The 61999-nt window shown below is 34.9% G+C and overlaps 1 protein-coding gene, 2 long non-coding RNA genes and 2 pseudogenes across 4 annotated transcripts; 2 read left to right on the top strand and 3 right to left on the bottom strand.

The window, feature by feature from the left end:
* Positions 1-26009: 26009 nt before the first annotated feature.
* Positions 26010-32371, top strand: LOC125469279 (disease resistance protein At4g27190-like). Its single transcript, XM_048566438.1, is given in 7 exon segments — positions 26010-28686; positions 29845-30213; positions 30327-30977; positions 31157-31935; positions 31937-31970; positions 32155-32298; positions 32300-32371. Coding segments are annotated over 7 exon segments (4674 nt in total). The 5' UTR covers positions 26010-26061.
* Positions 32372-45138: 12767 nt separating this feature from the next.
* Positions 45139-46658, bottom strand: LOC125469234 (annotated as a pseudogene).
* Positions 46659-49113: 2455 nt separating this feature from the next.
* LOC125469235 lies at positions 49114-55767 on the top strand (annotated as a pseudogene).
* Positions 55768-56688: 921 nt separating this feature from the next.
* On the bottom strand, positions 56689-58477 carry LOC103956885. Of its 2 annotated transcripts, XR_007251625.1 has the most exons (5): positions 58194-58477; positions 57592-57714; positions 57105-57213; positions 56938-57003; positions 56689-56845 (listed from the first exon to the last, which is right to left on the bottom strand). It is a non-coding gene; the product is annotated as an uncharacterized LOC103956885 (long non-coding RNA). The 2 variants fall into 2 exon arrangements; XR_007251624.1 differs by having other exon boundaries at positions 57592-58477.
* Positions 58478-59393: 916 nt separating this feature from the next.
* On the bottom strand, positions 59394-60159 carry LOC108867917. The gene is made up of 3 exons (XR_007251628.1): positions 59858-60159; positions 59705-59758; positions 59394-59594 (listed from the first exon to the last, which is right to left on the bottom strand). It is a non-coding gene; the product is annotated as an uncharacterized LOC108867917 (long non-coding RNA).
* Between the last annotated feature and the right edge of the window lie 1840 nt (positions 60160-61999).

Consider the following 61999-nt stretch of genomic DNA (forward strand, 5'->3'; position numbering starts at 1 on the left):
TGGCAATGCCAGTCACCACTATCTCCCACCACCCACGCCACCATCACCACTATCTCTATCGCCATCACCCTGCTATCATAGCCACCACAAGCTCCACCTCCTGCGCCAGCATCACCATCGTCACCTACCATTATTTTCCCCTCACCACCCTACCCTTGCCGCCACCCAATGTGCAGATCTCACCAATAATGGTACTAACAGCCCTCTACCACCACCTCAACCACCTTGCTACCAACACCATTCTAGCCGCAAACACCATATTGCTATCTTAAAATTTATATTACAAAACTTTACTACCAAACACAAATTTACTACTTTTTGACATTTTAGATATGGGCACTAGACACATTTTCAATGAGCTTTGGCAATCTTCAACAAGCGAATTGTTCTTCATTTCGTTTTCTTCAGGGCTTAAAATGTGCAGATAAGGTGTTTGTTAAAATGTCTCAATGAAATTCAAAGCGAATTATACATGTTTGCATGTTTCTAATACCAAGCAAGTTTTTGGATTATAAAAATTGTTTTCCGAAAGTCATTCATCCTCTATTTAGTTTTTGTTGTTTGATGATTAAGAAACATCCATTTCGTAGAAGGACAGCCAATGTGAGCCTCACACCTAATCTCCATTTTTTTCAAAAAATGGGGATTGCTTTGCATAAAAGGTCTGTCTATATATAGAATAGGATCAAGAAACAAATATTTTGACAAATACTTTTACTCTTTTTAAGCCTTTAGATTATATGACATCCAAGAGTCCTTATTTATTCATTAAATGACATGGTTGCTTATGTGAATTTTAGCTAATATTAAAAATAAAATAAAACTGAAAAAAAACATAAAATCTATAAGGAAATTTATAAATATAAAATTTAAAGGGAAGAAACCCTATAAGCGTGAACTCCATTAAATCGTATTCCTCTTTGCCGATGAGGTATGCAACTCCATGCCTTGGATTGATACGGAATTCTAATGCCCTCTACAACAAATCAAGCTATTACTTATTGGTCTCTTAAATCTTCATTAGGTAAGCAAAATAAAATCCTATATTACTATTCATATCTGCAGGATGATTAAATTTAGTTCTTCAAAACCTTGTTAGTTTTTCCTTGGGCGAGCAACTAGTGTTCCAGAAACATCCCCCCACCAGTCGGGATTCTTCACGTACCAGTCCAATGTCTTTTTCAATCCATCCTCCCGACGTCTGTTGGGACCATCCCAAGGCTTTCAGCTTCTCGTAATCTATGAAATATCTCTTATCATGAAAAGGCCTATCCTGCACAAACTTAATATGTGCATCTGGGTTCAAAGAGAAGTGTTGGCAATTTTCCTAGCCACATCAATCAATCTCCTCTCTTTGTTCGTCCCGATGTTGTAGGCACAACCTACCTCACCCCTATGGAGAATGATTTGCTTTTATATTGGAATTTTGTATCGATCAATTGAACGATACCAACTTTGACAGCGTGAATGATAGGAATTCGAGGTGTTGGGGTTGGACGAAGCAATTCGGATGGTCGTGCGTCTGCATTTTCATCAAAGACAGCCATTTTCGCTTCTTCCTTATGTTTACAGGATTATTTTTATTCTTTTCTTATTTTTAACTTTTATTAATTTCTTAATTATAAATTTATACCTCATTTAATGTTTAAAATTCTCTACATAACTCTTAATCAAGACCGTTGAATGTTACAAGGTCTAAAGGTTGTAAAGAAGTGTAAAAATATTTGTCAAAATCTTTATCCCTTATATATAGGAAAAATTTGGTTCTCATCCATCTTTTTTCAAGTCCATTGATTGAAACCTTATTTCTTTTCAATTTTTAATCAAGGTCCCTTGGTTTTAATAAACATCATTAATTATTTCAATAATAAAATATTTTACATATCAAGGTAATTAAATTTTATTTCTAAATTACTCATTTAGTGTTAGAAACATTACATTTGATATATTTATATTTATGGCTAAATTTTGTATCATATATTTTTATTTTTATTTTGTACCCATTTTAATTTGCAACCCTTTTTTTTTAAATTGTGCCAATTTTTTATTTAGTTTTAGTTTGTACCCATGTGACAGCCGGTCCCGGATTATTCTTACTGCAGGGGTAAAATGACGGTTTTGCCCCTAGTGGATAATTGTTGTTTGTGTGGTTGTTTTGGGTGCTTGGTTGGTTGCATCTCAGCCACACATCTATCTTCATTTCCATCACCCTCTCCCGTTGACTCTCTCTATCCCGAAGTCTCTCTCTCTTTCTTCTTCTATACTTGTGTACGGACAAGACCAAATCCTTCGAAAACGTTGTAGATCGTGGTGGAGACTTATACCTTTGTGTTCGTGAGCTTCATACGAGTTCAACCATACCCATTTCAGGTAAGGAAACCTTTGTTTTCACGTCGAACTCGAGATTCCCGATTTGGTCACTATTTATGCACACGTAAAATCTTGCATTTTTGGGAATTTCAGGGTTGTAGGAAGCTTGGTGAGGTCCTTAAAAGGCTCGGGGTGGTTTGTTTGAAGGTTTTGGACGTCGTGATCGTGAGTTGCAGGTTTGGCCGGATTTTGGGAAGTTTTCCGACGAGATTCCATTGGTTTTAGCGCTTGGAAGTGGTAATGTTTTGTTCTTCTAGTTGTAAGCTTCATTTTGGTAAGTGGATTTTGGTTGAAAAATGAGTGAGAAATGAAGTTTAGAAGTTTTTTCAGTTTTCCGGCGACGGCGACGGCGCCAGAGGTTGGCCGGAGAAGACGATGGAATATTCCGTCAGTTTGGACGGAATATTCCTAACAGTGTTAGGTTAACTTTAACAGAATCTGTTAGTTTTAACGGAATATTCCTGACTTCGTCAGTGTGCCAGGCACGTGCCTACTCGTGGGCGGCGGGTGTGGCCGTGCCTCGGCCGACACGTGAGACGTCAGAAAATTATTTTTAAAATATGGGGATGTTCGTGAGGTTGAGTGGATCACGTTGATGTATTCATACACCCCATTTGAGTATTTTATGAGAAGTTATTACCTAGTTTTGGTTATGTGCTTTAAATTAACATTTTTATAGTTGTTTGGCATATAGGTGAGACCTATCCCGAGGACGAGCGCAGTCACTCGAGGCAAGGGGGTTACGACCCTTCTACATACCAGTGAGTGGACTTTTGGTTTTCCGTATATACCTATATACTTGTGATTTTCCCAGAAAATGAAATGAAACATTTATATGTTTTAAATGCCATGCATTGCGTTTGCCTATTTAATTATGCATTAGTAGTTGCATATATGTATGTTTGGTGTTGCAGACGCACAGGTAAGTGTCAGGTAAGTTATGGATTATGTTTGTGATTAGTAGTGATGTGAGATGCATAGAGAGCTCATAACCTGCAACCACGGTGTTAGTGCTCCCGCCCAGAGTAGGGCACAGTCCTTCACATGATGTTCACCTCCCGCACCACACGCTCATCTTGGATCCAAGTTAGGTGCACAGTCTTGTCATACAGACCATTATAGGTGGTTTCGACTTGTAGGTGACCTGCGATTATTCGCCCAGTCTTCACGTGATCGTAGCACTTGAGCGTACTTATTTACACCCAGTCCTGTCGTACAGACCACTTTAGGTGGTTCTGACTCGTGTGCAAGTATAGTTAGTGAGTTGGAGATTTGAGCTCTAGATTCAGCCGTACAGGTCACGTTAGGTGACTCCGGCTGACTATTTACATTGCATTGATTGGCATTACCTGAGTACTTACATTTTATGTAGAGGCATTCGACATGGCATATTTTTGAGCATGTTTTCTATATGTGTTTATTTTCTATTTTCTGTATGTGTTTATTTTCTATTTTCTGGGAAACTATACAGGTTTTACGACGAGGGGTTAGAACTTTTGTTAATGAAATGATTTTGAAAAGCTTTGTTTTTGCCTACTCACACTTTCTGTTTTGTGCCCCTCCAGGTTCTAGTTTGGATTGCTCTTTTGGTGGCTCTCGAGGAATTCTCGGCATATCTGACAGATTATCACCAATGTAGGACCACCTCTAGGTGTGCTTATTTAGTGTTTGTTCCCCTGGACTGCACTAGGTCTTCTGTGCTCTGAATATTGTTTTTCACACTTACGCTTGCACATGTTTATTATCTACTTAGTGTATAGCTTGGTTTTTTATTTATTCGTACTTTTATTATTATTCTTAGCTTCCGCACTGTGCACATGGTTACGTCACTCTCACGTGACGCCCAAAACGCCCTGATTTCGGTCGGGGTGTGTCAACCATATATTAATTTCTTTTTGTGTCCATATTTTTCAAACTTTCATTTTCACTCATATTTTTTTGACCTTTTATTTGTACCCATAATTTATTAACCCATTTGTCTTTAAAAATGTACCACTTTGTTATATGTAAAATGTACCCTTTTTTTTTTTTTTTATGTAAGTACCATCTCTTTTGTGTAAAACGTACGCATTGTTATTTTTTATATGAAATGTACCCATTATATAAAATGTATCACTTTTTTTTGTATAAAACGTACCAAGTTTTTGTATGTAATATGTATCATATAAAAATTACCAACTTTTTGTATGTAAAATGTCATTAATATAAGTAATGACAAATCATGTGTTTTATTTAAGTATTTTTTTTATAAATATTTTCAACAAATTATGGATTTTATTTAAAATCTCATTAATATAAATAACTACAAATATCAAATTTTAATTTAATAATTATAATAACCTGCATAGAAATGCATTATTGGCATTAATTTCAAGGACTTCAATAAAAAATCGAAAACCAACAAAGTTTCAATGAAAAACGTTGATAAATAGGAACAACATCCAAAGTCTATATATATATATATATATATATATATATATATATATATATATATATATATATATATATATATATGCGCGTGTGTGAACCGCTGCTTCCAAGTGGCATCCCTCGCTGCTCGACCCATGTCAAAAAGGCACTGTCCAACAGGCAGAAGATGTTTACACAGAGGAGTTGGTACCTCACATAAACATATCGGAAATTCGTAATCTGAACAATTGGCCACACACCACCCTCCAACGCAAAGGCTGCTAGGATATCTCTCTTCAAATCTTCCTTCACTCTGAACAAAATTCTTGCCCATGGAAAATCCCAGGTAAGTGAAAAACTTGAACAAAATTCATAGCCATTGAATCATTCCATTATCTACACTCTATAGGCCATAGTATCCTTATTTTGGATGATAAATAATACAATCGAAAATTGTCGAAAGTATCAAGTTCTACAAGGCATCGAAACAGACCCACAATCAATGTTGTACAAATTCTGAAGAACAGATTCATGAGTTCAAACAAACAAGGAATCTACTTCAGGGGAAGAAAAAAAAAAAAAGGAAACTTCACTTCCATGGAAGCTAAAACGAGTAAATAACAATTAAACAAAGGAATGCAAATTATCCAACTTTTTCGAAAAACCCAATTCACAAGGAGAAACTTACAGCTACCCAGTTTCCGAAAACAAGAAATTGAATCGAAGAAAGGAAATTACAGGTTCCGGATACGAAATTAGAAAAACCCAACTCGCAGAAAGTTGAAGGCACTTTCTTGCGTTGGAGTGAAGGACAAAGATGAGGGGTAAATCCAGGATGGATGAGGATGAAGAAGGTTGAAATTGAAGAGGACACTGAGATATGTTCTGAATATGAGGAAGGTATAGAGGAAGATGAAGGGGTTGGCAGGTTCTATTTCTATGGTTGGCGTGAACACAAATTAGAGGGGAAAGGTTGGATTGTTTATGACATTTGGTATTTATACCACTCATTCTTAAATCCTTCAAAATCCCTCATACATTAAAATCCTAGTATATCCTTAACATTCTCACTACATTTAGATTTGGATGTATTTTTTAAAATCATATTGGACTACCCGTGAATATGAGGAAGGTATATGAATGTTTAAAGTTTACCCAATCTCGGCGAGTTTTCCAGTTTTCTCTCGAACCAGTCAACTTTGAGGCTATTTTCCGGCCATCTCTGGAAACCATCGGGCTTCCAAATAGATATAATCTTATTCTACACTTTTCTATCTTCATTTTGATATATTATGGGTCGAATTTGGTTAAGAAACGATTGAGTTACAAAGCTTTGAAAATTGCCCAAACTTCCGGCCAAGAGCTACGGGACATTAACAGAATGACCAAAATGATGAATGGTGGACAATCTCAGGGACCACTTCTATTGATTTGAAATCTCAGGGACCAAAATGATGAGTTATGCAAATCTCAGAGACCATTTTCGCTATTTAGCCTTAAACAAGTAATTGTGAAGCTAAGTAGCCTTTTTGCCATCATTACTACTTAAAACACAAACTTAATTAAATTCCATTAACAGCCAAATGTTAGTTATTTTGTTTACATTTTAATTTTTTTATAGATGAAGTTTGGATTTTAATATTGTTGATCCCTTGTCAAAGCATAATGGATTCATTGGTCAGTGGGAATTTTGATATCAGTTCAGCACCATAAGTTTGAACACGAAGTGGATTCTTTTTTGGGAATATTAAGTATCAGTCTCCAAACTATTGTTTTCAAATACGAATGAACAATCCAATTACTCGGAACAGAAAAACTAAAAGGATTTGTTTCAAGTTCTACGTGAATGTTCAGAATATGACAAATTAGATATTTTGCATGGGACATCAGTAGGCCTAAATTTGTTATTAGATATACTCCTTCACATACATTGTTTATAGAGGGTTTCCATGGACAATTTAGAAATTTGATTGGTGCGAAAAATGTATCTTTTAGTTAATGGAATTTTTATTTGGAATTTTTAAGTGAGTTTGTTTATGTAGGCAAAATGGGAATTCCATTACAAAAGGCATAATTAATTTGAAATTGGTTTAGAAGTGAGGTGTAGAAGGAAATATTAGATATACTCCTTCACATACATTGTTTATAGAGGGTTTCCATGGACAACTCAGAAATTTGATTGATGCGAAAAATGTATCCTTTAGTTAATGGAATTTTTATTTGGAATTTTTAAGTGAGTTTGTTTATGTAGGCAAAGTGTGAATTCCATTACGACAGACATAATTAATTTCAAATTGGTTTAGAAGTGAGGTGTCGAAGGAAATATTGTATGCTTTACGATGAAAGAAAGAAAGTGGAAAGAATAAGGGCAGATTCTACCCATTGCCACTTTATTTCGTGGTTAGGTGACACATTCATTTCTACTAAGAATGATATCTATATGTTTAGGCGGTGTATGTTGAATTTCTCATATGAAGAGTTGACTCTTGATCAAAAGTCTCGAATCGTTCTTAAATATTGAAATTAGTATTGCCAGAGACCTGATAAAGGCTAGTGGGCCTATCTTGGTCAATGAGCCATCTCGGAAGATGTGTATCTCGTTTTGCGTGCAAATGGCATGCTAAGATTTATGTGTGTTTTGAACTTCTAGATAACATGATAATGTGCAACTACTAGTATGAAGTGATAAGTCCAGGACCATATTAGAATTATTCCGTAGAGCTTGTACGTATGTGTGATTAGGTTGGTCTTGCCTGGGGTTAATCAGCATTAGGGGGTCACTGCTTACCTGGTTACATTATTTCCATAAGTGGTTTAGCTTGGTTAATCCGCATTGGGGAACCACAATATGGAGGCATACCAATAGTCTTGCCTGGTTATTCTGCATTAAGGTACCAAGTGCACTATACGGTTGACTATGCCTAGTTAATCTATATTGGGGGGTCACTGCTTCCTTGGTTACATTACCTCCATAAGTGGTCATACCATGTTAATTTGCATTGGGGGATCACACTATTGGATACTTGCTTATGGTTTTCCTGAATGATTCGCATTGCGGGACCATAGGCATTCTAGGGGTGGCGATACTTGCTTATGGTTCTCCTGATTAATCCGCATTGGGGACCATAGGCATTCTAGGGGTGGCTTCGCCTGATTAATTCGCATTGGGGGTCACTGCCTACGTGGTCACATTATATCTAGTAGTCGTGCCTAGTTAATCCGCATTGGGGGATCATGCTATCGATAAATGCATATGGTCATGCGTGGTTAATCTGCATTAGGGGACCATACACATTCTAGAGATGGATTTCGTTAAGTGGTTTGGAATCCCTATCCCTATTTGGTTTTGTTGAGTGGTCTAGAACCCTAGATTATTATGCATAGAAGTTGCCCAAGTTTATGTTTATGTTTGTGTTGGTAACGTAGGGTTACAGTGCTATTACTTTGGTTTCAAGTTAGGAAATAAGGCAAACCTTATAAAGGTTGTCCTTATTAAAATTAGTGAAGTGATATATGATATTGTTGGTTGATCAACATAGTTAAATGTTAATATTGTGCATCTTTGATTCATGAAATCAATAATTTGTTATGAATGTGGAATTGTGGTTGGAAAACATTTTGAGATGTGAAAGGCAAAATGAAATTCCTAGTTATTATATGGTTCGTTACGTAGTCTAGAATCTAGTGAGTCATGCTTGTAGATTCCATTGAGTGATTTTGGAACCCAGTTTTTCTGCTAGAAATATTATGAAAAATGTCAGAGTTAAACAAAATGATGAACTACGAATGGTTTGATCTTGTCTTAAGATACGTAAGCAGTCTAACACAGGTTAGATGTAGTCATGATATAAAAGAAAAAGTTAATGCATTGTTGAACCATTGTTTTATTTTTGGTCATGTCTTGGAGGCAAGGCATGATAGATGAATAGGTACGTGGTGATATCATGTGTCGATTCTGGACGTATTTCAGTATTGGGGCGTGATGAGCACTGTTGCCGGTGTTGTACCCAATGATATGCTATGAAATCCAAAAGACTCGATGTATCCCTAGCGCTTCACAGTAAGCAAGTAAATTACCTTCAAGAATATTCTTTCAAAGAAAAAGTTTATATTCAGCCTCCTCCAACTCCAGCTTCTCTTCTACAATACAATTGAAAATGTTCACCTTGTGCCAACTTCATAACCAACTAAAAACAGTAACAGTGATGTGGCAGCTGGAAGTTGATAAGTGTTAGACGATTTTTACGAATATATGCTCGATGAACCACTAAGAACATTTTGAAAAGTCATTTGCGGCGTTTCCTTTTTTTTTAAACAAGATGTGTTAACTTTGTAGGGAGATGAACTTTGGGTTTGTTGTGGCCAAAGTTGTTTGTTTTAGTGTAACATCCCACATCAATCAATGGAGAGGGGGTGATGTACCTTATATGTACATGCTCACCTCCATATAGTATGAGGCCTTTTGGGAACTCACTGGCTTCGGATTCCATCAAAACTCTGTAGTTAAGCGAGTTCAGGCAAGAGCAATCATAGGATGGGTGACTCATTGGGAAGTTCTCATGTGAGTTCCCAGAAACAAAACCATGAGGGCGTGGCTCAAAGCGGACAATATTATGCTATGGCAGAGCCGATCTAGGATGTGACAAAATAGTATCAGAGCCACTCTGCCGTGTGGTGCGAGTATGCCGACGAGGACGTCTGGCCCCTAAGGGGGGGTGGATTGTAACATCCCACATCTACTAATAGAGAGGGGGTGATGTGTCTTATATGTACATGCCCACCTCCAAATAGTACAAAGCCTTTTGGGAACTCACTGGCTTCAGATTCCATCGGAACTTCGAAGTTAAGCGAGTTTGCGCGAGAGCATTCCTAGGATGGGTGACCCAGTGGGAAGTTCTCGTGTGAGTTCCCAAAAACAAAACTGTGGGGGCGTGGCCCAAAGCGGACAATATCGTGCTACAGTGGAGCTAGTCTGGGATGTGAGATTTAGAATGTATATGTGTGTCATAGCACTGATCAATATTGTGATACACTAATTATGACTCATGATGAATGTATATAAATACTTGTAACAACTCATGAAAGTTTATGAAAATAACATCTAAATCACTTATGAACCTTGAAATTAGACACTGATTTTTTAGAAAAGCAGACAATATGCAATCCCAAACGTTGCATAAACTTTTTATATTTTTTATATTTATAAATTTATTATTATGAATTTTTAATCATGCATGGTATTGAAAATAATTAATAATTCAAATTATTCATTTAAAAGTGCAATAAATATGACGTTGGTTTGTCTGTAATTGAGTATGCAATATATTGGACATCGATATATTGGACATGAACTTCTCGTTCATATACGTGCTAATTAAGTAGTGGCATGTATGACACACGTCTATGAATAAGGAATGGTATAAATACAAGTTTTGAGGTGTTCATATAGATAAAATCATTAGTCTTCTTGATAAAATGGTGTATGCCCGTTATTCACAAAGCATTGATGCATAGTTTATTCACAAAGCATTGATGTGTAGTTTATTCATGTCCAAACCAAGCCATTTTTTAAAGTATTCATAAATCAATGCTAAACTTAGAGAAATAAAGAGGTTTTTGATGTCCATAAAACATCATTTTGGTTATTATATCATCATAGGGTTGACATAAGATCCTTCGTTGAAAAACGATTGTTTAAGGTGCAAGTAATTCCATGTTTACTCATGGTTGAAATATTTTCTCAATAGAGTGATGAAAATATACTTACATTTACTTGATATGGAATTGAAAGAACCCACCCACTTGTGAAAACATAAGAGCTCCTTATGGAACAATTTTGGAGATGTTTTTATATTAACTATAGATATTTTATGTGAGTCTTCCCTGATCTATGCAAAAGAAGTCCCTAAATTGGAAGGAACATAAATTTGTTCATGATTACTTGCATTTGCACAAAATGAGGAGTCTTAAGATTCAACGCTAGCAATAGTTATGATATGTCACACTCCTAGGTATAAGAGCTACAAGAGATTCACTGGGATTAACATTTTCATAGAACGTTATGATGCACATTTATACGAGTGTCACCAAGCTAGAATCGGTTTCACTCGCACAAAATGATTCGCCCTAGTGCTTAGGTAGCAAGTGGGATAAGACATATGTCTCTGAAACGCATTGGAGTGCGAGGCCAACTTGTTAAGTAGGACGTGAGTAACTAGGTAGGCGCTGAGATGGTGACTAGGTTAGATGCTCAAGTTAGGTGTTTGTGTAACACTTAGACTAAGATCTATATGGTGTATGTCCAATGGACATGTTACACACTTATTAAATTGAGAATGCACCATAGCATACATTTCATATTGTATGTGCTAGTTGCGTTAGATAGTGGGAGTGATGAATTGGTCCTTGCTTTAAATCACTACATGATGTAAAAAAGATGAGGTTTAATGATCGCTACTTTGACACGTCTATCTAAGATGGTCTAGTTAGCTACTGTTTCAAGACGCATGTCTAGGCAAACAATTAAACCGAGTTAGACTGATATGAGAGCTTAGGGAAAATAGTTAGATGACTACATTATGTCATGTGATTCATTAGTTGGCCAACGTCTGTTTGATATTTGTTGTCAAACGTAAGACATATATACATGATACTTGTGGAACATAACATTGCTTTTTATATCATGATGAGGGAGAAAGAATGTCAAGTTTGGTGTATGAAGAATTGTCTAGGGTATAAAGCAATGAACTTCCAAGTGATGCACTCTTGTTAAGTTTGGTGATAGGTTAATGATAGCTCTTCTAGATAAGTGTGTTCACAAGGTCGCACGTCCCTTATTCTGTATGAGGAGGTAAACCATAACAAATGAGAATTGGATGAGCTAATTGAGATGATGTCAACACCCTATGTGGGTGAGTAGGAGATGTATGATTTATATAATCATGTATTACATAAAAGACAATATTATTCCACCCAATATAGGGTGTGCTATTGATATCATTTTCTCTTCCCCTCCTAGCCGCTATATAAAGATGATCTTGGGGAAAGGCGAAAACACACCAAGAGAAACAATTCTGTTTGCTCTAAAGAGGAGAGAATAAGCTCTCAACTCTTAGGAATCTTTTTCTCTCTTAGTTTAGCCTCTAGGGTATCACTTTGGCCCTAGGATGCTACTAAGAACTACAACTGTTTGAGAATGCACAAGGTACGTAGGCAATCTAGCTCGGCTAGATGCAACCGAATACTTTCTTTAGTGACACCCTTATTTGTAGTTCATGCAACGATTCGTAGGAACAGGATGGCTCTCTGATCTGTTCCGAATCGAATTCCTTTATATTATTTGCATACATTGCCAACAATTTTGTTCTTCCTTTTAAAGGAAGAAATATCAACCTAGAGAGTAGACTTGAAGGCTCTCTTATCTGTTGGACCACATAACACATTCCCAAAAATCACATTGATGTGTCCAAATTTTTGGATGGAGACAACTATGCTACTTGCAGTCGTGCTGTGACTATTAGTCGTAGTTCCAAGACCAAGATGGGCACCACTATACTCGTCAGCAACCGCCTTATCGGATTTAAGCTTGCAAGCTTCTGCCTCAAGGGAGAAGCATAAGTTGTGTGATTCAGTTGGCAAGGTGTCGAGACATTAGATGTTGTACCACTAGATAATGTAGAATTTTTGGAAAGTAACTAGTGTCTTGAAAAACTAAGAAAATACGACAGTGTAGCGATCTTCAGCAAAAGAAGAATATTGTTCTCGAAACCAATTCCTTTTAGCTAGACAAGGAAGAGTCCATTTGGGATTCATCATAACTCTATAAATGAAGTGTTAGTAAAAATTAGCTTCAGTATCTCTTCATACTATCACTTAATATTAATGACATCCTAAATTAATGGCTGTGACGTCATCATTGAATGTTGGTGAGCTAACGAGTGACCACTTTTTAAACGTTATATAGCTATTTAAAATATATAAATCTATTTGGAATCACTCTAAATATTGAATAGTTATTTATGTAATTTTTTTAGGAAGTGTTATTGGCACTCTAAAAATCTCATTCTACACTCCTCACAAGTGTATTTTTCTTTCCTAATATAGAAAATTTGGAGTGTAGAATGAGATTTTTTGAGTGCTAATAACAATTCCCATTTTTTTTTATTTTTATATGTTAGGTTTGAAATTTTTTTCTATAAGGTGGAATGTTAGGAAGGACTAGGCATGGAAAACGGGTTGTGTTTGCCGTGTTTCGTGTCGTTTTTGTATAACACCTATTATCCTAAAAGGTCATGTTGTGTCACACCCGTTATCTTAACGGATCCTTAATAGGTCGGGTCATTTTATCCAATAGGTAAAATGACTTGACCCAGTATGACCCATTAAGAAAAACATTATTCTTTTCCTTAAATTTGTACATACCACATTGCCACATAAATTTTACTTCAAAACATAAAAAAACACATTCGTTGTTAAGTATTACATCTACAATTCAAAATAAGAACCTAATAAAAAAGGACCAATGCAGTACTAGTCTACTACAAAATATCAAATGTGCAATGATATGCAAAATGAATGATTTTTTCTTTTCAAAATTGTCAAGCCTTTCTCAGAAGTTATGTTGATGATGTTTTCAGTAAGGTTTTTCCACATCAGAACTATCTTGTGCATAAACTAAGTATAGAAAAACCAAACATTATAAACCATTTAATTTATAAGAAGTTTACCAAAATAATTATAAAAAGAAATAAAACAATAGTATTATACCATATAAAAATATATTACCTCATTTTTTTTTTCCAAATTTTCTAAATTTAATTTAATATATATATATATATAATTATTATAGTATTTTCAGTGGTAGAAATTTATTAAATTAATATTTTGATTATCGTGTATCAGATTATCCACATGTATACTCGGACTAACCCGTTATCTTAACATGTGCTTATCAGGTTATCCGATAACAACCCGATTTATTATCGAGTCAATCTGATAACTTATAAATTTAATATCTTATCATGTCAGATTAACGAAACGTGTCAGAAATTGTCAGGCCTATAAAGGCCTTACATTGAACACCGGGGTATTATAGTGATTCAATTTAGAGTGTTTCAGTGACGCTACCGTGTGTGATCATAGAAGAGTCAATGGGGTCAATGGCCCCATATGAGTCAGTGAATCACTAACAGCCGACATTTAATTTATAAAGCTGGAGATAAAGGTCTGATTCTCCTTAACTTTGTGCAAAGTGGTTCTCCACTAGTTGAGTTAGACAGCACAAGTGGACATAACAGTCAACTTTCTTCTTCCACGCCATATTAGAGAAAAGCTTCAATTAGTGGATCAAATACTCAAATTAGCTGAGAAACCTCCAACCTAGCTTTAATTTCGATCGAGGAACCATTGCATAAATTTCCACTCTAAATTTAGACAAATATTGGTAAAAATTATAAAGGCTTTACTATAGTAATGGTCTTTGAATTATATTTTGAGTTTCATTTTCGTTAAGATGAATTGTCTGCTTAATTCCTAAATTAACATTTGAGTAAGAATTAGATCCTTCAATTATTTTTTCAAATAAAATAAGATGAATTGACGAAAAATTGATCAAGTGTATCACATGAAAGTTACGTAACTTAAATTGACAACAAATTAAACAAAATGGTTTTGCATCTTTGCATCTAGTATTAGAAATGTAATTGATAGGTTTTAATAAGTTTAAGTACTGACTTTTCTAAAAAAATAATTTTAAAGCTTAATTTTCACTCTGATAACAATTAGTTGCAAAATCGGGATATTACTCTTTTTGTTATAATGAAATTCTAAAAATAGTCTTTACAGCTACTTAGTACTGCGATCTATTAGTATTCTTCTTCACTCATAAGTAAGAGATCTTATGTGCGTCCAAATTCTTGGATGGAGACAAATATGCTACTTGAAGTCGTGCTATGACTATTAGTCATAATTCCAAGAACAAGATGGGCACCATTATAATCTTCCGCAACCGCTTATCGGATTTAACCTTGCAAGCTTCCGCCTCAAGGGAGAAGCCTAGGTAGTGTGGTTTCTGTTGGCTCAATTCAAGCCTTGGTTATATTATGTTTGTGTATGACTGCTTGGACCTTTTCGATTTTGGCATTATTGCGGTGGCTAGATCAGGAGAAATGTTCTTTCACAAACGAAATACACATTGTAGATCCTATAGGATGCGCGCTTTCTTGGTGCTAAACCAACGTCATTTCTCATGGAACAAAACTTGTCCCATGTAAAAAATGATGAGAGTTGCACTGATGACCTATCATCACATCAGAGACTTGTTGGACATGTATTTAATATGTGTCCTACAAATTCAATTGCAAGAAAGAACAAAACATGAATTTCAAAGTTTTAATCTCTTTAGCAAAGTGAGATTAAGACAAGAATTTAAAATTACATGATTCGAAAAAGCTAGAAACTAAAAGTTATAAAGTTTGGTGAGAGGTCTTATTTTTTTATGTCACCTTCAAGGACATGTAATGTAAATCCCTCTTAAACGTCACAACATTTCATAATTTCTGAAAGTGTCATTCAAGAAGTAACTGGATCCCCTTTGGATTCAAATAGATTTGAGCCCACAAAGCAATGTATCCGGACCATTGAAATTTGATCCAACGGTTACAATTATTATAACTTTATAGGGGCCCCCTATTTTTAGTCATTGGATCAAATTTCAATAGTCTGAATGCATTGTTCAGTGGCTTAGATCCCTTGGATCCGGAGGGGATCCAGTTCCCTTCAAGAATATTAGATTCCATATAAATCTACTTAAACCAGTGGGGTCAATGGCCCCACATTAATTTACAAGGCCGAAGATAAAGGTGTGGTTCTCCACTAATTGAGTTACAGCACAAGTGCACTTAACAGTCAAGTTTCTTCTTCCACGCCATATTAGAGAAACAAGTGCATTTTTGCTCTTCATCTTTAAGTTGACGCCATATTAAAGAAACAAGTGCATTTTTTCTCGCCATTTTTAAGTTGTGGTAATATTCATTATTCTATTTATCAGTGTTGAATGAATTTAAAATTTTGAGGTTTATGTATGTCTACTATAAATACTTTCAAATTAAACACATCTAACGCTACAGAAAAAATGATGAGCATCATCCTCACTTGAGGATGGTGAGCACAAATTTTTCCTTTCAGAGAAAAGCTTCAGTTAGCGGATAAAAGTACCCAATTAGTCGAGAAACCTCCAACAAATCTTTAATTTCTATCGAGGAACCAGTGCATATATTTCCAGTCTAAATTTAGACAAATATTGGTAAAAACTAGTGGCAATGTTATTTCAATTATACTCGAGTTTTATTTTCATTAGGGTGAATTGTCGACTCAGTTCCTGAATTATCACTTGAGTAAAAATTGGATACTTAAATTATTTTTTGGGTAAAATAAAATGAATTGACAAAATTTGACCAAGTGTATCACATGCAAGTTACGTAATTTAAATTGACGAAAAACTGAATAGAATAGCTTCGCATATAATATTGGGAGCTTTCAAGAAAAGGGCTAGACCTAATTTTATTTAAAAAAAAAATCATGCTATAACTTTATTTGATAAAAAAGAATTAAATATTAATGAAAAACCCTTAAATTTTAATAAAAATGACAAAATAACTTAAATTTTAATGAAAAGGACATAATTTTAATGCAAAAAATTTATTTAAAAAAAAAAGAACTGACGTGTGAGACTCGTCTGCAATGGAAAATGACATAATTTTAATACAAAAAATTTATTTATGAAAAAAAAAAAAAAACTGACACGTGAGACCCGTGCATCCATCACATACACTATTTATGAAACTGAACATTATTTATAAAATTGAACGGTACTACACTATTTATTGGTCTAGTTTCATAAATAATGTCTAGTTCCTAGTCATGTTTTGCAAATAGTGCCTAGTTATTGGGTCCAGTTTCATAAATAGAGTAAAGTAATTGGTACAGTTTCATAAATAGTTTCTCTTTCTTGGTTGGGTTTCATAAATAGTGTCTAATTATTGGTCCACTTTCATAAATAGTGCCTAGTTCTTGGTCATATTTCATAAATAGTGTCTAGTTTTTTGTCCAGTTTCATAAATAGTGTATAGTCCACATTCATAAATGTTTTCACCTATTGCTTTAGTTTTAGAAATAGTGCCTAATTCTTAGTTTCGTTTCATAAATAGTGTCTACTTATTGGTTCAGTTTCATAAATAGTGTCTACTTATTGGTCAAGCTTTATAAATAGTGTATAATTCTTAGTTCAGTTTCTCAAGGTTTGAAACTTATACCCTACTGCCCAAAATAATGAACCCAGAAGTGATCATTTAGATTAAAACCTTGAAAAGATTATGTCCTCAATAATTATATTTAAAAATATGTTTTTAACTACCAAATTAAAATTCCCTCACATTTTTTACATACCTACAATAATTACATGTAGTTCTCCATCCAATTTCTTTAGCATGGATTTCATCTTTGAGAAATTTTTCCTTGTGCCCATAACACAAGCGGTATCACGTGTTATTATGTAAGGAAATTTTATTTTTTATGTTATTAATTTTTTTTAACACAAGAATCTCACCACTTGTATAGAGACACGTGATGTACAACTCGATTTCTGGGTACATTGAAAAATATCTCGTCATCTTGACAACTATTGAGAAACAACACCACAAAGATAAAACTGAGAAATGTAATTCAATTTGAAGTCTTTCTCTTATTCTAAGCCAAAAAAGAAAAAGAAATCTCTTAATGATAGCTGGCAACAAGAGAAAAAAACAGTGGAAAGGGGGCAGGGGGTGTGGGGGGTACACGCGCCCAGCAAGAGGTGTTTTTTATGTTTTATTTATTTTTTATTCTTTTATCCTTATTATTAAATAAAATTAGTATATAGTTTTTTTTATTAAAATGTAAATATTTGAGGTCATTTTCATTAGTTTTCCACATAATATTAGGATGTAATTAGCAAATTTTAATTAATTTAAGGACTAATTTTTCTAAAAACATAGTTTAAGGACCTAATATTTACTTTGATAATAATTTAGTTACTAAATCAGTACGTTCCTCTATTCGTATGAAATTCCAAAAATAGTCTTTGTCTTTTACAAAATTGGACGCGCGTTGCACCACTAGTATTTTCCTTCAATTATTGTGAGCATTGCTTTCTAATTTGCTAGACTTTAACAAATGGACTATTTAGAGCATTGCTTGACTTACATTTCCAAGCCAAGCTTGAAGCTACCGCAAAGTAGCTTCAAAGAAAGATAACAGCTCCTTCTGCCTGCATGTGTTTGTCTGATGTTTTCAACTGTTATTCCAAGACCATGAAAGGTTACTTTCGCCTTCAGATTTCCTGTATTCCTGCTCCATAATTCTTTTCACACTTGCGTTTTTATGTTCTCTGATTTTAATTGCAGCTTGTTAGAAGAAAATAAAGAGTTACGCACCCGCCTCCGTTCTTGTTTACTTGCAGCATGTTCTTACTTGCTCAAGCTTAACAAAAAAAATTAGGTATGTCCTTCCGTTTCCTTCTTTGATTTCATTCTATGTTAACTGTTAATTCAAGGGTTGGTGCGTCTTTAGATTTTCCGTATAATATTCATGGGAAGTGTTCTATTGGTCACTTGATAATTTTAATTAGAAATATTCCTTTGCTCTCCTTCTCATGCTGCTCTCTCCTCTCTGCGAAATCTGAATGAAAATTTCTGGAAATATTCCTCATCACTTTTTGAAAGATATTGCTGGATTTGTGCGATTGAAGATTTGGTTGGCTCATTCATCTAATATTCCGGTACTGAAAAAGGAAATCCCTACTCCTGTATGAAAAAGGCAATCAGTTTCTTTGCAATTTGGCTTTTTTTTTTTTTTTTTTTTTTTTTTTTTTTTTTTTTTTTTTGTGGTTTTGGCCTGTTCTGTACAGAAAGTGTAGCTGGAAGAAGAGTACGATAATTGGAGCTCCAGATGTACATAATTATTATGTGGTACTGTGAAAGGAGAAATAACACTTCAAACAGAGCAGAAATATTTATTGTGATCGGAACACGAGTGGTACATCACGTTTTTTTATATAAGTGGTGGGAAATTGTATTATTTAAGTTATTAAATTTTTAGCACATATATCCCATAATTTGTATAGTAAGATGTGGTGTACCATTCTATATACTGGTTACACTGAAAAATCTCTCTGAAAGAAGGAAGAAAAATAAATTCCACGTCCAATTATTTCGGATAGGATTTTTAATCGGTCTCGTTGTACCACGTATCATTAAATAAGAAATTACAACCTAAAGTATTTGAGAAAATATAAAATTATGGTGTAAGTTGGAAGATAATGATAACATATTTATAGAAAAAATTAAATCTTTTTTTTTTTTTAATTTTAATTTCTTTTCGGATTTTTTATTCAAATTATTTCCCATGTTAGTCAATTCCCACATCTCTCTAGCTCCCTCTCTACCGACGCAACCCTTTCCCCTCATTTTTCAAACCTCTCTCTCTCTTTAATCTCTCGACACTCTCATTCTCTTTCTACAGCTCCGAGAGCTCTCATCCTTCCTCTTCTTCGAAACCGAAGCAAATCAAACTAACAAACTCTGAAATCTCAATCCCCTGGCTAAGAGGAACTTGAATATATCTTTGCATGCATCATCAGAGCACCATTTGGGTGATCCACCATTGAAGCCGAGAGCTTCAAGTTTCCATTGCTCAAACCCAGGTGAGGTTATTGCCCTACTTCAATTGCTTGATTTATTCTCTAGTTTTTTATGTGTTTCGAGTTGAAACCCTTAGGTTTAGTCTCTGCCATTTGTATGTGGGTGTATCATCAGCCTCGGCGACGAACTTCGACGAAAGCCGTTGAGTTCGAAGCCTGCTAGGTTTTACATTTTTTTTAATTTTTTTTACATATTTTAATTAACTTTTTACATTTTTTTATTAATATTTTATATTGTGGCTGACGTCGCCCTGACGTCAGCTTGGCGTCACTGGCCCTCGGGCTCTCGAGCCACCGATTCGAGTCGGGCCTCTCAATCGGGTCCCCCCTCATCCACACACCCGCATGCCCTGGAGCTTGCAGCTCTGGCTATTAGGTTGCAAAAGTCGCCGGTCCATCGGACTAGAAGTCTTGATGGAGTTGCTCTAAAGGAATGAGGATTGAGGGATCGGTGTTTAGCTTTAGGGTTTCAGACTGAAGAACGTCATCGACCAATACGAATACAAACCTTCAGAACAACACGCCGTTTTCTAGTATTACATATAAAACGATGTCATTTTTTACAACATTTCGGTTCGGTTCGATTTTTTTGTTTGGTTAGGTTTTTTTCAATTTTGGTTCGGTTCTCGATTTTTTTAAGTTCCCGGTTTTTTTCGGTTTTTTGAACCCATCCGTATTAATCATACCCTTTTCACGTGGCGCTCCATAATTTAATTACTATTTCTCTTAAAATCAATCAAAAGTTCATCTGCACTGTTAGGAAAATTGCGATGGACTTGTAAATCGTACGTACATTGATGATCTCGAAATAATTTGACATTCCTTTTGCTTTTGCTATGCAGTCTCCAAAAGAAAGCTTATTAGAAGGCATAAACAAAACGAAAAGAGTTGCAGTCGATCCGGAGCTCCGGTATGTACTTTATTTCCTTGTATAATTTCATTTAGAAAATTATCATTTGCACTCTAAAAATTAAACTGTCCAAAATTTTAATTTCATTTGGGAAATGTTATTTTCTTTTGAAAATTTTGTTTGCACTTCAAACTGTTGTTGCAACCACCATGTCCACTGATACCGCCGCTATCTTATACATTACAAAAACATTACTACCAAAGACAAAATCATTACTTTTCATTATATATGTCTCTAAGCTGCATATTAATATAACTTTATTTGTCAACCAAAAATTAATAAAATTACTAATATACCCTAGTGTACATAATTGATATTAGATTAGAAAAAATATATATAGGCATTAAAGTAATTCACACAAACAAGTTTTTTTTTTTTCTTCACCACAAATAACCATAGTTTTTTTTTTTTTTTTTGTCAAACGATAGATTTTGTTAGATTAACCACCGACGGAATTTGAACTCACGCCATTATGTAAGGACTCAACAGTCAACGCCTTTCCACCACTATGGTAAAGAGCCACTTGCAAATAACCATAGTTTTACTCCTACACTTTTTCTCTTCCATTCCCTACTTTTCCCCTTTTTAATTTTAATTTCAATTCTTTTTTCTTATTAAAATTCCAATTCTTTTTTAAACTGTACTTTTATCTAGTATATATGAATACTAGACATGCTTTCAATATTTTACTAAAAATTTACTAGTATATGGGCACACACAAAGTGTGTGAGAATTTTTTTTTAATTTTGTTTTTGAAATAGAAGGAGAGAGGAAGAGAGTGATAGAGAATGTGGGAGTGGGAGTTTTTTTATTTTTTTTATTTTTAAATTAGGGATATGTTAGGATTACATGTAGGTAAGGCTTTGAAAAAAAAATGGCAAAATTTGGTTGTGTGAAATTACATTTATGCTCCATATTTTTTATTCATGTTCTGTTTTAATTGGAGGGTTAAATTGGTAATTTTATAGAATTTTGGTTGACAATGAGTGTTTTATTAATTAGTAGAGATTATAAAATTAAACTAACTCGTGCATTATGTAGTTATAAAAATGCAAAATTGCAAGTGGCCATTTATCACAGTGATGGAAAGATGTTATGTCCTTGCATAACGGCGTGGGTTCAAATCTCGACAGTTAACTTACTAACGCTATCGCTCGACTCAAAAAACGCAAAATTGTATTTGTCTTTTGAGCCTCCTGTCTTTTTTGTTTGCAATACTATTTTCCAAATATCATTTATAGAAGGGTAGTTCTCACTTTACTACCTTGAAGTATCGTGATTTTCAAACTCTCATATATAAGTTTTTTCATCTTAGTCGTGTACCTAAAGTTCAAATTTTGTGACACTTTCATACTTTTGTTAGTCTGGCCATCCGAATGTTAGTTAAAGCGTAATGTGGTGCCTACGTGGACGGTGACTGTGCAGTGACTTGTCGCTGTGGCCTACATGGATGATGGTCGTGCATAATTTTTTTTTTTTTTGGCTAAAGCAAAATAAAATTTAAAAAGTAAAACATTGGGATGTGGAATCAACGGAGCCCCAAAGTCTCATCCTTCTCCCTCTTCAGAAATCAGACTGTGAAGTCTGATTTGAGACCAAAGTAGTCTAAAATTTTAACTCTTTTCTTTGATGAAAGTGTGAAATAGAGGAGGTGAAATTTAAAACCAAAGTTTGTGGAATTTGGAGGGTTTTGTTGAGAATTTGAGTCCAAATTGGATTGTGGGAACTAAAAACCAGAAGGTTATTGGGGATCTGAAATGGAGTTTTTAGAGCCTTGATAGGCTTTGGGTTGTGCTAAGATAACACCAAACTAATTGGAAACCAACTCAAGCCAACTCACAGGAAATATATCAATTGAAATATAAGAATAAAAATAGAAAAGACATCAAGATTTAACGAGGTTCCTCAACAGTCAGTGTAACTAGAGTACGTCATTGCAGCAGTAGGAGCTCACCAATAATCCACTATCAATCAAATAGGAGTGTTTATAAAGTGTTTGACAATCTCACAACCCAAAACCCCAATACACCCTTTAGCTCTTACACACCAAAGAACCAAATAGAGAAGGAAATATAGTGAGTAATTTCTTCTCTATACGAAGCTCAAAGCTATTACAACAACAACTAATTTGATGGATGATTGCTAACCAAATAGGGTAGCAGCTGCAAATGACCTTTTACCATAGTTGTGGAAAGATGTTGTGCCTTGCATGATGGTGTGAGTTCGAACCCTGCCAGTGGCTAATCTAACATCTAACTTACTAACGCTATCACTCGACTCAAAAAAAAAAAAAAAAAAAATGGAGTAGCTCTCTTTTCTTCTCCAATAATGGGATTGTCAGCTCCTCTTAATTTTCCTCTTTTTTTTTTTTTTTTTTTGATGATTTCAAAAGGTAGGATTTGCTGCTAATTAAAACCCTAGCAACCTCACGTGGCTATCACGTGGGCCAATAAAAAAAGGCTCTTTCAGTGGGTTGTTCGGCTTACAAATAAAGGCCCACAATAATTTGGCCACATATTCAACAATCTCTACCTTGGCCATATTTTGAAAGTGCCATGACGAGCCAAATCAAAATAATCAACAATCAATACATAACCACTCCTAAATGCTAGCAAGAGAATAACTCATGCCGAGCCAAATGCTCTAAAACTTCTATTGCTTAACACCATCTTTATATAGGCAAAATGTGAGCCAAGTTCAAACAATGAACTACACTAACAACATTTGTTAACATATTAGCGGGGTTGTCTTTTGTTGGAATCTTCTGGAGAATGATCTCCCCTTCACCAATGACTTCAAGCCAAAGTTGTAAAACACATCTATGTGCTTAGTTTTCACATGATGAACTTGATACTTAGCAAAATAAATGGCACTCGGACTATAACAATGCACCTCCACCTACTTCTGATCAACCCCCAAGTCTCTAATATGTCCATGTATTCAAATGGCCTCCTTTATAGTTTCAGCAACTACCATATATTCAACATTTCCGGTAACCTCGTCTCCTCCATTGGTGCCACCCACTTATCCTCCAACCTTTCTTTGTCAACGACCCCACCCCAAAATCATCCTATTCTTTATAGTGAAAGCCATGGTAGCACTCCGTCGTTGTCGTTGGACTTCTCCGTCATGGAATTCACGGTAACATAGAAGCCCAAATTTCCCCAAATAATTTCAAACTCCTTTGTGATTTTTCTTCTGGGTGAAATTTCCTTCATAAGGTTAGTAAGATGAATATGATCTGTCATGGGTGATGAAATTTAGGGGATGGAGCTGCCATGGCTTCAGGAGAAAGGGGAGGGAGGTGGTTGGTGGAGGTATGGCAGCCTTTAGTGAGAGAGAAGATGGATGATTTTTTTTTGGTAAACCGAGAAGATGGATGTTTGGATACTAGTAAAGAGAAAAAGATAAGTGGGTGTTTGGGGAGAGTTTTATTTGAAAGGCCTTCCTTTTATGTTCTTCTTTTCCCATGCAAATGAACTATCATTTGCATGCATGCCGTCTCTAGCTACTACTATTAGTGGATCTCTCTATCTATATATTAGGCGAAAATTTTCATTGTGTTTTTTATATAAGTGGTGAGAATAGTAGCGGAACCAGACTATAACTAATGCGAGAAAAGTTCATTTATCTCTCCATCTGTACACTAAGCCGTATGAAAGAAATTGGACAAAAAATAATATAACTAATGCGAGAAAAGTTCATTTTTGTAGCATAATGGAAAATTTTAATCGAAAGAGAGGAATTAAGTCGTGAAAAGAATTAAGTCGTGAAAAAAGAAGAAGATTGAGATAATTATATAATAAGCACCAAACTTCTTTATAAATTCCTAGATTGAAATTGAACAAAAATTACTGCAACTATGAAGATAAATTCTTCCTCTATGCCACATATGCGTGGTTTCACTATTCAACAAATCATGCAAAAGGGTGACTAACTAAGGAAGGCTAGTTGATATAAGGATTTGGTTTCATAACAATATTATTGTAAAACACATTTTTTTTGAAATAAAATAAAGCTAGTTGGGAGGAAAAGTACATAAGTAAAAGATTACAAAGTATCCAACTAAAAACATACAAACAAAAACTAAAGGTGAGAAACTTCAGGATAGGCACATGCCTCACCTAGTCCTCAAGTGGCCCTGCCATTGGGTGAGAATTTTTTTTTTTTTAAGTTAATAACTTTTCAATCCATTATTTGTATAGTGACACATGATGTACCACCTCGTGTACCGATTATACTGAAAAATCTCTCATATATTAGGAGAAGACGACAACATACAAGAATACCATTGGGTGGTGTGGGCGGCAAACAAGATTCTAATAACATAACATAAAACTATTTTTGGTCCTATCCTATGGAACAAAGTATCACCAGGTGGTGCAAACAACGCAAACCTAAACACACACATAAATAAATGTAATGTAAAAACATTTCAAAATAGCTCTTTTAAAATAATAATACCAAATATATTTTCAAAATACGGAATTTCATAGTTATAATAGAGTTGTTTTATGATATCCAACATAGCGCTATTAATTTTTAGGATACAATTTCAACAGTCATCACCACCACAACTCCAACTGTCACCATCCAATGGGCGTGCCCCCATCACTATTACCACCAACCTAACCACAATTGCTTCCAGCACCACTCTTGTCATAACCACCATCTCCACCAACACTGCCATTATCTTATACATTACAAAGATATTACTATCAAACAAAAAATTATTGCTATCACATTTTCATATTTTCTTTAAAAAAAATCATTATTAAATTAATCTAACATATACATTATCTAGTTATATGGTTCTTTCAACACACAACCAAACACCTTTTAAACACGCAACCAAACAGCTCCTTTGTTCCTCCCTGCAACATTTTCACCCTTTTTCCTCCATCTCCCTTCGTCTAGGACCAATCACCATGGCTACCATTATCATACTTGTAAATACATAAAAAATTGAATTCTCTTCAAGATGAACAAAATTAGACACTCGGCAGCCTCCTAGCTCTGCTCGACCTTTCAGAGCGAGGTTGTCTCTGTTCCTAACCTCGCGTTGCTCGAGCTCATGACTGCCTGGATTTCAGTAGCTCCATCGTACCATCTAGATCAGTAGCTCTGTGGTACAAACTTCAAGTGGTGGTCTTCAACGAGCAAATCGTTCTACATTTCGTTCTCTGCCTCATGCACCGGCTTTAAGCGTGCAGATATGGTGTTTGTTAAAATGTCTCACTGAAATTCAAAGCAGATTATATACCTTTTTCATAGTTTTTAAGATTTGAAAACAGCTGCCTAAATTCCGTACCAAGAAAGTTTTTTTTAGTATAATAATTGTACGTGGAAACTTGTTCATGGTCTCGACGTCTATTTGCAAGTGTGATATAACCTTGTTTTTGCTTTTATTATGCAGATTTCTCCAAAAGATGCAAAAGAAAACAAAATGATTTGCATACTGCTATGTTTTTCTTCAAGCGTAGTATCGATCATGAGCTAAGGTATGACCTATTGTTTCATTCTTTTATTCATCTGCTTTAAAAATAAGGATTTCTTTCTCTTATCTTGAATTTTTATTTTGGATTCGTATACATTCAACAGATCGGAGAAGCAGACGAATTGGTAAGCTGAAGGTGCCATGGCGATGGAGATACTCACTGCAATTATTCCTACAATAATTGACTACACAATTAGACCAGTTGCACGCCAAGTGGGTTATATCATTTTCTACAAATGCAACCTTGAAGATCTAAAGAGTAAATTGGAGGATTTTGATTTTGTCCAACAAAAGATGAAGCATGAAGTTGAGGAAGTCGGAAGAAAAGTTGATCAAAAAGTGGAAGCTGATGTCCAGAAATGGCAGTCAGATGCGAAGAAGACCACTCTGGAGGCAGAAGCACTCTTGCATGATGAAGGCCGTGCAAAGACAAAGTGTCTCATTATATGTCCTAATCTGATATCCTATCATCAACGTAGCAGGAAGGCAACAAAACTGATGAAAAAGATTGAAGAACATGAAAATATAAAAAAAGAGTTTTCCAATGTTACTTACAAAGCTGCCGTAGAAGACATATCTGCCATAGCCTCGGACGAGTACGTGGTCTTTGAATCAAGGATTTCTATGGTGAAGGATATCATTACGGAATTGAAAAAACCTGATATCAACAGGATTGGTGTGTACGGATTAGGGGGCATTGGGAAGACAACACTTGCCAAAGAGGTTTACAGAGAAGCTGTGAAAGAGAAGTTATTTGATGACGTGGTTATAATTCTAAATGTAAAAGAAAAAAAAGACAACGAAACAATTCAAAAGGCAATTACCAAAAAGTTGAGGATGGATGTTGATGAATCTGTGGATATGGGAACAAGGGCGAATCTCCTACGGGCCAGGATAAAAGAGGGGAAGCCTCTTGTCATTTTAGACGATGTTTTGGAAAAAATTGACTTTGAGGCCGTGGGACTCATCGGTGTGCCGAACTGTAAGTTATTGTTGATATCTAGAGAAAGACAAGTTTTATTCCATGATATGCGTACACAAAAAAATTTTGAAATTGGATTTTTAAAAGAAAACGAAAGTTGGAGTTTGTTTGAGAAGATGGCGGGTAATGTCGTTAAAGACAACCGTATACTGAAAGAAGCAAGCCAGCTAGCAAAGAAATGTGGAGGTTTGCCGCTTTTGGTTGTTGCAGTTGCAAGTGCTTTAAGGGAAAGTAGTTTGGAGGAATGGAAAGATGCGTTGAGAAGTTTCAAAAGATTTGACAAGAAAGAGTTAAATGAAAAAGCATTATTGGCTCTAAAGTGGAGTTACGAAAAATTGGAGGATCAAGAGCTTAAGCAATTGTTCTTGCTTTGCGGGAGTAGCAGCAATTTTCTCAGTGACTTGTTCAAGTATAGTATGGGTTTGGGTTTGATAAAAAATGTTGAGACAGTGGAAGAGGCACGGACTACATTGAATGTAATGGTTAAAAAATTAAAAAATTCTTGCCTATTGCAGGACATCGACGATAGAACTGTTAGAATGCATGAACTTTTACAAGATGTTGCAGTCCGGATTGCAACTGATGATCAAAAAGCCTTTTCAAGAGCATTTGGAGATGAGGTGAAACAATGGCCAACTGAGGATTTCTTTGAAAAATGCACAACGATGTCCTTAAGAAGTTGCAAGATCCCCAAGTTTCCTGAAGTACCTTGGGAATGCCCAGAATTAAATTTGTTAATCTTGTCCACTAATAATATGGGCGACTCCCAGGAAATCCCAAACAATTTTTTTGAAGGGATGAAAGAACTCAAAGTGTTGGATGTCAGTGGAATCCGTATTCCGTCGCTACCTCCGTCTCTTCTATCCCTAAAGCTTCTCCAGACATTGTGTTTAGATCGGTGCGAGTTGGTAGACATAATTCTTGTTGGACAGCTAACAAACTTGAAAATTCTTAGCCTCCTAAAGTCCAGGATTAAAGAGTTGCCCAAAGAAATAGGGCAATTGACTCGTCTACAATTATTGGATTTGACCGGTTGCTCTGAACTTGCTCTGATCTTGCCTGGCGTTATATCAAGCTTGACAAAACTAGAAGACTTGAGGGTGGGAATAAAAAGCTTTAAGCAATGGGAGGGTGAAGGTCCCACTAGCGGAGGAAGTAATGCTACTGTTTCAGAGCTGAAGCACTTGGCTGAACTAACTGCATTAGACATACATGTTCCAGATGCTAACCTTCTTCCGGCCAACTTGTTCTCCGATAAGTTAGAAAGGTACACCATACTTATTGGTGATTGTTGGGAGTATCCTGACACGTACGGAACCTCCTCTAACATGCTAAAACTCAAGCTCACCAGGAGAAATCAATTCGACCGAGGTATAAAGTTGCTGGTAAAGAGATGTGAGCAATTGTACTTGGACGGGAAGGAGAGTGGGAATGTTATTTCCTTTCTATTTGACAGTGATGCTGTGGAACAACTGAAGTGTCTCCATGTTCAAAACAACGACGGAATTACATATGTCATTAACTTTGTCAGTTGGAGTTATTCTCATAATACCTTCCCCAACCTGGAATCTCTAACTCTTGAAGACCTTGTGACTTTGGAAAGTGTATGTTATGGGCAACTTGTAGGTGAGCCCTTTCAAAAGTTAAAAACTTTGACACTTCGGAATCTACCGAAGCTTATTGGTTTCTTTTCCAAAGACAAGCGAACGATTGGTACAGATGCCGACGAAATCGTTTTGGAGGAAGAAGTTGGTGGACCACCGAGACTTTTCAGTAATGAGAAGGTACTTTCTCTGTTATTTCGACCATATAATTCTTTCGTTTTTTTCAATAAGTCAAAACCATTTAAATGATTTATTAAGTTATCAGATTCTGATAACCCACAGTTTTTTATTTTTATTTTTTTATTTTTAGGATTTGATAACTCATGATATTCAACTTGATATTAAAATAAAGGAAAAAAAAATAAAAACAGCAGAGCGTAGCTCAGAGTACTGGGTACCTTTCCCATTCCCCTTCCTTCCCAACGCCACCATTCCCTCACGGACCACCACCTCTTAAAGCACAGCGGCAGCATCTCCCTTGATGACGTCATCGAGATCGCCAAGGTTATGAGGAACAGATCCATGGCCGGAGGAGCTCGCGGGAACGGTGAAGGAGATTCTCGGAACCTGCGATACGCTGGGCTGCACGGTGAACGGCAAGGACCCCAAGGATTTGCAATAGGAGATCGTCGATTGTGACGTCGAGATCATTCTCGACCGACAAGGGTGTAAATTCAACGAATTTTGCACCAAAAGGGATTTATTCTTCAATCTTCCCAAATTTAGTAGTCCCCTATTGTTCGAAGGAGCAATTAAATTGAAGGGCGAGGCTTTTGGGTTTTGATTTATGGATTTAAAGTGTGAAGGAGACGCAATTGATATTGCTGCTGTGGTGTTTCGGGAAGTGAGAGAGAGAGGAAGAGGACGAGCGGCTCCGTTTTCTTAACTTTTGCTTTTATTTTTATTTAATTTTATTGGGAGTTGATAGAGTTATGTTAGGGTGAAGTCTGTGGACACTGTCAAGTATTGAGACGCGTCATAAAAGAGAGTTTTTTTTTTTTTTTTTAGTTGATATTTAGATATTAAGGAGAGAGAGAGTTCGATTAAGCCATAGAATGAGCAATTTAATTTAGTATCGAATTCGTCATCTACAAGATTCAACCTAAGACCTCTCCCTCCCAAGTGAAGAGGAATACCGTCAAACCATAGTTTTTACTCTAATTTGTTCTTTGCGAATTAATGAAAGTACAAGGACTACATCCGTCTAGTAGCATGGTAGCTTACTTTTTAAATATATGATATTTACTTTATATCTACACATTTTGAATATATACGGCTAACAACAATGTAAATTGTAATTTCCTAATATAAACATGAATTTTGTTATGTGCGATGCAGGTTATGATGGCCAACTTAACAACTTTGATTGTGCATCAATGTGATAGTTTAAGATTCTTGTTTTCAAGTTCTATGGCTAAATGTCTTAGACAACTCAAAATCCTCAAGATATCCAATTGTCAAATCATGGAAGAGATAGTGGGAAATGAGGAGAATACAAATGACATGTTTGATAAGCTACGCCATCTAGAGCTACACCATCTTCCAAACCTCGTTAGATTTAGCTCAGGAAGTTACATTAAATTTCCGTCTTTGGGGTATTTAGATCTAGACGATTGTACTAAACTGGAGACATTCATCTTTGATGCTAAGAGTGAAAATATTACAACCAACAAAGAAGAAAGAGATATTGAGCTCTTTGATGAAAAGGTGAGTTATAACGTCACTTCTTTTCTTTATGCTTTTATTTCCAACTTATGCATGCATCCCCCTCTTGTGAAAAAAAAGGTTTGTTCACAAGTTCTAAAATGAATGTGTGACAGGTAGGATTTCCTAGCTTGGAGATGTTGTGCATATGGGACTTACCTAAGTTGAAGACAATATTCCACAACCAACTTCATTCAGATTCTTTTGGCAAGCTCAGAATTATGGATGTTCGTAGATGCCACAGTCTGATTAATATCTTTGGGCCAAGTATCATGGGAAGATTGAATGCTCTAGAGAGATTACAAATAGAGCAGTGCCAGTCACTACAAGTGGTATATGACTCATCATCTACCACTCAGTTGAATGGTTTTGAGTGCCCAAATCTAAATTCAGTTTGGATAGACTCATGTGAGAGTTTGAAAAATGTATTTCTCGCCTCAGTGGCCAAAGATCTTAAGCAACTAAATGAGTTCAGCGTCAAGAATTGTGGTTTAATGGAGGAAATTGTTGTGAAGGAAGAAGGACCACAAATGGCATACGAGGAGTTTGAGTTCCCTAAAGTAACAACTATGATATTTGATAATATGCCCCAACTTCGGAGTTTCTATCCAGGACTGCATGTTTCTAATTGGCCATCACTCAACATATTGAAGTTCATTAAATGTGGTGGTGTGGAGATTTTTGCTGCTGAATTTTCAACATATCAAGACAAGTTTAAGTTGGGCCACCCAATACCAACGGAACAACCTTTCTTTTTAATTGAGAAGGTAACCATACTTGTACACAACTTTTTTGATATTCGAAATTTTATGTAATTTTTACATACTAGTTAAACATGCACCATCAAGTAAATACATTTATTATGTTTTTAATATTAAAGTTATTATGCGTTGTCCAGTTTTTCAAAATATTTTAAAGCATGCTCTTATCGTTGATTATATTTCAGGGTAAGTCATTCCTCAACTTGGAAGTGTTGGTATTGGACGAGAACATGGAGATTTGGTATGAACCGTATGGTCCATTCCCGACAGAGTTGTTGAGCAATGTAAACACAATTTGTTTTGCTACTTCACATCCCAAGTCAGATGTTTTCTTTGAGAATTTACAGAATATTGAAATGCTTGTTGTGCTCTCTGCTCCTTGGAAAGAATTATTTGTCCACGACCACCAAGGAAGTAGTAGAGGGGAAACACATGAAGTTGAGACCCTCCCACGTGTAAAGGTTTTGCAGCTCAACGAAATGCCGGAGCTGATTCATCTAGGAATGGAAAACTCCCAACCAGGGGGCCCTGTTTTTCCAAACTTGGAAGTTCTATGTTTGGAAAAATGTGGTAGATTAGAGAATCTAGCTTCAACTTTGATACCCTTTCGGAATCTAATCTATTTGACCATACGGAGTTGTCACGGACTGCAATACTTAATACCTTATTCCGTGGCTAAGAATTTGCAGCAACTCGTGAGGTTGGAAGTTGTGTTCTGTCAAAGAATGGTAGAAATAGTAGCGAGCAAGGAAGATGATCCAGAAAATGAGATTACTTTCAGTTGCTTGCAATGTTTGAAGCTTTCTGGTCTACCAAGTTTGCAAGGCTTTTGCAGGGGAAATTGCATTTTCAAAGTCCCATCCTTCAAAACTTTGTTTGTCGAGGACTGCCAGCTGATCGACTTAAAGATTTCTTCTGATGGGTTACTCCAAAGTGATCCAAGACCAGGAAGACTACAAATAGCTAAGTGATTCAGAGGAGAATGATCGTGATCAAACTGTAAGTACTTCATTCACTAATTAAACAACTATTAATTTCACTCTCCAATTTTTCAGCTTTTTCTGAACCTTGAACCGTAAAATTTAGAAGTCTGATTTATTCATCTTATTCATAGTTGTTCAATCAGATTTCATACTGAACAATTTATGTGTTTATTTCGTCAACGAAATATATATTTCTACAGGAGCAGCTGATGATTGCAGATTCAAATGTAGATGTTACAATTGCAGGACTCTCTGCCAAAAAGGAATCCTCATCTTTTGCCTAGCGTGTTAAGGTTTTCCGATTGTGTGCAATTGCGTGTTTGTTCGTTATTTTCCTCTTCCTTTTGTTTTTCCTTTTTGTTTTTCCTTTTCAAGGAAGAAATATTAGCCTGGAGAGCAGACTGGAAGGCACTCTGATTTTCCTCGTTACTTGCTCTAACTATTCTCTGTGCAATTTGAGAAGGCACTGAATCATATTCCACGACATGTTATGCTTGTATTGACTTGTGTGTTTCGTCGTAATAGTGTGATTTGTATTTGGAGCTTTATTCGCTATATTTTTGGTTTTGGTGTTTGGGAAATAATGCTTGTGTGATTTCTGTAAACATTGATGCATTTGAAGTGGTGAAGAATTATAAATATTGCATATGTTAGAATAATGGACTAAATCAGAAATGCGCATATAATTTGATTCAATTCATTTCAAATAAGAACCAAACTAGAACTGCACATAAAAAGCATACTAAATTACCAAATTTGAACAATTTTAAAAATCAATTATTTTTGTTACAAATATTCTATTCGATTCATTTCAACCGAGCGGAATGGTGTTCTAGGATTCATACAACCAACCTCACTTAATGAAAAAAGGCTTTCTTGTTCTTCTTGTTGTTGTTGGTAAACAATTTCTGGAGATATAGTAAAACTGAGGTGCTAAGTTTTAGTATTGCAAAGTTGGGAAAAAGAACCATTTAGGAAGCTTCGGTCTTATTGTGAGGTTTTCTTCATGAAGAACATTCACCGTGTGTTAAGGTACCATATTGTTAGAGAAACTATTAATTTAAATCATATTTTATAAATTATATTATGTGATTGTTGATAATTGAATTATTGCTGAAGTGTTAATAAACGTAACATACACCTTATTACTTACGTTTGTGAAGTTGAAGTTCGTAGACTTTAAATCAAGGAGAATGCTAGCGGGACTCGCGCCAAAAGGGAGTCCAGCCGGACTGGCCCAGCACGTGTTGTTAGTACTCCTTCAGTTCCACTGTTAATATAACTTAAGAAAATAGTAATTTAAAATTAGAAAACTTCATTTTAATCCTTAAAAAAGATAAGTTTTAGACTATAATCTTGTGTAAGATTAAAATCTAATTTTAGTCCTTAGTACATTTAATCATATCATTTATTAGTTATATTTTGATGTTTTATTTATCTGTTTATTTTTATTTTAATGTATTAATTACATTTAAATTTAATTTTTATTTCATTCATCATAATATATTTTAATGTCTACATTTAGGCAACTAATTTTTTTATAATATATATTCCGATAATAATTTTGTATGTTCTTCATTTAGGTACATTAATACATTTGAATATTTCGATATATCCATCGGTACAAACATATAGGTACATTGATTCAATATAATGCATTCCGTTATGTACATTTTGGTACACACATTTGAGTATTGACTTTTAGGTACATTAATTCAATATATTATATTTTGGTACATACATTTAGGTATGTATATTTTGGTGCATACATTTCGGCATAAACATTTAGTTACATACATTTTGGTATATATATTTCGGTATTGACATTTCAATACGTACATTTTGGTACATACATTTCGGTATTGACATTTAGGTACATTAATTAAATATAATACATTTCGGTACATACATTTAGGTTCATTATAATATATGTCGGTACAATCATGTAGGTACAAATATTTCTGTACAAAAAATTCAATTTTATATATCTCGGCACAATCATTTTTGTACACTTCTGTATTTATATATTTTTGCATCACAAATTTCTTTTAATATTTTCTCATTTACATTCATTTATAATTAAAAAAAAACTAAATATGTGCATTTTAATAAAATTAAAATTTAATGCGGAGAGATTATATAAAAATACACATTAAATAACAAAAATTGAATGTAATTTTTGATAAAAGTACACTTTAAGGGATTAAATTGAATATGTAATCTAGCATCAGGTTTTTTTTTATATATATAATTTTAATATTTTGCAAGGACTAATGTTCAAAAACCCTATTTAAAATTATATTTCTCTCCACTTGCTGTTCTTCACCCTTTCATATTCCCGATGAAGCCAGAAGCATTGTAAAAGCCTTACTCTCTTCTCAAAATTTTCAGCTATCCTCTCACACTATGAATCGGTAATCGTGGTTGTCAATTTTCAAATATTCATCGAACTATACCGGGCAAACCCAGGATTTGAATCTGTAAACCCAAGAATTTTGAAACTGAAAGAAGTCCGGAGGTAAATCTACAATTTGAATTTGTCTCCCCTTGTTTTCCAAAGTTATTAATTTTTCTAAGGGTTTCTCCCTACACCTTTTTTTTTTCCTCAAAAGTTTTCCATCGGAAATTTGTGGATGTTAGATACATGTTCTGGAACCGTGAATAATTGTATATTTTGTGGATTATGAGATAGTGAATTTGGTTGATGAGTTTTTAATGGAGTTTTTATAACTTAGGAGCCATGACCCTTTCATGGTTTGAGAGATGGAATCAGAATTTTTATTCAGATTTCCGGGTTTCATGGGTTGAAAAATCTCACCCTACGTTGTCTCTCACATTTCTCAATACGCCAACTAATACATCCATTTTCTTTCCTAGGAAGTCGGAAATGCCTGCCGGAATGAGTCCTCATTTAGTCTTTTTCAACTGCATACTACATTGGGCTTCTCTATCGTACCACGTTCGTTGTCACATTTCTCAATACGTCAACTAATACAGCCATTTTCTTACCTTACTCTTTTTTAATTGCATACAACGTTGAGCGTCTCTATCCTACCACGTTCTCTCTCTCATGCATTCATTGTCTCATCTTCTTCTGCTAAGAGAGCTTTTCTTCCCATCCCTTTCTCATTATTTGCCCCATCTTCTAATTACACACACTTGTCTCGTTTTGGTTTCTTCATCACAGCAACCTTCTTCAGCTTAATCTACTTTGCTTTACTTCTAAAAGTGAAAAATCAATTTCGTTGCTTTCCTGTGTTTCCTGATTTCATTTTCTACCAATTTCAACTTCTTGTCGCTCGGTTTTACCTGAAAAGAAAAAAAAAGGTATACATATTTTGTTCAGCTTCATTTACCAACCGATTGTGCTTCGGGGTTATGTAAGCAACGGAATATAGAGAGATAAGGTATATGGTACGTGTTTTTATTCCATTCCTCTGCTCTTTATGGGTTTTCTAGCTGTCTGTGCGGATTTGCCCGTTTTGTTTAACCCAAATTATTGCTTTACCAGTCAAGTTGAGATTCAAGTCGAACAACTATCAAGTCTAAGTCGTATACATTGGCTATGATATTGATAGCGTGCTACGGTGAATGTTGATGGGAAAGTCAACCCTTTGGAACCCTAAAATCTTTAATCTAAAGTCGACAAACTTCAGGTTCACAAATGTAAGTTTATGCAAGTCACACAAAGCACCAACGATAACATATTTCAAATAGAAAACTGCATTTTAGTTCTTAAAAAATATGACTTTTAAACTAAATTCTAGCTTAAGATTAAAATCTAATTTAGTCCCTTAATACATTTAATAACCTCATAATTACATTTTCATGTTTATTTTTCCTAATGTTAATATTAACTACATTTAATTATATTCTTTTTTGAATAGAATACGATAGTTTTTATTCATAAACTCAAGGGAGTAACATATCTTGGTTGAGAACTTCCCAAACAACATATGGGGGTTCCTCAAACCAAACTACATTAGAACAATTACGTAAACTTAACTTGGCAAGACCGAGTGCCACTCCATTATAAGAACAAGGAATAATATCCCAATAACATCTTGGGGTTCCACAAATAATATTATGATATTTTATTTTGTTACAGACATAGGTAAAATAATTTCATTTACATAATATCCCAATACACTTCATGTTATTCATCTAGGTATATTAATACATTTTGGTATGTGCATTTCGATGGAGGCATTTAAGTACATTAATTCAATATAATATCATTTAGCACAAACATTTTCGTACAAACATTTAGGTACATTAATTCATTATAATATATTTCGGTACAAACATTTAGGTCAGGGACGAAACTAGATTTCTTCTAGCGGGGGCAACTTGAAAAACAACTAAAAGACATTATTATAGTATGGCTTATACCAAATATGATATTGGAGATGATTTCATATGACGATGTATCACAATTGCAATGTTATAAAAAATTTAGTACCAGTTGAAAGTGGCAAATTGATGAGAAAAATATTAATACATGATAGGCGGATGAGGGGGTTTTTGGTTTGAATGACAGAGCAAGAGCACTTTTGCTCATATTATATTTGATATAGAGTAGAAGTAGTATGGTATGCTTGATATTAGGCACATGTATTTTCTTCAAAAATAACACATGGATATATATAATTGCAGTATGCAGCTTAACCAACGAATTACTTGAGTAGGGGCATCTACCCCTAGTGAGCCTTCATTGGCTCCATCCATGATTTAGGTACATCAATTCATTAATTTTAAAAATATTTTTGGTACACTTATGTATTTACATGTTTCTTATGTGTCCTTTTTTTTTTTTTTAATGTTTTCTCATTTGGGTACATTATAAGGATATAATTGGAGCAAGTTAAACAAAATTAATAAATTCAAATATGTATATTAATAAATTCAAATATTTGATAGGAGACAATGAATATTATACACATTGAATATTAAAACAAAACAAAATATGAATTGGAAATTGAATTAAGGGAGACTTGGATCCAGTCCCTAGTCACTGACACTCTTTGTCTAAAACCTTAATTGTATTCAAATTTTTATCAAAGTCCCTTAACTTGGTACACCTCATGAAATTACTATTAATCTGTAATATTTCTATATGTTTGACATTAATTATTTGACATTTTATGATATTTATAATCGCATAATTCATGTGTATATATGTGTGTGTGTGTATATATATGGCATATAAATCTCAGATTTAAAATCCTTCATTTATTACTATTAGAAACTGCTGCAATACAAAAATTTCAATAAAATTGATTGAATAAATGGATAAAAACAATGTAAAAATACAAAATAACAAATGGCAAAAGAATGTATCCATAGTGTTAAAACTTGGTACATTTTAAATATAAAATTTCACAAAAAAATTTGGCACATTTTACATATAACAAAGTGGTAAGTTTATAAAGAAGAATGGATACATTATAAGTAAATTATGGGTACAAATATAAGATTCAAAACAAAATGAGTACAAATGAAGTTTTAAAAAATATGGGCACAAAAATAAATTAATATATGGGTCCAATTAAAACTAAAAAGAAAATTAGTAAAAAAAAAAAAAAAAAAAAAAAAGGTTGCAAATTAAAATGGGGCACAAATTAAAAATATAAATATTTGATATAAAGTTTAGCCATGAATATAAATTTATCGAATGTAACGTTTTTAACACTAAATGAATATATTTTAGAAATAAAATTTAACTATGTTGATATGCAAACATTTTATTATTGAAATAATGACGTTTATTAAAACCTGAGGACCTTGATAAAAAAATTGCAAAAAAAAAAAAAAAAAAAAAAAAAAAATTTAATCAATGGAATAGAAGAAATTGGAGTGAAAGAGAGTGAAAGTCAGAAGTCAAACAAGAGATTAGTGGATGGAGAAAGTAAAAAAATTATCTGGGATGGGAAAGGGATAAGAATAAAGTGGCATGGGGGTGGACTTAGGTAAGTCTGGAAAGGGATGCATTTGGGGATCTTTGAGGAGTTGGGTTTCTGTGGATGCACTCGGCTCCGTCTGGGGAAGGGAATGCAGCTCCAGAGAATGAACAAAATGCAGCTCCATTTGATTAGATTTATAACTTAAGCACATTTATCATCATTTGATCTATGTGATGTCAAGATTTAACGTTGCATAAGTGACACACTCCGACCTCAATAACACAAGTTACGAGGTTGTAATGTGCTAGCCGACACTAAATTGACCGTATGGCCCAATCCGAAGATGACGTCTCAAGCCAACTCAATGATGAAGCCATAGCAAGGTATTTATGATGTAAAATAATTTGAACCAAAAATGTTCATTTAATATAATCCAAAGCTGCTACAAGAAAATACTTATCATCTTGTGTTTTATACAATTTGCACTTTGCATTCAAAATTCACATCCAGCCATCCACAACAAAATAATTCTATAGAGCTTGCATTGCTGCATTCTACTAATGTCATCAATGGGTTTTGGATCATAAACTTACACATCACATTTAATAAAATGCAATCTCCAAAATACGAAATGCTCGTTATCAGCAATCAACAACATTATAAAGTTGAAATGGTCAATTGCCAAAATAGATGAATCAGATGAATTTTGAGAGAGAGAGAGAGAGAGATTGATGAGTGATAAGAATTGAAATCGAGAGGCGAGAGCTGCCTCTGAGCAGACTGTCGAAGACTAAAGAAAGATGATATTCTAGTGTGGTTGAGTTCATACTAAATGTATGGACTCTACCAAACAACCAATTAAAAATGACATTTAATTTGAAGTGTGGTATGAGATTCGGTGCGGTTTTCAAAAGTCAAAACCGAAACCAAAACGTTTTCCTACACTACGGTGCAATTTCAAAACTGTTTGGTGCGGTCCGATTTAGTTCATGTTTCGGTTTTGATTTTCGGTTCCAACGTCCACCCCTACCTTTATAAGAGAATCTCCACCAGTGGTGGGATTGTCCTGTGAATTGGGCGAAACTGCCTATGGGTTTTGAAATCAATTCCAGCGGTTTGAAAAACATGGGGCAATTGGCAGAAAAGTAGCTGCCCCGTCAATTATTGCAAGGGCTTTAGGCCAGGAAATGTAGTAGACAAAGGGGGGCCAACTGAGCCAAACGACTCGAATTTGAGGCAGCAACAGCCGTTGGATTCCAACGGTTAAATAAAAAAAAAAAATAATTTTAGGGCTATGCACCACATGGCGCTTTGTTGCGCGTCAAATTTTAAAAATTGAAAATTTCAAAGGTTAGGACTAATCCAACCCTGAAAAATAGAAAAAAAATCTAAAAAATTACCATCTAGAAAAATCATTAGAAAATTTAAAAAACTTAAAAAGTTAACACTTCAAAAATCTTACAAAGTTCATAACACTTGCAAATTAAATAAAAATCTACGGCGATAATGACATATGGGAATAAGACGAAGAAATATTAAAATATATATATTTGTGAATATTAAAATATATATATTTGTGAATAGTAACGCCCTTGTTCTTGCTCTTCCTTCTTCCAAATAGGCGAACTTGCACAAAGGAAATTACCTTTTAGAGTTAATAATTAATTGCCCTTGCCCTCCACATTGATGAAATATGATTAAGCTTAATTTTACGCAAATCTCTAAGATCATGTTGATAATCATTTCAATTTTACTTCAATTTCACATTTTGTGTTTGAAATATGAACATATATGGGGCAACGGAGAGATTAACGCGCGTTAGGTGTTTGGTAAAATGTATTGTAAAAGCGATTTTAGCATAAAGCAAGTGTCAACCTTATTATAACCTTGCAAGTTGCAGATGATACTAACGGTGCCCCTAAAAGTGTCATGTTTTTACCATTTCTTTTGCTTAATCGACCATTGTCATCCATGAACATGTAAGCCCAGGACGTCCAACAATATCGAGATTGAGTACCACTCAGACTGAATGGTATTAGTGTATAATGTGCTTGCTTATGTTAAGTATTTGACAAGGTATTTCATAGTATGGTAGCCTTTGAGTTTTTAATTCATGAGTTATTTGTTGACTAATTTATGATCCTAAACATACATTACTATTATTAAATCATCTCACTCAATTAAATAAACGAATCCAGTAAGGATTTCGTAACATTTGACAGAAAGAAATTGATGACACAATTGAATCACTCCCAGTAATTATCTGGCTTGGTAGATGCACAAGCGCACATAAACATCCAAGTTTCGATATATACACAATTGGAACAACTTAATTAAAAGCGTAACTGAAAAACTAAACCAGTAGAAGACAGCATTAGGCTGATTATTGATAGATTAACTTAAAATTCAGTAATGAGTGGATAGCTAACAAAGGCTTACTGATCAAGTGATCATGCAACCTCCTAAAGCTTACTGATCAACTTAAAAGGCTTACTGATCAAGTGGTTACTTGATTTAGATTCAAACCCCAACATAGTAGAATAACATAAAATTATTTTCATAGCTAATACAGCCAGTACAATTTCATCGAGGAATCAAATGCCACAATAAGTCCTAGCTTTAGTCTTTTTTAATTCAATACAACGTTGACCCGCCCTTCTCCATAGTCTTGCTGTGAGGTTTTCTTTATGCAGAACATCACCTGATTAATATTATAATACGAGAAAATATTGTTAATTTAGGAGTTGGCGTAGATTCCCACTCCAAAGTGCTAAATAATTGCCATGAAAATTAAGTTATAATTTAATTGACGTCAACTAATATAGCCATTTCTAACCTACCAAATACCAGAATAAGTCCTCAAGTTTAGTCTTTTTTAATTGCATTTCTCTATCACACCACGTTATCTCTCTCATGCATTATTTGTCTCATCTTCTTCTGCTAAGAAAGTTGTTCTTGCCATTGCCCATCTCATTATTTGCTCCATCTTCTAATTACAGACACTTGTCTGGTTTTGGTTTCTTCATCACAACAACCTTCTTTTGCTTAATTTACTTTTCTTTACCTATAAATTTGAAAAGCTGAATCCCAAAATCAAAAGCCGAAAAAAAAAAAAAAAATTACGTTCTATCAATTTCGTTGTTTCCTGTGCCTCTTGATTTTATTTTCTGACAATTTCAATTTCCCATCACTCGGTGTTACTTAGAAAGGGGAAAAAGGCATACATACTCAATTCAGCTTTATAAACAAACAGCTTGTGCTCCAGTGTTCTATAGGCAAAGGAATTTGGAGAGACAAGATATAAGGAGGTACGTCTTTTGATTTTTCCCTGTCTTTTGTTTCACTCCTTTGCTCTTTATGAGTTTTTTTTAGTTGTTTGTGCGAATTTGTTTGTTTTGTTTAACCTATATTATTGCTTTACCAGTCAAGTTGAGATCAAGTCGAACAACTGTCAAATCTGAATTGAATATGTTGGCTATGACATGCTAGGATGCTATGGGGAAAGCTGATAGATAGTCAACCCTTTGGTTAAAGCGATATCCCTAGGGTCCTCAACCCTAATATCTTTGATCAAAGTCTACGAACTTCAGGTTCACATGCATAAGTTTCTGCAAGTCACATATAGTATCAACAATAACATATTTAAAATACAAAATTGCATTCTAATCCTTCAAAAATATTACTTTTAAACTAAAATCTTGTGTAAGGTTAAAATCAAATTTAGTCCGTTCATACATTTAGTAATCTCATAATTATATTCTTTTTCTTTTTCTTCTACATTTAATTATATTCTGATATTTTATTTTGTTATAGTTATTTAGTAAACTATATTTCAATACACTTTTAGTTCTGCATTTAAGTAGATTAATTCATTTAATATATTTTAGTATAGTCATTTCGGTATAGACATTCAGGTACATTAATTTATTATAATACATTTCGATACAGATATTTAGGTACATCTTATATTTCAATATAGACATTTAGATACATCAATTCATTTTAATATATTTTCAGTATTCTACGTTTCCAAAATGGATCCCATCAAATATTTCACATTTTATATGATCATCTTTATTTTATGTATTTGAATGTAGGAGGAGGTGGAGGCACTTTATTGGAGCCTGGCATGCAGCTTAACCTAGAAAGTGCGATAACCAAGGTAGATTAATTCATTTAATATATCTTAGTATAGTCATTTCGGTACAGACATTTAAGTACCTTAATTTAATATAATACATTTCAGTACAACATTTAGGTACATCTTATATTTCTGTACAGACATTTAGGTACATCAATTCCTTTTAGTATATTGTCGGTACACTTATATATTTACATGTTTCTTATGTGACATTATTATATTTTTTCAATGTTTTCTCATTTAGGTACATCTATAAGGATATAATTGGAGGAAGTTAAACAAAATTAATAAATTCAAATATGCATTTGTTAAAATGTATTTGTAAAAGTGATTTTAGCATAAAGCATGTGTCAACCTTATATATAAGTTAGGTGTTTGGTAAAATGTATTTGTAAAAGCGATTTTAGCATAAAGTAAGTGTCAACCTTATAACCTTGCAAGTTCCACATGGTACTAATGGTGCCCCTAAAAGTGTCAAGTTCTTACCTTTTCTTTCAATTAATTGACCATTATCATCCATGAACATGTAAGCTCAGGACATCCAACAATATCGAGACTGAGTGCCACTTAGACTGAATGATATTAGTGTATAATGTGCTCACTTATGTTAAGTATGTGACAAGGTATTTTGTAGTATGGTAGCCTTTGAGTTTTTAATTCAAGAGTTATTTGTTGACTCAGTTATGATCCTAAACATACATTACTAGTATTAAATCATTTGACTCGATTAAATAAATGAATCCAGTAAGGATTTCATAACATTTGACAAAAACAAATTGACGACACAACTAAATCACTCCTAGTAATCATCTGGCTTGGTAGATGCACAAGCGCACATAAACATCCAAGTTTCGATATAAACACAATTGTTACAACTTAATTAAAAGCATAACTGAAAAACTAAACCAGTAAACGACAGCATTAGGCTGATTATTCACCAGCACCAAGAATCAAACTCAGGACGTGCTGTGTGGATTACGAATGTGGAATTCGTCTCGAATTATTGAGTCACCCCGTGGTCATTAAATTTATAATTAATTATGTATACACCAACTTTTTTCTCTAAACACCCTTCAGTTTTCAAGGGGGGAATATTGTTATGAACCCAAAATGTAATTGAGGTTTATGCTTTAATTGAATTGTTAAGAATTGATGCCAGCTAGCGTTTTAAGAAGTAGAGTTTGTATAAAAGGAGCCCAGCTCCCTCAAATGGGTAGATCATAATTTACAAACAGAAATACATAACCAAAAAACATCTCAAGAGCTTTGCTCTCTCTCTCTCTCTCTCTCTCTCTCTCTCTCTCTCTCTCTCTCTCTCTCTCTCTTCCCTCTCCATCTCTATCCTCTGTGACTTGCAGGTTGATTAAGGGGTTAGAGATTTGGATCTTATCATAGATCCCTAATAACCTTCTGGTTTTCAGTTCCCCCAATCCAATTTGGACTCAAAATCTCAACCTAAACCTCCAAATTCCACAAACTTTGGTTTTATGTATCGCCTCCTCTATTTCACACTTTCATCAAAGAAAAGTGTTAAAATTTCGGAGTAGGATTCTCTGCCCTCTTATTATCATCCTCTTTCATCCCCTCTTCTCGTACTTTTCTTTTTGTCTTTTTCTTTATATAAAAACTTCAAAACAAGATGTAAACGTGACATAATCGCAACCGTTTAAATATGAGGTGATAGAAGGGAAGATAGATTAGGAGGGAAGAAAATCCTACTCCAAAAATTTCAGTCTCTTTTGGTCTTAAATCAGACTCCACAATCCGATTTCTGAAGAGGGAAAAGGATGAGACTTTGAGGCTCCGTCGATCCCATATCCCAACGTTTTAATTTTTAATTTTTATTTTGAATTTGTCAAAAAAAAAAAAAAAAATTATGCACCACAACAACAAGTCACTGCACAATCATCGATCATGTAGGCACCGCATTGTTGTTGACCTTAAAAACTACTTAGCCTATGTAGCACGCATGTCGAATAGCTAATAAGTTAACAATGTCATTCGGTTGAATGCATGGCGTACCAGCTCGTCGACCGAGCTCAACCGGGGAGTAAATGAATGTTGTTGTGGCATTAGGGGCGATGATGACTTCTTAATCTTGCGACTACGGCCAAGGAAAGAACACGTCTCGACCTTTGGGTTTTAGAACTGAAGGTTGCTAGTTACTATAAAGTTCAAGATAGATTCGGATTTCAATGTGCTGAATATTAAGCAATCTGGTAACACTTTACTCACCGAAAACCTAATGAAGTGACTAGTTCCAACAAGGATTCAAAGATTCCTTATTGACCGAGACTTGGATAGATAACCAATCTGCATCGAAGCAGTGCTATTTATCCAAACTAAAGGTGATCCTCAATTGCCTAATTCTACAACTCTAATGATGTTTATCCAAACTGAAGATATCGCCGGTTGTCTTCACGGTACTGTTTTTCCAAACTGAAGATTTGTTGGTGGGAAAAACAAATGTTTGAAAGGTTTCACATAAGCGAGAGTTTGCGCAAGACAGATTTGTGTGCTGATTTGAAGGATTTTGAATGTTGCACTTGTTCTTTGTTGGAATTGTGAAAGTCCTCCCAGTTAGCTGTTGTCCTTAAAGCAACAAGAAGTTGAATTTGTAGAAGGCACTCATTAGCAGATTCCTCCCAAGCCTTCTTCGAGTCAAGCTCCTGAACTTCCTTAATCAACTTAAGGCATGAATTCCAATAGATAAGGAGAAGATTGATGAATTCTCTTTTTGAAAAATTAGCATCTTCACTATGCAAACAGAGAGACCTACAAGCTACCAACCTTACAGATAGGTCCTTGTCCTATAGCAATTCGATCAAAGCATAATAAACTGGCATTTTTGTGTCCTTTTTAATATCAGAAACCCATTGTCCCAATATCAGTGCAACTTCTCAAGGGGTGATACGCATATTTGGATGATCAATACGAACCAACAATTCTAAGCATGGTAGTGAACCAACCAAAACAGATGACTGCAAAGGTGTAATAGTGTCATTATTTTCAGCAACAAGATTAGCATTGTTTTGTAACAGAACTCCCACTGCATCTTGGTGACCATGACCAACATCCCAAATTAAGGGACTTCCAGCGTCTCTTGGTGTAAGAGCCCTGGGGTTCAAACACCTCAGTCATTTTGTCAACCAACTCTGCCAATTCTATGTTCCCATAAAACCTACATGTAAACAGCAGAGATCCCTATATAACCACATCAAGTTGAGTAGGCATATCTCTGATGAACTTTTTTGCCACATTTAACAGATTAGCACGACTAAGAAGATCCAGAATGCATCCATAGTGTTCAATACGATGATTGAGCTTATGATTTTCAAGATCCATGCTATGTATCCATTTATCAATGAATCGGAGCAACCATGACAAACCTTGAAGAAATGATTCAGTGATGCATTCCCTCTGTAACAAGCTATGAATGTGTCCTGCATAAAGCGCACCTGAAATAGCTCCATGTAGTAATAATCGAACCGGTTGTGCTTGAGAAATTTGAGCCGTTGCTTTTATCGCCTCTGTCTCCCTTAATTGTTTTTTTGAAAGCATGTCAACAAAACTTTGACAACAAGATTTTAACCATATTTTTCTGACCTCATCACCAATATTGCATAGCAATCTTATGCAGAGGACCATCCCTGCAAAAGAATCATTGTCAATTGGATGTGGAATAATTGGAGATTGTCCTAATTGCAACATAGAAACAACAATCAACAGTGCTTGCGAAAATGCTTTATTCACTTCAACTTTTGTTGGTTAGACCCCTTCCAATCTTAGGGCAAGCTTGGTCATAGGGTATGCAACAACTGTCCCAAGGAAAAAGTCACCAGTGAGAAGCAGGGATCTCAAGTTCCTAGATGCCACGGATCCTTGAAAAAGGGTAGGAGGAGAGAAAACAATTCCATATGCCGTATGATGTGTGGCATAAGTTCCATCAGCAAGAATAGTAGGTCTTTTAAAAGACACGGTCATGGAGTTTACTTGATGAACCTTTTGTGAAGAATCATTAGTTTGTTCTTCTGAAACCGAGAGAAAAGGCAATTTGCTTAGGCACCGTTTAATTGATGCAGTTCCACCCTTAAATTCAGGAAGTGATGTGCAACATGTTGCAAAAATCCAAGGGTCGGAAGAACAAACCCATGATGCTTGGATTTGGTAGAAAGTGTCAACCAGCTTTGTTATTATAGATACCTTTACTCTAGGGTTGGTTTCTATTATTTCTCGGATAAAAACAGTCATATCAACAACAGAAGCAACATTGTTGCCTCCTTAGAAATCCATCAACAGATGTACCACTATGCTCCCTACCTCTGGGAACTTTATTGCACAAGAGTGAATAGCCCGAATAAGCATCTGCCTATTCACCATTCTTTTCTAGCTCTCCAGTATGAGTCTTGACAACTTCCCTTTCCAAAATAAGAACAAGCTCATTGATGTTTGTGCAAGTAACCAAGCTAAGAACAATGTCTAGGGTCTTCCTCCTGATGTTAAGATTCAGCACGTCCATGAACATATCAGCTACAACTTCTCTATGAGAAGACTTTAGCTCAGTCAGCCAATCAAGAACAATAAGCTTCACATTGTTGTCAATTTGAGAAAGAAGCAGATGACAATAGGTGTTGGCAGCAACTCTCCACTGCTCTCCACGATTTGTTCAACATAATTTTCGCAATAACAAAATGGTTTGTGGGATTGAATGGTTGTTGGAAAGATCAAATGGGAAGTATTTATTGGAAAACCTTTCCTTCATCAACTCAGTTATTGCCATATTGTTTTCTCTCCATCTCTTAGGCAATTCATCAAACAAATGCAATGCAAACAAATTCTTCTTCACAAATTTACCCACAAGATACCAATTTATCCAACCATATTTATCATTTCGAAATGCACTATAGTTATCAATCAAAAAAGAAGGAAATATAGCTTCCGAAGTTGTTATAATGAAATGCAAATAGAGAACTACCTCAGCTCCAGTTTTCGTAGTATCAAAGAAGAAGTGCTTACGAAGTAGCTATGAAGCAGAGGTCATCGTTGAAGCATGAATCACTCTCTTCGATTCCGATAGAGAAATTAAGATTGTAGCAGAATTGTTCGATTGTGGCTTGACGGCCGAAGTTGCCAGTGTGCGCAACATCGATGAAGATGAGAGCAATGGCGGAATGGAATGGTCGTGGATTGTCTACGGAATTCATAGTGGGTTGCCGTCTCCGGTGTGAGGTTTTTGGTGACCGACCTCGATCAATTCAGCTTCCTAAGAACACATCGAGGCTGGATTAGAATCTCCCTCGACGCCGAGAGCCGAGTCACGGCGTAACTGAGCAAGGTCACTGCGGATTTCTACGAGTATATGATTCACAGCCTTGTGAATGTCGGTGAGTGTAGAATCCATAGCTTCGCGGACTGAATCACGGATCGCAGCATGTATCGAAGCTTCAAATGAGTCGATTGCAGTAGAGAGGCGTGCATCCATAACAGGAAGACGGGTCAAGTGGGCGTACACAGGAGGGAAACCAAGATTTGAGAAGGATGATACCAATGATAAGCTCCAAATCTCTAACCCCTTAATCAACCTACAAGTCACAAAGGATAGAGAGGGAGAGGGAAGGGAGAGAGAGAGAGAGTAAAGCTCTTGGGTTGTTTTTTGGTTTTGTATTTCTGTTTGTAAATTATGATCTACCCATTTGAGGGAGTTGGGCTCCTTTTATACAGACTCTACTTCTTATTACGCTAGCTGGCATATTTAAAAATTCTTAACAATTCAATTAAAGCATAAACCTCAATTACATTTTGGGTTCATAACAATCTAAAATGGAGTTTACAGAGCTTTTAGCCTCTTGAGACTCTCAAGAGTCAAAAAATAAAAAATAAAAATAAAAATAAAAAGACGGAGAAATCTGCAGAAATGTAAAAGAAAAAGGTGGGATATTTTCTCAGATCTAGATATGAGCTTTCATTGAAAACATCCCAAAAATTATAAAATCTTTGAACTTTCATGCTCTGTAGAGAAGAGAATGCGAAAAACGATACTAAAAACAAAGCATAAAACCCAGTAAAACCAAATTAAACGATTGGATTTTTGAAATTCTTACACAGAATCTAGAAAAAGTTCAAATTTTCAGCTGGGAAATGTTTTCATGGGCTGCAATTGGTCCCTCACCTCCGTCACCTTCGACAGACCTCTACTGCGGCACCGACAAGGCGCCTACGTTTTGTCGATCCCCGTTAACGACGACGATGACAACGCCCAACTCTCAGTGGAACGAGAGGCCGAGAGGCGGCCAGGAGGATAGGGATTCGGGGCATCCTAGAGCTCACCTTCGAGCCAATCGTTGTACATTTCAGCAACAGGAGGCGTGTCCTCATGGGACTTGGATTGTTCTTCAGGAACATGAGGAGACGTGGAAAACACAAGTGGCTTACCATGCTCGAGCTCATGGCTGCCAGGATTTCGCAGTTGATGGCCTCAGATTTCTTTCGTAAACTAGAGCTCGTCATAAGCCTTTGGAACTCGTCGAGCCTTGGCAGAGTTAACTCGGTCAGCTTGCGAGAATCGGGGGTCAACTCCATCGTACCATCCAGCTCAGTAACTCTGTGGTACAATGTTCAACGAGCAAATCGTTTGCACCAGCTTAAAGTGTGCAGATATGATGTTTGTTAAAATGTCTCAGTGACAGTCATAGCAGATTATACATGATTTCATAGTTTTTAAGATTTGAAAACAGTTGCTTAAGTTTTGTACCAAGCAAGTTTTATTAGTATAATAATTGTATATGAAAACTTGTTCATAGTCTCGACTTCTACTTTGCAAGTGTGGTATAACCTTCTTTTTGCTTTTACTATGCAGATTTCTCCAAAAGCAAAAGAAAACCAAAAGATTTGCTTACTGCTCTGTTTTTCTTCAAGCCTAGTCTTGATCATGAGTTAAGGTATGACCTATTGTTTCATTTTTCAAATTTCATCTGCTTTGATAAAAAGATCAAAAATAAAAAATAAAAAAAATTATAAAAAAAAAAAGATACCTTTCTCGCTTCCTAAAATTTTTGTTTGGATTCGTATATATTCAACAGATAGAAAAAGAAGACGAATTGGTAAGCTGAAGGTGCCAAGGCGATGGAGATAATCACTGCAATTATTCCTACAATAATTGACTACACAGTTAGACCACTTGGACGCCAAGTGAGTTATGTCATTTTCTACAAAGCAACCTTAAAGATCTAAGGAGTACATTGAAGCATTTTGATGCTGCCAAACAAAGGATGAACCATGCGGTTGAAGAAGTTAAAAAAAAAGTTAATCAAAAAGTCGAAGCTGATGTCCGGAACTGGCAGACAGAAGCAGATGAGATCTCTCGAGAGGCAGAAGCATTATTGGATGATGAAGGCCGTGCAAAGACAAAGTGTCTCTATATATGTCCTAACCTGATATCCTATCATCGGCTCAGCAGAAAATCAACTAAATTGGTGAGAAAGATTGAAGAACATGAAAATAAAAAAGAGTTTGCCAATATTTATTACAATGATGCCGTGGAAGACATATCTGCCATAGCCTCCGACGAGTACATGGCCTTTGAAACAAGGACTTCAATGGTGAAGAATATCATTACGGAACTGAAAAAACCTGATATTAACAAGATTGGTGTGTACGGATTACCGGGCGTTGGGAAGACAACACTTGCCAAAGAGGTTTACAGAGAAGATATGGAAGAGAAGTTATTTGATGATGTGGTTATAATTCTAAATGTAAAAGAAAAAAAAGACAACGAAAAAATTCAAAAAGCAATTACCGAAAAGTTGGGGATGGACATTGATGAATCTGATGATATGGGAAAAAGGGCAAATCTCCTACGGGCTAGGATAAACGAGGGGAAGACTCTTGTCATTTTAGACGATGTCTTGGAAAGAATTAACTTCGAGGCTGTGGGACTCGTCGGTGTGCCGCACTGTAAGTTATTGTTGACATCTAGAGAAAGAAATGTTTTATTCTATGGTATGCATATTCAAAAGGATTTTCAACTTGGATTTTTAACAGAAAATGAAAGTTGGAGTTTGTTTGAGAAGATGGCAGGTAATGTCGTTAAGGACAATCGTATACTGAAAGAAGCAACCCAACTAGCAAAGAAATGTGGAGGTTTGCCGGTTTTGGTTGTTGCAGTTGCAAGTGCTTTAAGGGAAAGTAGTTTGGAGGAATGGAAAGATGCGTTGAGAAGTTTCAAAAGATTTGACAAGAAAGAAATGAATGAAAAAGCCTTCTTGGCTCTAAAGTGGAGTTACGAACACTTGGAGGATCATGAGCTTAAGCAATTGTTCTTGCTTTGCGGGAGTTGCAGCAATTTGCTCAGTGACTTGTTAAAGTATAGTATGGGTTTGGGTTTGATAAAAAATGTTGAGACAGTGGAAGAGGCACGGAATTCATTGAATAGAATGGTTAAAAAACTAAAAAATTCTTGCCTATTGCTGGACAGTTATGACGATGACTCTGTTAGAATGCATGAGCTTGTACGAGATGTTGTTGTCCGGATTGCATCTGATGATCATAAGGCCTTTTCGAAAGCAGATGGAGATGAGGTGAAAGAATGGCCCACTGAGGATTTATTTAAAAAGTACACTGCCATCTTCTTGAGTTATTGCAAAATCCCCAGATTTCCTGAAATACCTTGGGAATGCCCAGAATTAAAATTGTTGGTCTTGGAGAATTATGATTATATTGGCGACTCCCAGGAAATCCCAAGCAAATTTTTTGAAGGGATGAAAGAACTCAAAGTGTTGGATGTAACCGGATTCAGTATTCAGTCACTACCTGCATCTCTTCAATCCCTAAAGCATCTCCAGACATTGTGTTTAGATCAATGCGAGTTGGTAGACATAACTCTTGTTGGACAGCAAACAAGCTTGAAAATTCTTAGCCTGATACACTCCAAGGTTAAAGAATTGCCCAAAGAAATAGGGCAATTGACTCGACTACAATTACTGGATTTGACCGATTGCTCTGAACTTAATATGATCTCACCTGGTGTTATATCAAGCTTGACAAGACTAGAAGACTTGAGGATGGGAAGAAACAGCTTCAAGCAATGGGAGGTTGAAGGTTTGGTCGATGACAGAAGAAGTAATGCTAGCGTTTCAGAGCTGAAGCACTTATCTCATCTATCCGCATTGGACATACATATTCCAGATGCTAACCTTCTTCCAACCAACTTGTTCTCTGATAAGTTAGAAAGATACACCATACTTGTCGGTGATTGTTGGGAATGTCCTGACATCTATGGAACCTCCTCGAACATGCTAAAACTCAAGCTTACAAGGAGAAATCAATTCGATCGAGGTATAAAGTTGCTGGTAAAGAAATGTGAGTAGTTGTACTTGGATGGGATGGAGAGTGTGAATATTATTTCGTATCTATTTGACAGTGAAGCTATTAAACAACTGAAGCATCCCCATGTCCAAAACAACGACGAAGTTAAATATGTCATTAACTCCGTCAATTGGAGTTATTCTCATAATGCCTTCTCCAGCTTGGAATTTCTCTCTCTTGAAAGCCTTGTGAATTTGGAAACTGTATGTTATGGGCAACTCATTGACGGGCCTTTCCAAAAGTTAAAATCTTTGACACTGCAAAATCTGCCAAAGCTTATTGGTTTCTCTTCCAAAGACAAGCAATTAATGGTTGATACAGAAGCCAACGAAATCGTTTTGGAGGATGAAGTTGGTGGACCACCGAGACTTTTCAGTAATGGGGAGGTACTTTCTCTGTTATTTTTATAGCAAAATGATTGCATGATTTTTTCTCCAAGTAGTTTTCTTCTTCGAATTTTGATTCCTTTTTAAGATTCATTTTGATAACCCACGTTTTTTTTTTCAAGATTCCTTTTTAAGATTTAAGATTTATTTTTTCAATAAACCAAAACCATTTAAATTATATACTTAAGTTATCGGGTTTTGATAACCCGCGATATTCAACTATTGATATTTTTTTTAACAAAAAATATTATTTACATTAAAAGAGTGGAAGAGTCGATTAAGACTCACAATAAGTTAACAATAATATATTTCAAATTCACTTTTGATAAAAATCGAAACTAGACATTTTTCTTAATATGCTAGCAATAATATAATTCAAATTCGTTTTTGACATGAATCGAAACTAGACGTTTCACTTATCAAGGAAGATGAATGTTACAAGAGTGTATCATTAAGTGAAAACTTATGGTATTCAACTAATAAGTTCAAATCTCATGCATCTATTTATGCATGTGACCTCTATGTGACTTTCGTACAAATTTTACATCTGTCCATTCACTCAACCAAACCTAACGGCGTTAAATCTAAATAAAATAAAAAATCAGAGCGCAGCCCAGCGTACCGGTCTCTCTCCCATTCCCCTCCTTCCTTGCCAACGCCACCAATGACCGCCCCTTCCTCACGGACCTCCACCTCCACCTCTACCTCTTCAAGCACAGCGGCAGCATCTCCCTTGATGACGTCATCGAGATCGGCAAGGTTATGAGAAACAGATCCATGGCCGAAGGAGCTCGCGGGAACGGTGAAGGAGATTCTCGGAACCTGCGTCTCCGTGGTCTGCACGGTCAACGGCAAGGACCCCAAGGATTTGCAATAGGAGATCGTCGATGGTGACGTCGAGATCCCTCTATTGTTTGAAGGAGCAATTAAATGGAAGGGCGAGGCTTTTGGGTTTGATTTATGGATTTAAAATGTGAAGGAGAAGGAGATGCAATTGATATTGCTGCTGTTGTGTTTGGGGAAGTGAGAGAGAGAGAGACGAGGAGGATGAGCGGCTTCTTTTTTCTTATTTTTATTTAATTTTCTTGGGAGTTGACAGGGTAATGTTAGGGTTAAGTTTGTTGACGGATGTTAGGGATTGAGACGTGTCATAAAGAGGCCACACTTATTTTAGGTGTAAAAAATGAAATCCGATTTTAACTATTAAGATAATTCATAACTTACCACTAAAATCTTTCACAATAATGTGTTTTTAGTATCAATTTAAATAAAATAGATTTTTTCTGTCGAAAATAAAATAATTTAAATTTGAAATTAAATTGACATAATTTTTGGCCCTATATTTCTTTTTTCAGAAGTTTTTTACTCCGTTTGTTTAATTAATGATGGTACAAAGGACATACTTCTGTCTAGTAGCCTAATGGCTTACAATTTAATATATTACCTTTACTTTATATCTACATATTAGAATATATACAGCTAACAATGTAAATAGTAATTTCTAAAAATAAACATGATTATTGTTCTGTACTCTGCAGGTTTTGATGCCCAACTTAACAACCTTGAATGTGCATCAATGTGATAGTTTAAGATTCTTGTTTTCGAGTTCCATGGGTAAATGTTTCGGGCAACTCAAAAATCTCAAGATATCCAATTGTCAAATCATGGAAGAGATGGTGAGAAATGAGGAGAATATAGATGACATGTTTGATAAGCTAAATCGTTTAGAGCTACAACATCTTCCAAACCTCACTAAATTCATCTCCGGAAGTTACATTAAATTTCCGTCTTTGGCGTATTTGGATATATACGATTGTCCTCAACTGGAGACATTCATCTTTGGTGCTAAGAGTGGAAATATTACAACCAACAAAGAAGAAAGAGATATTGAGCTCTTTGACGAAAAGGTGAATTATGCCTTCACTTCTTTTCTTTATGCTTTTATTTCCAACTTATGCATGCGTCTCACTCTTGTGAAAAAAGGTTTGTTCACAAGTTCTAAAATGAATATGTGACAGGTTGGATTTCCTAGCTTGGAGACGTTGTACATAAGGGACTTACCTAAGTTGAAGACAATATTCCACAACCAACTTCATCCAGATTCTTTTGGCAAGCTCAGAAATATGGATGTTCGTAGATGCCACAGTCTGATCAATATCTTTGGGCCAAGTATCATGGGAAGATTGAATGCTCTAAAGTCCTTAGTAATAATGCAGTGCCAGTCATTACAAGTGGTATATGACACCTCATCTACCACTCAGTTGAACTGTTTTGAATTCTCTAAAGTAACATATATGATGTTTGAAGATCTACCCCAACTACGGAGTTTCTATTCAAGGCTGCATGTTTCTAATTGGCCATCACTCAACAAATTAAATTTCACAAAATGTGATGGTGTGGAGATTTTTGCTGCCGAATTTTCAACATATCAAGACAAACTTGAGTTGGGCCACCCAAAACCAATGAAACATCCTTTCTTTTTAATTGAGAAGGTAACCATACTTGTACACAATTCTTTTGATATTAGAAATTTTATGTGATTGCATGCGTCCCACTCTTGTGAAAAAAGGTTTGTTCACAAGTTCTAAAATGAATATGTGACAGGTAGGATTTCCTAGCTTGGAGACGTTGTACATATGGGACATACCTGAGTTGAAGACAATATTTCACAACCAACTTCATTTAGATTCTTTTGGTAAGCTCAGAAATATGGATGTTCGTAGATGCCACAGTCTGATTAATATCTTTGGGCCAAGTATCATGGGAGGATTGAATGCTCTAGAGTCCTTATTAATAATGCAGTGCCAGTCATTACAAGTGGTATATGACACATCATCTACCACTCAGTTGAACTGTTTTGAATTCTCTAAAGTAACATATATGATGTTTGAAGATCTACCCCAACTACGGAGTTTCTATTCAAGGCTGCACGTTTCTAATTGGCCATCACTCAACAAATTAAATTTCACAAAATGCGGTGGTGTGGAGATTTTGGCTGCCGAATTTTCAACATATCAAGACAAACTTGAGTTGGGCCACCAAACACCAATGAAACAGCCTTTCTTTTTAATTGAGAAGGTAACCATACTTGTACACAATTCTTCTGATATTTGAAATTATATGTGATTTTACATGCTAGTTAAACATACACCATCAAGTAAATACATTTATTAAGTTTTCAATATTAAAATTATTATCTGGTGTCCAGTTTTTCAAAATATTTTTAAGCATCCCGTTACTGTTGATAATATTTCAGGGCAAGTCATTCCTCAACTTGGAATACTTGATGTTGGATGAGAACACGGAGATTTGGTATGAACCGTATGGTCCACTCCCGGCAGAGTTGTTGCGCAAACTCAAATCAATTAATTTTGCTACTTCAATCCCAAGTCAGATGTTTTCTTTGAGAATTTACAGAACATTGAAATGCTCTGTGTGCTCTCTGCTCCTTGGAAAGAATTATTTGTTCACGACCACCAAGGAAGTAGTGGAGGGGAAATACATGAAGTTGAGACCCTCCCACGCGGTCCTGTTTTTCCAAACTTGGAAGTTCCAAGCGTGCACAAATGTGGCAGATTAGAGAATCTAGCTTCAACTTTAATATCCTTTCGGAATCTAACCATTTTGAACATATGGAGTTGTAACGGACTGCAATACTTGATACCTTATTCTGTGGCTAAGAATTTGCAGCAACTCAAGAAGTTGGAAGTTAAGTACTGTCAAGGAATGGTAGAAATAGTGGCAGACAACGGAGAGGATTGTCGAGAAACTGAGATCACTTTCAGTTGCTTGCAACATCTTGAACTTTCTGATCTACCAAGTCTGCAAGGCTTTTGCATGGGAAATTGCATTTTCAAAGTCCCATCCTTAGAAACTTTGATTGTCAAGGACTGCCAGCTGATAGAGTTAAAGATTTCTCCTGATAGTTTACTCCAAAGTGATCCAACATCAGAAAGACTACAAATATCAGAGACATTGGGAAAGAAGAAGAATATGATGACGAAGACGATGCATGATTAAGATGGCAATGATGATGAAACGGTAAGTTTCCATATATGCTAAATATCATGTAAATATAAACTTTTATAAGTCGTAATTTCTGTTACTACTTGTTAATGTTCACTTACCGACACAAAATTTGCAATACTCCGTACATATATAGTGAGTAGCATCAAATAAATAGAACTGGTTTCTAATTTCTCTTGTTACTTGCTCTGACTATTCTCTGTTCTCCCCTAGTCTGCCCAGCCTTGCTTCCGTGGCCGATCTCATCTTGTTTGATCTAAGCCTGCAAGCTGCGGTCTTAATGGAAAAGCTATCCTAGAAACTTGTGTGATTTGTATTTGGAGCTTTGTTCACTACACTTTCGGTTTTGGGTGTTTGGGAAATAATGCTTGTGTGATTTCTGTAAACATTGATGCATTTGAAGTGGTGCTTTTGTGCACGTCTATTGAAACTGCTTTGTACTAGAGTGTGTTTATTTGAGCTCTTTACTAAAATTGAATCAATCGAATCCGCATTTTTAACTGGATTGTTAATTTTCTTGATGTGTGTATGTGTGTATATTTTTCTTTGTCGTTTGGAAGGAAAGCTAGATTCAATTCATAAAATGCAGGTTGAAATTGAATTGGTTTAAATGATTTGGGGCCTTTTATCCGTGAATTGGTTTTGGGATGAACCTCAACTTCCATAATTTTCTTCAAACTCTAATATTTCTTCCCATGTTGTTTTGCCTCTTTTTTCATTCTTGTATTTTGCTTCCTGTGAATCATGAAAAATATCATTTTCCAATCATCTTTTTAGGAGAATCTCCAATGGACTCCCTAAACCAGCTCCTAACTAGAATTTAGAGAGGACTAGAAAGTTCTACCCGCGCGTTGTTGTGGGATTAATAAAAATTGTAATAAAGCTTATGTTTCAAAGATTTAAAGTCTATGCAATAAAAGATTTATACTAATTACATATGAAAATCTATGCAACAGACACCAAAAATTGTAGAAGTTTTATTACTTTATCTAGAATGACAAAATACGATAAATGTTGTTTACTGCAACGCTCAAAGTTTTTCTCCAATAATGTTGATTGATAAGAAAGCACCCTAGGTAAGGAAAGAAAATATTGTAACACATGAAATAAATTTATATGACAATGGAATTATACCGTAAAGAAAATAAGAATAAGTATGGTTACCTTTTTTAGCAATTTTATAGCACCTCATCAACTTTTGTGCATTTGCCTCTGATTAGTTTTGTCTCACTATAACAAAGATTGAAAATGACAAATGTATATTAGATAAAAGCTCGATGAAAAGTAGGAGAACACACTGTTTGGTAGGGTGTAAACAGAAGGTTATATACCCGTCGATCAATTGGAGTGGCAAAAGTTGTATAGCTGAAGTTGCAATGTAAGCATTCTATATCATTGCGAATGTGCATCATTCATTTCTTAGTTTCTTTTAGTTCAAACCTAAACCAAAGAAAACAAACAGAATATTAATTACACTTTATCATATGTCTTTGCAATTTAACTTCTAACATGACTAAATATAATCTGAAGGCAATAAAGCTTGAGCCTAATTCTATCAGCCAAAATGGAGGAACACTAAATTTTACACACGAAGTCCCAAGGGGTTTAATAAAGAAATCCCAAAACAGAAACTATAATTTGAAAATTGTGCATAGATGGTCAATTGTGTTCAAATGTGTTGATGATGTACATCCACCAAATTGGAAATATCACGTTGTGAAAAATGAAGCTACTTCCTTTATAATAACAAAATGTTGGTCAAAATACCACAATGTGAACAAATATATCATAAAGAACAAATAGAAAAACGATACTTACCAATATCGACATATGGATTTCTTCGAAAGAATGTTACATGTAGTGTTATTATCTCAATGGTTTGGTTTGCGATAAGAAGAGTAACTATTTAGAAAGCAGTATCATTGCTACTTGCTAGTCTTCCTACATGATTTAAGAATATAATTAATTAAATAGATATGGGATCACATTGACCATAAATTATTACATGCAACTCAAAAAAAAAAAAAATTGAGAATAGTCGTCGGAAAAATAGAAAACCCTTGCCGGAAAAAGTAACTGTTACGCAATTAGATCTCTTTTAATAATTGCACATTTAAATCTTTTTCTTGATCAGTAAGATATCATAAATTTAATGTTCCACAGTTCATTACATTCTCATTTCTAGCCATTAGAACCTGAAACACATAACTAATGAGTGTAATAGAAACTTACCACAACATTGTCAAAAGAGAATATAAGACCATAAACTTCATCGAGTTTGACTACATATCGTATTCGTTTAAGAAAATCTTATTGCAACTTGTCTTCCAAAAAATCCTACTCATAGTAAAAACTAACAGTAGCAAGTCATAGCATAATCAGTAAAGTAATTTCGACAAAGCGTATAAAACAATCACTACCATACATATAACTCCATAAATTACACCACATCAACCTTGAGAGGTCCAACATGTCCAAAACTCTCAAAACCTTCTCGATATTCAACTCCAATCGCCTGAAAACAATGAAAAGTGGAGGAAAAAAAACATAAATTCATCAAAATTTCCTACCCAAGGATAAGTTAAAAATGGAAAGTATTTTCACTAACAAATATATGCATAGTATTAGTTACTATGTTGAACTGTTGGTAACATGGAAAATACTATTCCATTATCTTACCCACCAAAAAAAGAAAGCACTATAAAACTCTGTTTTTGTAACACATTTAGTTTGTTGGGTTCAAATTTTGGAAAAATAATCATTTATACATGAAAAAAATGTCGGAAAAATTATGTTGAAAAGAAGATGAGTTGTTCATATTATTTGATTTGATATAGTTTGGTAATACTCACTGGTCCACTTTGATGCTAAAGAGTGGTAGGCCATATGGCTTCAACAGCAAAACATATGCACTTCTGTGTAAATACAATACCTAAACAAAAAATGAACAAAAATTCTATGAAAATTAACATCTCTTATTCCATACAATATATACAGTATATATGAGTAAATTGCTTACGGGTCTGACTTCAATATAACCCCACTCCTCTTCATCCATCTTGAATCACAGCAGCTGCTACTGTTGTAGTTCCTGCAGCTGCTACTGCTATATTGAAATTGACTACCTTAGATAGTTTATTTCACATTCTTACACACATGACAAACCAAAAAACATTCAAAACATATCAATAATCTAAATAAAGGCCAATTTAATACCTTTTCTCAAACAGGTGGTAAGCACTGTTAACAGAAAAAACAGATGAACAACCACTGTGAAAAATACACCCAAAGAGTTAGTGAAATTAGATATAGAACATGCAATCATTCATAAAACATCATGAATAAATAAAGGAAAACTTAACAACTCACCCCCACCGAAATTAATCAAGCACTGTAAATCTGTAATTAACAAAACAAACAGTAAAAATTCATAAAATCAAACATGGAAAAAAAAAAAAAAAAAAAAAAAATCAAACATGCAACAATATAAATCTATTAAACAGTTGTTAAGATAACATTAATGAATTTGACCTACTATTTTACTATATTCGATTTTTGGAATTTTACTGGTCCACTTTGATGCTAAAGAGTGGTAGGCCATATGGCTTCAACAACAAAACATATGCACTTCTGTGTAAATACAATACCTAAACAAAAAATGAACAAAAATTCTATGAAAATTAACATCTCTTATTCCATACAATATATACAGTATATATGAGTAAATTGCTTACGGGTCTGACTTCAATATAACCCCACTCCTCTTCATCCATCTAGAATCACAGCAGCTGCTACTGTTGTAGTTCCTGCAGCTGCTACTGCTATATTGAAATTGACTACCTTAGATAGTTTATTTCACATTCTTACACACATGACAAACCAAAAAACATTCAAAACATATGAATAATCTAAATAAAGGCCAATTTAATACCTTTTCTCAAACAGGTGGTAAGCACTGTTAACAGAAAAAACAGATGAACAACCACTGTGAAAAATACACCCAAAGAGTTAGTGAAATTAGATATAGAACATGCAATCATTCATAAAACATCATGAATAAATAAAGGAAAACTTAACAACTCACCCTCACCGAAATCAATCAAACACTGTAAATCTGCAATTAACAAAACAAACAGTAAAAATTCATAAAATCAAGCATGCAAAAAAAAAAAAATCATAAAAACAAACATATAAATCTATTAAACAGCTGTTAAGATAACATTAATGAATTTGATCTACTATTTTACTATATTCGATTTTTGGAATTTTGAGTGAATGAATGGCAAAATAACAGAACCGTACCCCATTGGAGGAAGCCTGCCCGGCCAACCGGCCACAGACATCAGAAAAGGTACAGAGCCCCGTTGCACTGAAGAATCAGAGGACCAAATCACTATATGCTCACCCAAATGGGAGATAGAGGGGAAATTCCAATATTATTAATTTATCCTAATTTATCCTTTATAAAGGGAAAAATATGACGGAAAAAAAATGAATTTGATGAAGCTCACCATCAGATCTATCTTTTTCTTCTCGGTGGTTTTCAACCTCTAGGATTGTTGAATTCCTGGAAGAAGAAAAAAACCCATGAACAGAAACCAAAATATGTAATGTACAACATAGTCATCTTTACACATGTATTATGGAACAAACCAAAACCAAATTAAGGAATTTTAATTTAAAATCAAAGCTAAAACATAAGGTATAAATTACACTAAAGTATGGACATTGCATCCAAAAAAAAGAATGGATCATTTACTGTCAAGTTAATATTGTAATCTCTTATTACATTATTAAGGTCTTCTTCGTACGGCAAAGATAATAAACAAAGTTTAAGTCCACTAATCTTGAGGCCAAATAAGAAATAATATCACAATTATAAAAAACTAAAATAGCTGACAAATAATTTGATCAAAGTGAACAGAAGATGATCTTACAATGCCATACCCTACGATCAATGATAATTTGATACAATGCCACGTGGAAATTCCTTAGCCCATCTACTGAAGACTAAATGTGTGAAAAAATAGGGTGCAAAAGAAGAGTTAACGAAGCATAAGTTGAAAAAGAATATTTGGTCACAAATGACCTGACTGTTAAAAAGTAAATTATGAGAACTCACCATGGGTATTGATAGAAGCAGAAGACTGTTCATAAAGATTATCTATTACCAAAGAATTAGTGAAACACATGACTAAAATCAAATTCCTATCTACCCAAGTCTTTATACAACTAAAAAAGTTGGGAACATTTAATCATAACCTGGAAGAAGAATTCATTTGGTGCTTTGATTCAAACCTGGCTGAAATCTTCGAGTCTTTTTACGATTTCAAACGTCTCCAAACCACCTGGTGTTTCAAAAAAAACATCAAGCCTAATAAATACTACTCACACAACAAAAATTAATAAATATAAAAATCGATTTTGTTCGAATCAACACAAAAGACCAAAAACTTATAGGAGCTTCCTTCTAAGAATCTCAAACTCTAACCATTTCAAAAAAGTTCTTCGCATTTCCTCAAATACGTGCTAAACTCTCTCCTACTGCTCAAAATCCAAATGAGTACTTAAGATATACAGAACCACATTTAAGTTAAGACTATACTGCACTAAATGACATTCAAAACCACAAAACACCAAAACAAAGATGAATTCAACACCTTGAACGTGTAATATTCATATCTGAATCTAATTTGAAACATAATTTTCGCCCTTAAATTTTTTTCAACAAAAGAACAATCAATTTAGGAAAGCAACTACAATGCAACTGAAGAGCTGTTCGACTTAGCTCCATTTAGTATGGCCAAAAGCTTGAAAAACAGCTTAGAAGCACAATTCCAAATATTACCAAAAGCAAGCATCTTTGGGGTAAAGAGCCCACTTTCCCAAACAGAGCTTTAAGTTCATGCCACATGATTCGAATTAATTTATCACTAATATAAGTTCTAAAATGGTAAAAATGAGGAAATACACCTATTACCCTGTTCACTGTGATCTTTGAAATCCAAGTTCCACTACGTGACCCTCTGCATAGCTGCGTAACTTCCAGTGACGAAGATGGTTTCAAAATATATGAACTTCAGAACTTAACTCATTCTATAAAATAGAATAAAAAAAGATGATTTACACTTGTAAGGCATGCTCCAATGTTGATATAAAATTGAGTCAGTTGATTTATGACCACCAACTGTAAACGAAAAATGTAAATGCTAAGTTAGTTTACATG

This window comes from the organism of the source record quoted next, unplaced genomic scaffold (genome assembly GCF_019419815.1).
Source record: "Pyrus x bretschneideri cultivar Hongxiangsu unplaced genomic scaffold, Pyrus_bretschneideri_v1 Contig41, whole genome shotgun sequence".
NCBI lineage: Eukaryota > Viridiplantae > Streptophyta > Magnoliopsida > Rosales > Rosaceae > Pyrus > Pyrus x bretschneideri.